This window comes from Macaca mulatta, chromosome 15 (assembly GCF_049350105.2).
Source record: "Macaca mulatta isolate MMU2019108-1 chromosome 15, T2T-MMU8v2.0, whole genome shotgun sequence".
NCBI classification, from domain to species: Eukaryota; Metazoa; Chordata; class Mammalia; order Primates; family Cercopithecidae; genus Macaca; species Macaca mulatta.
In genome coordinates this window covers 55,357,548-55,429,636 of record NC_133420.1, presented here as the reverse complement: position 1 = coordinate 55,429,636, position 72,089 = coordinate 55,357,548, and the positions used below count along the sequence as shown (strand labels likewise).

The 72,089-nt window shown below is 34.6% G+C and overlaps 1 protein-coding gene across 1 annotated transcript; it reads left to right on the top strand.

The window, feature by feature from the left end:
* The first annotated feature begins 44,071 nt into the window (after positions 1-44,071).
* Positions 44,072-54,463, top strand: CYLC2 (cylicin 2). The gene is made up of 6 exons (XM_077966563.1): positions 44,072-44,088; positions 50,279-50,319; positions 51,848-51,969; positions 53,411-53,567; positions 53,685-53,942; positions 54,027-54,463. The coding sequence occupies exons 1-6, from the start codon at positions 44,072-44,074 to the stop codon at positions 54,461-54,463; spliced, it is 1,032 nt and encodes a 343-aa protein (XP_077822689.1).
* Positions 54,464-72,089: the final 17,626 nt, after the last annotated feature.

Below are 72,089 nucleotides of genomic sequence, written 5' to 3'. Positions count from 1 at the left end.
ACGTTGGCACATTTACAATTCATGTTATCAGGAACTTATTTATGTTTATACACAGCCACTGGCACTTTGCACAATACATATTGGTCCTTCAGACCAACGCATGGCAGCAGCATAAATATTTTCAGAAGCAAATACTATTTTGAAGGTGTTTTTGTCCATACATTAAATCTCCACCTTTTGGTCTCATTATATATTACAAAAATTGCCTTGAGTTATTTGACAAATTGCTTCATTCTATATGTTCTGGAGCGGTTTGATTATTGCTTACATTTTCTCAATAGCACTTTTTTGATGGAAAAAGTAGGGAGCAAAGAGAAAGCAAAAAGTGGCTCAGCTGTCTTAAGATGGTAAAAAGCAGACGGATATGGTCAAAATTAGAGTGGGATAAATTTAGCATCTTCCACACTGCATTATTGTTTATCACTCTTTTGTTTTCTTATTTTTACAGCACTAGCAAAATGTCATCTAGATAACTCTCATATTATTACAGAATAAGGAAACCCATCATTTATATTGTCACTATGTACAAACAATTTAGAAAGTATAGTCTTATGATATTCACACATTCATAGATTATACAGGCTCATAGTATGGAGTGTGAGAAGAACACTTTTGGAAAACAAAAATGACAGGATATATAAAATGTCCATGACCTTGAACCTACTAATTTTGTCTGCAAACTTATCTTTAAAAATAGTTTTAAATATAAGAAAAACTGTTCATTTTAAAACAACTGAAAGAGTGTAATTGGATTGTTTGTAACTCAGTGGATAAATGCCTGAAGGGATGGGTAATTCATTCTTTTTGATGTGCTTAATTCACATTAAATTAAACGCCTGTATCGAAACATCTCACGTACTCCATAAATACATGACAGATAACATCTTTAATGACCAGACTTCTGGGTACTTTTTTGTGACATTGAAGTTCTCTCCTTCTACCTGACAAAGAAATAATACACGAGCAGTTTATAATTATGTTGTATAACAGATACAAGGAATATTGGGTAAAAAGCTAGGGTAAGCAAGCAAAAATAATGTGCCCACAAAAATTAAAAATAAAAAAAATGCATGCTTATATTCTTTTAGTCTTAACTATTTAAATACGTAGTTATTTGGACATTGTTGTTATTCAGTTGCACGAGTGCTTTATACATTCTGGATACTAATCACTTGTTGGATGTATGATTTGCAAATATTTTCTCCCATTTTATAGGCTGCCTATTTACTCTGTGAATAGTTTTGTTTGCTGCACGGGAGTTATTTTAAATTGGACATTATTCCATTTCTCTTACGTGCTTTCTTTTCCCTGTAGTTTGGGTGTTACATCCAATCAATCATTGCCAAAACCAATGCCATGAAACTTTTCCTCTGTGTTTTCTTCTAGGAATTTTACAGTGTCATGTCTCACATTTAGGTGTTTAAGCCATTTTGAGCTCATTTTTTTGTATATGATGTAAAATAAGGATGGAACTTCATTTTTTCCATATGACTGTCTTGCTTGCCTAACAATTTGTTGAAGAGACAATCTTTCCCCATTGTGCAGCCCGACACTCTTGTCAACAAACATTTGATCATATATGTGAGTACTCATTTCCATGCTCTTTATTGTGTTCCACTGGTCTGTATGTCTGTTCCATGCCAGAACTGCATTGGTTTAATTACTGCAGCTTTATAATATATTTTTTAATCAGAAAATATAAAGCCCCCAGTTTTTCTTTCTCAAGACTGTTTTGGCCTTTGATGGTGCTTTGCGATTCCATATGCATTTTAGGATGGTTATGCATTGTTACTTTACTAATTTTCAAATATATATTGGAATTGACAGGACAGGGAAAATCAAATTCTAACTATTTTGTGACAGTGCCTTGGCTATTCAATGTTATAAAAAGATTGAAAATTCTTTAAAGGTGCAATGCTGGCTGGGCACCTTGTCATCTTCTTGTAGTTCTAACTACTCAAGATACTGATGAGGGAGGATGATTTGGAGGCCAGGAGTTCAAGATTCTAACACACTTTGTGCTTGCCTGTGAATAGCCACTGCATTCCAGTCTGGGCAACGTAATGAGACCCTGCCTCTAAAACCAAAAACAACGAAAGAAACAAAAAACATAAAACAAAGCTGCAATACTCTCTGCAAGACCCAGTTTCTTGCATAGTTGTAGGTATATTGCTGTTTGATTGCATTTTCATACTAGAATAAAACATTCTAATGGACCGATTTAGAACTCACCTTAATATTTGCTATAATTATCAATTTTTACAACCATTTCTATTATTCCATAAAATAAATAGCAACTGTAACATAAATGTAAGCTTCATATTAGCTCTCCTTATTCAATGCTACTAAAACAAAACTGTCCTATCTTCTAACTTTCTTCTCCATTCTATATAGGTCTAGAAGTTTGTTTTCTCACTAAAAAAGCTTACCCACATTGAGCATTCTGCTATTCTTTTTTTCAATTTTATTTATTTTTATTTTTTTTAATGGAGTCTCGCTTTGTCACCCAGGCTGGAGTGCAGTGTCATGATCTTGGCTCATTGCAACCTCGAGCTGCCGAGTTCAAGTGATTCTCCTGCCTCAGCCTCTCGAGTAACTGGGACTACAGGCACGTGTCAACGCGTCCAACTAACTTTTTGCATTTTTAGGAGAGATGGGGTTTTACCATGTTAGCTAGGATGGTCTCAATCTCCTGGCCTTGTAATCCACCCGCCTCAGCCTCCCAAAGTACTGGGATTACAGGATGAGCCACAACACCCAGCCTCAACATTATTTTTTTAATTAACGTATTTATGAAATAGGATAAGCATATGAAAAGAGTACAATAAAATAATAGATTATTTTACACTTAAACAGATGTGTTATTATTTGGCACATTTGCTCAGTATTTATTTTGTTAAATAAAATAAAAATTAGATTAATACCTTAACCTATGTATCAATTTTTGTATCTCCTTACATGAAGGTTGCTATTATACTAAAGGGAATGTATGTAATTTTCCAGTATTTTAATACTTTTACTGTGTTATATATATATACACATTCAAATAATAGCTACCATTTACTGACACATTACCATGGTCCAGATACTATGCTAAATAATTTATATGCATTAACTCATTAAAATGCTATGCCTACCCCATGCAAAAGTTATTACACTGTCGTCATTTTAAAGATAAATACTTGGGATATAGTGTCATTTTTCTCTAGTTTTGAAAGTTTCAGATTTCAAACATTCTTTTTCAATCTTTCTTTTTTCATTCAAACTGCAGTTTATATTTTTATAGCTTGGAAAATGTAAATCATTTATTTTAACATGGGAATAAACCATAAATGTTTACCTATTTCCTTACAATGGAAAATTAAGTCATTTGAGAACTCCACCATTGCAAATAGTGTTTTGTCCATGTGTACATTGTGCATATGCTTGAAAGTTAATTTAATATAGAAACTGGAAGTTACTAGTATTAATTATTTAGCTTAGATGTGTGGTTGCTAAATGGAGGCAACACACTTTCCTGTAAATAAATAAACGTTTAACATTTAACCTATATTGTTCCAGTTCTACTTGAGAACATAACCCTCTTCTCTTTCTTTAGAATGTACAGCATCAAGATGAATGTGGATTTTTATGTCTTCCTTGTTGCTGTGGAATGTCCATCTTTGGAACTGATCCAGTATAAATGGCTGGTGCAATTTATACTGATACTGCAGCCTTCTGGTGTCAACGTAATTTACATTGACCTTGGTTTTAATTTTGGTAGCTGGACACTCCCTGCACGTGGATGTGATAAAAGCAGCTGTGAACCAGGCCTCCCAATGAGGTAAAATGCTTTATCATAGTATTTCTTTTCCCATAATCTTCTGTAAAGTCAATTATGCATAATGTTAGATTAAAGCCTATGTGTCAATTGTGCCTGATTGCCAATTTGCAACTGTAACAATTGACACTGGCTGGGCCACTAAGTATTACCGTATTTTTTCTTCAGCGCTGTTCTACTAGTAGTACTCAGGACACTAGTAATTATTAAACTTTTTTCTCTAAATCTATTGCAACAATACTATGCCATTAAATATATGGCATTATTTTCTCTATATCTTTATCAACACCTGTTTCTGAATTTTTTTTGCACTTTGCAAATCTGGTTGCATATCATATTACCTCATTTTGTATGTAATTTGCATTTAACTAATTACAGTGGAATTTTATGTTCCCGCTTGTATTTTATTGTCCACCGGGGGTTTTGTGATACTAATCATTCATATACTTTGCTCGTGTCTCTATGGAGCTATTTTCATATTGATTTTGAAGAGTTCTATACATATTCTGGACTTGCTTTATCAAAGAAAGCCATGAAGGTAAGAAAGAGAGAGAAAGACTAATAAAAGTCACAGTCTTTTATAGTCTAATATCAGAATTAACAGTTCATCACTTTCACTATATTCTATTCATGACAATCAAGTCACCATGTCCACACATCTCAAGACACACACATACATACACACAGGGGTACAGAGGTATGAATGAGAGGAGGCAGGGATCATTCAGAGACATTTCAGAACTTACCTCCCACACCTCACTTACAATCTGTAGTTATCAAAGAGATGATCATCCCCTTGCATCTCTACTTGCAAACAGAAAGGAAATGGAGAACAATTACGTCAACAACTCAATACAAACTTTTTAAACATAATGATCTGTAGTATCCCAACCTGGAGTCCTTCCATGGAATAGTTATAACTAGATGACGGGAGATAATAGAAATTTTCTTATGTTTATGTACTTTGCACTGATAATGGTGCATTCCATAGATAGGCTATGGTTTAAATGTTTATATAAAACCTTCAATCCTTCTCTTTACCTATGCTTCCTTAAAGCATCTCTCCGCAAGTGATTCTATGGTGCTGCCTAACTAATCGAGACCTTTGGTAGTACCATATTTGGTTTTCAAATTATCCTACCATGATAATATGGAATAAGGATATTACTTTTCCACTGTAACTCACTGCAGGCAGGTGATGCTAAATTTAAAAAGTTTATTATTTTAGTTCTTTTGTTGTCCTTTTGGCAGATGTATGTTTATTCTTTTATTTTGTAAATGGATCTACTTGGTTCTGAAGCACTATTAGATTCATGGTTGTATTTTATTCCTCAAATTTCTATTTTGGGAAACTGGTAATCAAAGCTCTTGGGAGATACCTTTCTTCTTTGCACACCTACATTGATTAGCTGTTTCAGCTTTTATGTAAGCACAAAATGTAGAACATTAAGAGACTGTCACCCACCAAAAGATGTTATTTTAAGTTTCTTCTTTTATTTTTATCTCAGTAATAGTCAAAAACTCTCTTCACTTTTTTCTTAACCATCAGCCATGAAAGGTTGTTTCTTTTCTCTTTTGCCTTAAAGTCTCAAGAGTAGAGATTTTGTCCCTGCCTTAGGAATGGTTGATAAAAGAGATTTTCATCCATTGTGAAGCTCTAAGGACACGACCTGTTCTCTGCTTCTGTGGAACAAGGTGATTCAATTCTATCATTTATAGTTGAGGTGACTGACAATGGAAATTATAGTTTCCCTTTTTAGGGTAACTAAATGCTTGACTCTTTCCTTCTTCCTCTTTCTCTGTGTAGGTGGTGTGTGTTCATACACACACACATAAAATCTGTGTACACACTTTCATATATATATATATATATATATATATACACACACACACACACACACACACACATGCACACACACACACTGTAATAAGAATACATCATTTCTCAGGACAAAATTAAGAAACTGAAAAATTATCAGGCAGAACACCATATGCTTTCCATCTTCTTTTTTTTCTTTTTTTAGCTTTTAATTTTAGGGGTACAAGTGCAGCTTTGTTACACAGGTAAACTTCTGTCATGGGCATTTGTTGTGCAGATTATTTTTTCACCCAGGTATTAAGCCTAGTACTCACAAGTCATTTTTCTTGATCCTCTCTCCCCTCCTACCCTCCACCTTCCGATAGGCCCCAGTATGTGTTGTTCCCCTCTATATGTCCACATGTTCTCATCATTAAGCTCCCACTTATAAGTGAGAATATGTGGTATTTGTTCTTCTGTTCCTGTGTTAGTTTGTTAAGTATAATGGCCTCCAGCTCCATCCATGTCCCTGCAAGAGATATGCTTTAATTTTTTTTTTGTAGCTGCATAGTATTGCATGGTGCATATGTACCACATTTTCTTTATCCAGTCTATCACTGATAGGCATTTAGGTTTATTCCATGTCTTTGCAGCCTTCTTTTTGTAACTTATAAATAATCTCTGAATAAATTGATGGCATAAGCCTTGCAGTGCCCTGTACTCAGAAGCTTATTAAACCCATCTTCTTTTGCAGATGACCAAACCTTGAAGCAAGGATTTCCCGAAGATCTTCCCAGAAATCAGTTTTATGTTTATATAATAACAGTAACTCGTGTGTCTTGATTACACAGATTTCATCTTGGACACATCTAAATTTAAAAATAAATCTTGCACAGAGCCAACTTCTGGTTCCCTCAATTCACAGACTGAAGAACATCTAATCAGCAAATTCATTGAACTGTAAGTTTAGATCTGAAACAACGCAAGCAGGGATGAACATGTAATTGTGAGAGTGAGTCATTACTTCAGTATTAAAGTATGACTACGAAGCCTCTGGCAGCTTTCCTCTTTCTCGAAACATGCACAAATCCTTAGCAGCTTATCATTCAATGATCATCCTGGGCCATGGCTTGGTAATCTAGAACCAGGTCATCAGTACAATGATAACATCAATGTTATCATTCCATAACACACAGCAATAGTTTCCCTCCTTTAATCACTGCCATGGAGAAACAAAATAAATATTTCCCAGATATCTAAGCCCTTTTACTCTATGCCTATGGTTTGCCTATGGTTTCCTAGTATTTTAAAGCTCAAAACCTGTATTATATATTTTACCTATTTGGGGGTACAAAATAATAACCTAACTCCTTACAATATACTTAAATTTTATCCAACCTTCCATAAGGAAGAAAAAACAAGCTTGATACTCCCCAAATAGACATACTTTGTGAAATTATATTCAAAGTAGCAATAGTGTATCTCTTTTCAGTTGTTTGCCAGAGTCAATTTAGAGAATGAAGTATGTTACCTTGGACTGTCATGGCTGATTCTTTGAAAAGGGCTAAACTTGCTCCAGTTGTGAAGATGACAGCAGGAACTTTGCCTAGACCTTCCATTCATTTTGCCATGTTTTCTGATACTGCAGTGACTATGGATACCTAAATTGTGCCTACCATTGCTCTGTCATTTCCAGTAAGAGATAATGTACCCAAAGGAACTGTTTCTAGATATCTGAAACACCTGCCAGAAGGGCACCATGACATCTTACTTTTAGCACAATTCTAAATTATGGGATTTAACAAAGATATTCTAAAAATGTGAAAAAGGAGGTTGAAAACAGCTTGTTTGAAGGAAACAATGAGAAAAAAATCAACAAGCAACTTTTCTTTGTTGTTCAAATATTTCAATAGTTTTTTACACAAGTATTACAATATGTTGTCATAGTCTATTATATATCACACTCAACACCACTAAACTAAGTTTTGGAGTACTGGGATAATGTCTTACACTTGAATTTTCAGACATTGGCAAGACACAAATGCCTAATCCATGGTCAATAAATAATGGCTAAATAAATTCATAAATATGTGTAGAATTCATTTTTCTTCACTTCCTCTTTTTATATAATACCAAAAGCTTCTGCCAAGCATGCTATTTTACTTCATTTTGTAATTTTATCATTTTACATTACTTTTGTATTGATTCTTCCAGTCAATCTAAGAATGATTTACTTTCTGTTTAAGCCTAAGATGATACAAGTTACATAAGAATTTTTAGTCGTTTCTCCAGTTCGTCTTCTTTGGACAAGTGGGGAAGAGCATTTTGTTATAAACAACGTTCAACATTTTACTTCTGAACTGCCAAATAAATAAATAAATATCCTAGAACAATTTTCACATTCTAAGCACTAGTTAAGTGCATTCTTTATATAAAAATATATTTAATTCTCACAACCACCATATGCAGTAGATATAATTAACAATTATTCCAAATTATAATCATAGGTATAGGAAAGTTTTAAATTGTATACTTGTGCATAAGTAATTTATATACGTCTTTAGATATATACCAGTTATAAACAGATTCTGGCTTCATACACTTTCACACATATATAAGCAAAAACACTGATTCTACTGTAAACATCAGCACCTGGGTACATCATAAATAAGAATCTTACCCCCTTGGGAATTAAAGAAATCTCAGAATAGCAGCTGCAGAGATCTATGGCCATATGTACTCTACCAAAAGTTTGCATTTAATTTATGAATAAATTACCCATATTATTTACATGCTACAAAATGGGAAAGAAATCTTCCATTTTGTAGGCAATTATGTTATAATAGAAAAGATTTTATCGACATCTTGAAAGAAATAAATGCATACAAATAATTGCTCATGTACATTTTTAAAAATTGAACAGCTTCTTTCTATCTTTCAGAAATGTTGCAAGATAATGGTTAATGTTACTTGATATTATGAGTTACTTGATATTATTTTTCATAGTTTTTACAAAATAAGTATATATTTAGGTACATATTTTACTACAATTTAAGAATGCACTTAGCTAGTGCTTAGCATGTAAAAAATGTTCTAGGCTATTTATTTATTTATTTGACAGTTTGGAAGTAAAATGTTGAACGTCGTTTATAACAAAATGCTCTTCTTTCAAGCTCAATATCATTACAAAGAAATTTCAGAACAGGTTTGGCTGAGATTAGGAATTTGATAAATCATCATTATTAATCAATTTAATTCAGTTATCCGGGTATCTTGCCTCAGTTTTAAAATGAGATTTTAGGGGGTCAGTGGTTTTATGCTTTTATTTTGACAAATTATAATCGTATATGTTTGTGAAGTACAAAGTGATGCTGTGATATATGTATATAATGTGGAATAACTGAATCAAGCTAACTAACTGTCCATCACCTCAAATACTTACCATTTATCTTTCCTATGTAAATGAAACATTGCACCCTGTGACCAACATCTTCCAATTCACTCCAACTCCCAGACTCTGGTAATCAGCACTGTTTTCTGCTTCTAAGAGTTTTATTGCTTTAGACTGCACATATAAATGTGAACACATGGTATTTGTCTTTCTGTGAAGAACTTAATTCCCTTAGCATAATGTCCTCCAGGTCCACGCTTATTGTGGCAAATGACAACATTTCCTTTGGGTATATATACCTAGAGTGTGCTTGTTCGATCAAATGTTAATTTTTTCAAACTTGTTTGAGGAAAATCTCCACACAGTTGTCCTGAGTGGCTGTACCAGTTTACATTCCCACTGGCTGCGTACAGGGTTCCCTTTACTCCACAACCTTATTAGCATTTCTTATCTTTCTTTTTGATAATGGCCATTCTGACAGGTATTAGGTGATAAATTATTGTGGGTTTAATTTGCATTTTTCTAAATGAATAGTGATGTTAAAGGAGAGCACAGCCTCTCAAATTTCAACTAGGCAATTCTAAATTATTAGATGTATTGATTGATATCTGTTAGCCACTCGTATATCATTTTGTGAATTATATCATAGATCTGTTAGCCATTTGTGTGTTTTAAAAAATGTCTATTAAGGTTATTAGCTCATTTGAAAATTGGGTTGTTTTATTGGTATTGAGTTGTTTATTATATATTGGATAATTACCACTTACCACATTTTTTGGTTGACAAATATTTTCTCCCATTCTGTAGGTTGTCTTTAATTTGTTAATTGTTTTCTTTCCTATGCAGAAGCTTTTTAGTTTGATGTAATCCAATTTGTCTACTTTTGCTTTTGTTTTCTGAGCTTTTGGAGTCTGAGCCAAATAAACAAAAACCCAGATCAATTACGTGTAGCTATTTCTGTTCATTTTCTTCTCTAGTTTTAGTTTCAGGTCATGTGTTTAATGCTTTTTTTTTTTTTTTTTCTTTTCAGGTAGGGTCTGGTTCCAAAGCCCAGGCTGGAGTGTTGCAGTGTCATGATCTCAGCTCACTGCAACCTCCACCTCCTGGACTCAAGCCATCCTCCCACCTCAGCCTCTCAAACAGTTGGAACTACAGGTACATGCCACCACGCTGGGCTTAATTTTTTTTTTTTAAATGGAGTTTCACTCTGCTGCCAAGGCTGGAGTGCAATGACACCATCTCAGCTCACTGTAACCTCCACTTCCTGGACTCAAACCATCCTCCCACCTCAGGCTCCTATATAGCTGGGACTGCAAGGCACATGCCACTATGCCAGGCTAATTTTTATATTTCTTGTAGAAATGGGGTTCTGACATGTTGTCCAAGCTGGATTCAAACTCCTAGACTCAAGCAATACACCCTCAGTTCCCAACATGCTGGGATTATAGGCATGAGCCAAAGTGCTCCATTTGCTTAATTATTTAATCCATTTTAATTTTTGTATATTGTTTAAGATAAGGGTCCAGGTGTTTTTTTTTTTTTTTTTTTTTTTTTTCTCTCTTCTCCCTGTGGCCACTCAGTTTTCCCAACATCCTTTATTGAAGAGACTGTTCTTTTTCCATTGGATCATCTTGGCATCTGTCAAAAATTAATGGACCATTAAAACAAGTGGTTTGTTTTTGCACTCTCTAGTCTCTTCATTGCACAATGTGTTAAATTTTACGCCAGTCCTATACCCTTTTAATTACAATAGCATTGTAATGTCGTTTGAAATGAGATAGTGTGATGGTTCCAGCTTTGCTCTGATTTGAGAAGGATTGGTATTAGTTCTTCTGTAAATGTATTGTATTCACCAAGGAAGCCATCAGTTTTGGGGTTTTTCTTTGATGAGACACTTTTTATTACTGATTCCACATTTTTTGCTCATTATTAGTCTGCTTATATTTTCTATTTTTTTATGATTCAGTCTTGGTAGATTTTATACGTCTTGGAATTTATTCACTTCTCTTACAGGATGCTTGGGGTGTCGCTTCACCAGCCGGAAACTCCTCTGGCCAGTGCCACCTTCAGCTTGACTATTTATTGTGTCCACTGGGCTTGTTCCACCCACTCGGCATGGCACGTTGTGCTTGGCTCATGCTACCGGCCTGGATCCCATACCTACCAAGGACAAGCCAGGTACCCAGCAGCAAGAAGTGTATGAGCGAGAGAGCGTGGGGTCCGGCCACTGCACACAGGCAGGTATGCTGGCTGCTGCAGCGGGGAAGGCAGCTCCAAGTGCCGGCACAGGCACTGGCTCCACGTGAGGCTGCAGCTGGACCAGATACATAGCAAACAGCTTCCGCTGTGGGCACTGGCATCTGGACAAGGGGAATGTAATGGCACCTGAATGCTCAGAGATGCTAGAAACTGCAGAGCCCCAAAGAGGGTGTTAAAACCCTGGCTTGGGGAGCCCGTAGGTCTGGACTCCCCAGAGAGCCTCAGCTCTTCTCTCTTTCTTATTGAGTGTGTTGTGGTGATCACAGTGAGGCATCTCAGCCCTGTTTGTATTACAGTTCTCTCAGTCCTGCCAATTGGCTGGTCCCAAGTTCTTGTCCTGCATCCAGAAAGAATGAACTACATGGAAAACTGGAGGGTGAGCAAGGCAGAGAGGACCTTCACTGAGTAACAGAAAAGCTCTCAGGGGACCTGCCCTGGGTAGCTCCTTTCCACAGGAGGTCATCCTGATGAGTGTCCAGCTCTCAGTGGAGAGGAGACCCAGAGTGGGCAGCTCCTTTCCTCAGGCAGGTCATCCTAACCAGTCAAGGAGACCCAAATTGGGTAGCTTCTTCCTGCAGCTTGTAGTCCTGTTGTCTGTGTGCATCTGGACGATCCGGGAATTTTTTATAGGCTTAGCAAGGAGGAAGTACATGCTGATTGGTCCATGGGTGGCTATGGGTGGGCTGAGAAAAAGCACCATAATGTCTCACTTCTCACTCCAGGCCATGACTCTACCTGGAAATGCCTGGCCCTCAAGCTTCAGGTCATCCCTGGCTTGAAGGTGGAGCTTCACCAGTGACCTGCCCATGTCTGCCCAGGAGCCTGTCTGCCTCCCACTACCATCAGTAATGTTGTCCACAGCAGCCAAGGTGTTCCTGCCAAGAGGTACCTGCAGGCCCACACCAAGTCCCCCTCACCACTTCAGCCTCCCTCCCATGTTTGTCAGCACCCAAAGTCTGGAGGGGGCCAAGGTGGCAGGGGGCTGACATGTCAGTGTTGCCCCAAGTGCACACACACCCAGATGGGTCGTGACAGCGCTTTGACTCAGCTTCAACTTTGTTCCAAAATCAGAGCAGGCACCAGGAGCAAAGAGAGGTCAAAGAGTGGGAGTAGGCACTTCTGAGTCTGTGGGGGGAGGTGGGATTCCCGGGACCCAGAGAACACAGGGATACCTGGGTCTGCAGCTGCAATTAGGTGCTTACAGCTCCCACCTGATCCCAGCTCCTGCTGGCTCCATGAGGAGTGCAGCACCAGCTGGGCCTCCCCATAGAAGCTGGTGGTCTCTCCAGATGGCCTACTGAGGCCATCACTTCTACTAGGTTACCCAATTTGTTGGCACATAATTATTCATAGATAATTTTATGATATTTTATATTTCTATGATAACATCTATAATTTATTTTCCTTCATTTCTGATTTTTTGAGTCTTCTCTTTTATTCTTATTCTAGCTAAGGGGTTATCAATTTTGTCTATCCTTTCAAAAAAACCAATTCTTGCATTCATTGGTTTTTCTCTTGTTTTGTTGTCTCTATTTCATTTATTTCTTTTCTGATCTTTATTATTTCCTTCCTTCTTGTAACTTTGAGTTTAGTTTGTTCTTCTATTTCTACTTCCTTGAGGTATACAATTCAGTTGTTTATTTGAGATTTTTCTTCTTTTTGATATAGCATGTATTCTTATAAAATTCCCTCTGAGGACTTTGCTACAACCCATAAGTTTTGGTATGTTGTGCTTCCATTTTCATTTGTCACGAGATTTATTTTTTAATTTCATTTTTGCTTTTTTTGTCAGTGCCTGAACTACTTTTTCATACATATACTTTAAGTTCTGGGATTCATGTGCAGAACATGCAGGTTTGTTACATAGGCATACACATGCCATGGTTGTTTGCTGCACCCATCAACCTGTCATCTACATTAGTTATTTTTCCTAATGCTATCCCTCCCCTAGCCCTCCACTTTTTGTTAGGCCCTGGTGTGTGATGTTTCCCTCCCTGTGTCCATGTGTTCTCATTGTTCAACTCCCACTTATGATTGACAATGTGTAGTGTTTGGTTTTCTGTTCTTGTGTTAGTTCACTGAGAATGATGGTTTCCAGCTTCATCCCTGTTCCTGCAAAGGCCATGAACTCGTCCCTTTTTTATGGCTGCATAGTATTCCATAGTGTATATGTGCCACAGTTTCTTTATTCAGTCTATCATTGATGGGCATTTGGGTTGGTTCCAAGTCTTTGCTATTGTATTTGACTCATTGATTGTTCGGGCTTAATTTCCACATATTTGTGATTTTTGAAAGATTTCTCCTGTTAATTCCTAGTTTTATGATATTTTGATCAGAAAAGACAGTTGATATGATTTCTGTTCTCTTGATGTGCTCAGACTTGTTTTGTGGCCTAATATGTGATCTGTCTTGGAGAATATTCCATGTGGGTTTGACAAGGAAATACATTCTGTTACTATTTGGTGGGATGTTCTGTGTGTCTGTTGGATCCATTTGATCTAAATTACCATTTAAGTACAATGTTTTCTTATTAATTTTCTAAGTGATCTACCTGTTCTTGAAAGTGGAGTATTGGTGTCCTCTACCATAATTTTATTGTAATTTATGTCTTCCTTAAGATCCTCTAATATTTATATTTTAGAGGCTCCAATGTTTTGCATATATATATATTTACAATTGTTTTAACTTCTTAATGAATTAACACCTTTATCATTATAAAGAGACCCCTTTGTCTGTTTTTATGATTTTTTACTTAAAGACTATTTTCTTTAAATTCCTATGGTTTAAATGTGTCTGCTCAAAAATTCAGTTGTTAAAACTTAACAGGCAAAGTGACAGTATTTAGAGGTAAGATTTTAAGAGTATTAGGTCATCATAGCTCTTCACCTAGTGAATGAGATTAGATGCTCTTATAAAAAACCTGATGGAGGCAATTTATCCCTTTTTGCCTTTCACATTCTGCCATGTGAAAACACAGGGTTTCTTCCCTCTAGAGAATGCTGCATCAAGGTACCATCCTGGAAATAGAGAACAACTCTCACCAGATAAACAAAAGTGCTGGCATCTCGATCTCAGACTTCTCTAGAACAATAAAAAACAAACAAACAAAAAGTTTCTTTATATATTACCTGATCTTGGGTATTTTGTTATTGTGCCACAAGCTGACTAAGATGTAATTGTAGCTACCCCTATTATCTTTTGGTTTTCTTTACAAACATTAAGATTAGATCTCTTGATAGTGTTCCATAATTCCCAAAGGCTTTCTTCTCTCCTTTCTGTTCTGTTTTCTTTCTATTCCTCCGACTTGATAATATTAAATAGTCTCTCTTAAAGCTCCTAAGTTTTTCTTCTGCTTGTTTGAGGCTGCTGTTGAAGCTTTCAAGTACATTTTTCAGTTCCATAATTGTATTCTTCATCTCCAGATTTTTAATTGTTTTTATTGTTTCTTTGTCAAATTTCCTATTTAACAATATATTTAATTTTATATCTGTATATTCTTATATTTCATTGAACTTCTTTAGAATTATTACAAATTATTTGTCAGTCTTTTCATATATCTCCATTTCTTTAGGATTCATTATTGAAGCTTTATTAGTTTCTTTTAGAGGTGTCATTATTCCCTGATTCTTCATAATCCTTATGTATTTTTGTTGCTCTCCACACATTTGGGCAGAAGCTACTTTTTCCAGATTTTACAGATGTTCTTGGGCAGGATTATACCTTCACTTACATAGTCTAGCTTGTGGTTCTGAGTGGACCAGCTGGTACCAATCCGAGGCAAGCAGAGTTTACTTGCTCATTCTCTGGATTACTGGGCCACTGCCTTGGCTCTGAGTTTGGATGGGACTGTTTGCTGGCCTCCACTGTCTGATGAGAATACTGGATGTGTTCTGCATTCTGCCCAAGCTGCTGGCTGGGCACTGTGATTGTCTGTGTTTGGGTCAGGCCACAAAGTATATTTCCAGGCCATGTGGTACTGGCTTTTTGAGTTCTACAGTTAGAAAGGGTTGCAGGCTGGGCCTCAAGGTTGGGTGGAGTCACTGGATGGGACAGACAAGACTAGCTTCTATGTTTGGTAGAAATGGAAATTGGAGGTTTGCCTCCCTGCCTGGGTTGGCCCTCAGGGTGGGTTTTGGAGTTGAACAGAGTTGTTTCAACTCCCAGGTGGGACAGGTCTAGCCCCTCTGCTCTTTAAAAAAAAAAAAAAAAAGGCACTATGGTAGGCATGTCTCCCTTGGCTAGGCATTGTAGTGGGATCTGAGCTTAGGCATGGACACTGGCTGTCTAGAGATTCAAACGGGTGGAGGTTTCCATTGTTTGTGGGAGCCACCAGTTTGGTTTTGCAGGTGAACTCTGCTTTTAACTGATACCTCTAATTGGACACTACCACTGGCAGATACATAGAGCTTACACTAAGATACATTCAGTGGTCACTGTGAGTTCCACAACTTTGTTTTGTGTCTACTTGACACCAAGCAGCCTAATTGTGTTTGTTACCCACTGTATTAATCATGAGTGGAGACAAGAATGAGATTCTGGGAAGCATCTTTGAATGTTAGGGAAGCTGAATTTCCACTTCTAGTTCTCTTTTCCCACTATAGAAACTGTGCACTCAGGAGAATCATCTCTGTATGGTGCCATGTCAGCCTGTGGGAGGCAGGAGTGACGTGGTCATAGTGCACACTTCCATTTTACCCTTCTATTGTGGTTTATGCACACACAATATTTTCCTTATCAATTAAGTTATAATTATCTGAAAGCTCTTACATGAATTATGTCTTTTTGAAATGAAAACTGCAGGTCAAGAAACAACTGACTGTATGTGTTCTAATTGTTTTACCAGCTTTAAGTGTTTTGAAGTTCCTAAAGAAGTCTAAGTAGGAGACTGATGTCAGATAAAGCCATTGATGATAATAAAAGTAATAAAAATCAAAGAAAAAAATACAATTGTAGCTGAAATGGGATTTGTTTGACTTAAATTGAGAGGTGATGAAAATGTAGCTGAGTTGAAGGAATTGTACATGAGGTCCTAGGAAGGTGGACTGATGAGGAAGATGGCATAGTGTTAGTGTGAAAATGTTTATATTTCATTCTATTTCATTTAGGGTTTTCTGTGTGAGAGACTATGAAGCTTACTATTTAATATCTTTTCCATTCTTATAACAGAGAAATATTTCAAATGAAATTCAAACTATAGTATCTTAAAAATAAAATTATAGTTCTCAAGTTGAAATAGCAATGAAATATTAGGGACACATTTGCCTGACCTTTCCTTTGTCTCCTAGTAGTGAAATATGAGCCACCATAGGTTAAAAAAATTATAATTAAATACATCTAAGTTTCTTCCTGTTAAAGAGGACCTATGATCCACGGACATTTTTACTATATTGTATATATTTGTTACATTATTTTTACCTTATAATGCATCCCCTTCTTAGTTATAGAAAGAGAGAAAAAACAAGGTTATTTAGTCAATTTATTAAGGCATTCCAATGCATCAAGAGCAGAAATAAGGTGAAAATAACACACCAGGAGGCCATGGTTAACTCACTTATTGATGGCACCAGCTCAATGGAGGATAGATATGGAAAGCTATTCACTGAAGGGACATCACTCTTAGACTATGATTATTTGAGAGACTTAACTAGTTTGATCTGGGATAAGTGACTGATATTCCTAAAAACTATTTTGAAATGCATCGGTTGTTTTCAATCAAGTGATAATGCTGGATTTTGAGAGAATATTTTCCCATCTTAACCAGTGTTTATTCCAAGTATCACAATTAACAACACTTATAAAAGCCTGTGAATAGAATTGAATAAGCACAGTACAATATTTACCAAGCGCAATTGTAAGGTATGAGCTATGGATAGCCAATGGAGAGAAATGTCATGAAATCACTACTTGGGAATAGAGTTGATGTCACAATGGAAAACCATTTTATAATTGCCATAATCTTTTTGGGATATATGTTTATATTTGAGATTCTTGATTAAAACTGTATGGTATAACTTCTTCCATTATATTCTGAGAATATAACACATTTTTCAATGTTCCTAGAGAAAAGTGCTCATTTCATTGGGTAGATATATTAACTAATTCTGAAAACACATAAATAAACCTGTTAATAATTTCAGTAAAACCACCAAAAAAGTCTTTTGTAAGTTCCTTAAACCCGAATTCTCTTTTCAGGTGTTAATATATATTATTTTAAACGTAATTGCAAGTGGTTATAATTTTGTCATTTTGTCTTTCTTCAAAAAATCACTCAGCAAGTGTACAGGAATTGTAGTTTGCTTTCCATAAAAAGGCAGGATACATGATTAATTTATTTTTCTATTTAATACTAATTTCCAAAACAAGGAATTGATATGATACTTCTTTAATGTTTTTCTCATTTTTATTTACTTAATGTAACAATAATGATAGTGATTCTTCTTGGTCTTCAGAGTATCTCACATTAGCCAGTGGAGGCCTACTCACTAGAGAACTCCAGTGTCTTTTTGTCAGGCCCTATTAGGCATTCAATATTCCTATTTTCTAATGAATCAGAACATTGCAGGCATACTGTTAATTCATCCTCTGCAGACCTGAGATTATTCATTTTTCTCAAATTACTAATAAGATTTCTCAAATAACATAAATTCTCAAATATTATTTTCTATTTGTGATGCACTTCTCCAAAATTCTAACCCTAGAAAATTCTTTTAACTACACTTTCATATGTATTATTTTTAATAGATAAGCCATATAAATCCTAAAACTGAAGCAACTTTCATTTAATTTTATTGACTAACTGAAAGCATTTTGCTCAAATTCTATGTTAAAATATATGAAAATGTGGGAAAATGCACACTTTTATTAACTTTCAGATGTGAAATGGACTTGAATAAAGTGGCATATACAGTTGAGAATTCAGTAGTAGTTAAAAGTTTATGAATTCGGGGCTAAGTCTATTTTCTGCTCCTGTAACAGAACACCCCAAACTGGGTAATTTATAATAAAAAGAAATTTACTGACTTCCATTTCTGGAAGCTGGAAAATTCAATATTAAGGTAACAACTTCTGTCCAGGGCCTTCTTGCTGCATGATTACATGGTGGAAGTGCAGAAAGGCAAAGAGAAAGGCAAGAAAGAGAACCGGATGAGGCTAAGTGCACCCTTTTATAACAGCACCAATCCCGCCCCTAAGAGTGAAGCCCTTATGGCCTTATTACCTCTCAAAAGTTCTGCCTCTCAAATACTATTAGAATGGCAATTAAGTTTTAACATGGGTTTTTGAGGGGGCAAACATTCAAACCATATTTTTCTGTCCCTGGCACCCCAAAACTCATGTCCTTTTCATGTACAAACTACATTAATTTCATCCCAAAAGTCTGAATTCAATCCAGCATCTACTCAAAAGTATAAAATCCAGACTCTCATCTAAATCAGATATGGGTACGATTCAAGATGTGACTCATCCTAAGGTGAACTTTTTTCCAGCTGTGAAACTATGAAATCAAACAGGTTATTTACTTTTAAACTGCAATGATGGAACTGACATAGGGCAGATATTTCCATTTCAAAAGGGATAAATAAGCAAAAAGAAAGAGATAACTTGCCCCAAGTAAGTCTAAAATCCAACCGAGCATACTACATTAAATCTTTTTGTCTTTTTGTTTTCTGTTTTTTTTTTTTTTTTTTTTTTTGTACAGAGTCTCAGTCTATTACTCAGGCCAGAGTGCATTAGTGTAATCATGGCTCATTGCAGCCTCAACCTCCCAATGCCCAAGGAATCCTCCTACTTCAGCCTCCCAAGCAGCTGGGGCCACAGGCATGTGCCACCACATCCAGTTAATATTTAATTTTTATTTTTTTTGTCAAGACAGAATTTCCCTATGTTGCTCAGGCTGGTCTCAAACTGGGCTCAAGTGATCCTTCTGCTTCAGCCTCCCAAAGTGCTGGAATTACAGGCATAAGCCACCACACCTGGCCTAATATTAAATCTTAAGGCTCCAGAATAATCTCCCTTGACTCCATGTTCCACCTTCCAGACACACTAGTGTTCCCAAAGCCATAAGACTTTGGGAAGTTCCAGCCTATGGCTTTGCTGAGCTCAGCCCTCACAGCAACTCTGATATGAAGGAGTCTTGCATCTGCAGCTCTTCCAGGCTGATGTTGCACACTAGCAGTTTTATAGTTCTGAGGTCTTCAGAGAGGCCCATTCTCCACCCCTGACCCCGCTAGGCATTGGACCAAGTGAGGACTGTCTTTGACAGCTCTGTCCTTGCAGCTGACCCCTACAGCATTCTTTGAAATGTGACTGAAGGCAGCCATGCTTCCACAGCTTTTGCACTCTGCAAGCCAGCAAAGTTAGCAGGACGTGCACATCGCCAATGTTTATATGATCTCTACATTCCAGAGTGGTGACCAGTGCTGCACCCAGGTCCACTTGGGCCATGATTTGCCAAGCTATGCTGCATCAGAAGGGGAAGAACATACATTTGAGGTGACACAGGCAACAAACTCTAAGGTCCTACAGGAACCTCCCTGGAAACCTTGCCTTCAAGGTCTTAGTGCTATGAGCCTGTGATGAAGGGGCAATCTCAAAAATCTTCAAAATACTTTCAGGCTCATTATCCCGCTGTCTTAACGAATAGCTTCTGGTTTCTTTCTCTCCATACTAATCTTATCAAACGGTCACTTGACCACATTCTTTTTTCTCTTGACCAGGTCAAGAGACCTGTTCTTTACATGGTCAAGTTCTTTATTCTTTACATGGTCAAGCTCCAGATTTTCCAAATTTTTGTTCTGCTTACCTTTTGAAGATAAATTATATCTTCAAATAATTTATCTCGTCTCCCATTTTACTATATACAATTATGAGACGCCAGGCAGCCCTTTCAACATTTTGCTTAGATATTTCTTCAACCAGATATCCAAGTTCATTACTCTTAAATTTTGCCTTCCATAAAGCCCTTTAGCACAAATTAGCCAAGATCTTTGCCACTTTATTACAAGGACGGCCTTTCCACTAATTTCCAACACCACGTTTCTAACTTCTGTCCAAGATGTCACCAGAATGGCCTTTACTACCTGTGTTTCTACCAGCATTATGACCACGACCACTTAAGTAATCTCTAAGAAGTTTCAGACTTTCCTGGAAGCTCTCTTCTTTTACTAAGCTCTCACTAGAATTGCCTTTAATGCTTCCTTCATGGCGATCTAGACTTTTTCTGGCCTGTTTCTCCAAATTCTTTTACTGTACCACATTTCCAATTCGAAAGCCAAATGTACATTTTCAAGTATTTGTTATATTAACACCCCAATTCCCTGGTATCATACCAATTTCTGTCCTAGTCCATTATGTGCTGCTATATCAGAATATCCACAACTAGGTAATTTATAATGAACAGAAATTTACTGGTTCACAGTTTTAGAAGGTGGAATGTTTAATATTGAGTTGCTGAGATATCGAGCAAGGGTCTTATTGATGCTTCATCACATGATGGAAGTACAGGAGGGCAAAGAGAGGGTGAGAGAGAGAGAGCGAGAGCGAGAGAGAGAGAGACAGAGAGGGAGAACGCAAGATGAGGCCAAACTCATCCCTTTATAAAAAGACCAATCCCACCCATGAGGGTAGAGCCTTCATAACCTCTTCAATGTCTCGATTATTAACGTGTTACAATGGCAATTAAATTTCAACATGAGTTTTGGAGTTGGGGGGAACAACTATGCAAACCATAAAAGGGTCAATGTAAGTTGGTGAGAGGCCAGTGACCTTCATGTAATCAATACTTATTTTTTCATTATATGCTCTATGTCAAGAACATAATTGGAGCTAAAGATATAGCAATAAACAAAAAAGATTAAAACCTTCCCTATCCAGGCTGGGCGCAGTGGCTCACACCTGTAATCCCAGCACTTTGGGGGGCCGAAGTGGGCGGATCACGAGGTCAGGAGATCAAGACCACGGTGAAACCCCATCTCTACTAAAAATACAAAAAAAAAAAAAAATTAGCCAGGCACGGTGGTGGGCGCCTGTAGTCCCAGCTACTCGGGAGGTTGAGGCAGGAGAATAGTGTGAACCCGGGAGGCAGAGTTGGCAGTGAGCCGAGATCACGCCACTGCACTCCAGCCTGGGTGACAGAGCGAGACTCTGTCTCAAAAAAACAAAAAAACGAAAAGAAAAACCAAAACCAAAAACAAACAAACAAATAACCTTCCCTATCTGGAAATTGTGTTATGGTGACTCTTAGGGGAACAGTGTGTTGAGGTGCTGATAAAAAGAGACATATAGATTATATTAATAGAAAGATGGATTTTGTAGTAACAATGCCATGAAACAGAGGGAATTTAAATTAATTTGGTAACTAACAAGAAATATAAGAAAATAAGTTGGAGCAGTTTGTTTGTAGATACCTAACATAGGTATGAAAATTATCAAGAAAATATGATATAACCAAAGTAATACTTTGTTCAAATCTCCACTCTGGTATAATTTCAGTTTTATCACACAAGATTAAAAGTTAGCTAACAAAAGAATCCTAGAGCAAGCTAAATGTTACTTTGGAGAGAAGACAACATAATGAATTATTCACCTGACTGAAAGGAATCCTTCATCTATATAAAAACAAAGATGTACAAAAAAAGAGAAAAATTTGCTAAGAATAAAAAATAAATTTTCCAACTATATGTCCTCAAGATTGTGTTAAGTGTATAATTTTCAAATAATGTATTTATAAACATTTTAACCCTCTTCATAGATTCTCAAAGATTCTGTTATCATATAGATCTACAAACAAAACAATACATACTATCATTAGAATTGTATTAATTTTTCAGTAATACTGTAAAATGGTAGAGTCAGCTGGAAAAAAATTAAAACTTGGTTGTCAAATCTCCAGAAAATATTTTCATGCTAGATGAATACATCATGCATATTCTTTTTACATACTATTTTAAATTTTGTGTACAGATGTAAAACTAGCATTTTCAGCAAAAATAAATTCCTTTTAGAAATATGAACCAGCAATTAGACATCTGTTGTACTGTTTGTCTTTTCATTATATTACTTTTTAAAAACAGTTAACTATAGAATTTGCATATTTGATATAAATACGCAATTCATCATGAACAATTATTTTATATTTTTTTCTGAATTCCATGACAATTTTATAATAATGAAGGCCAGCTTTTGCAATGGAGAACAATTTGAATGAATAATATATACTTTGCAAAAAAACCCCACAATTTTTATGTACATATGTTTATATTTTAAATATCTGAATAAAGTTATGTTAAACATGTATCCATATCCACTCCTATCTACCATATCATACTGTTTTTCGCAATCTATATTAAAATGTGTTTTATGTTTATTTTCATATGTAAATTATCACCTGCTGGAAGACAGAAACCATCTCTTTTAACCCAGTTTTCGTTGGTTTAACTTTTATTGCTGTTTTGAACAAAATGGTCATAAATTATTATGACATATTTGAAGAATCAATAAGAAAAGAGAAAACATCAAGTATAAACCATTGAATACAAATCAATAATTATTAACATTTAATTAAATCAATTTAATTTTCTTATTTCTACCACTTTACTTCCTGGGGTGTACACAATGAAATTCTATAATAAAAACCTATAATTACGTGTATGATTTGAACTTTAATATATTAATTTTAATATTTTACTATATTTTTATAGATAAAAATACACATTTAAAATTATTTGCCTTTTGTTATGTGACTTCAGGAAAACTCCTATTCAGCATCAGCATTCATGCTATTTTAGACCAGCAGTCTATAGTCAGCATCTTACTCAAGATTAGTTCCCAGGAATTAGTCTTCAGTGTTTCTAGGACGGTTGAAAAGAGTTTACAAGACATTTCCATTCTTTGTAAACTAACATTATGCTAAAATTTATAATAAAAGTGTTCTGAATCATAAGTAAGTCATGGCTTGTATTTAGAGTTTACCCACATGGAGTTTATTATTATTATGAATACTATTATTATTATTATTATTGTTCCTGTGGCATTTTAATGGACATGAGATGAAAAGTGAAAAGGGTAACTATTATCCTCATATGCTATTATGAATGCTGTCCTTCATAGTTTGTCTTGTTCCATCTAATCTTAATTTAGTCCACACTATAATCCCATAAACCATGTTTTTGAATTACAAAAATGTTAACTTTACAGTGCCCAATTGTAAGTTAAGTAAGTCTAATACTGAACCTGAAGAAACTCAGATAAGTAGAAACGTTTTGAAAGGTCACTTTTTCCATTCTTCTCTTAGAATATTCTCAAGGCATAGTTTCTTTGTTTTGTTTTGAGATGGAATCTCACTCTGCCACCCAGACCGGAGTGCAGTGGCACGATCTCGGCTCACTGCAACCTCTGCCTCCCAGGTTCAAGCAGTTCTCCTGCCTCAGGCTCCCTAGTAGCTGGGAGTACAGGTGCACACCACCATGCCCACCTAATTTTTGTATTTTTAGTAGAGACAGGGTTTTGCCATGTTGGCCAAGGTGATCTCGACCTCCTGACCTCAAGTGATCCACCAGTCTCAGCCTCCCAAATTGCTGGGATTACAGGCATGAGCCACTGCACCCAGCCAAGGCACAGTAGTTTTGAAGGACTTACAATAGTCTGTAGCAAAATGCATTGTTATGTGTCAAATCATCACAACTCTGCTCAAAACTCTTCCATAATTATAACTGAGCCATGGAGAAAATGCATAAAGAACCTCTCCTGTCATCTCTATATTACATCGGTTTACATAATTTTCTATTACTAATGACATTAATAAACATGACTATTATTTAAAGTCATTAATGATATAAAGCATAGGAAATTTAACCAATCTGCTGCTACTTTGTGTGTGTGTGTGTGTGCACGCGCGTGTGTGTGAAACTTTAACATTCATCACCCAGGTTTCAATTACGCTTCATATACCTACAAATATAATGGGAAAAATATACTCATCCATTATTTTTTGCCACAATAAAAATGTTTTTGATCCAGTAGATATGGATCTGAAAAGAACGTCTAGCTCAGTAGCTTTCTTTTACAGATGGGAACAGTAAAATCATGTCTCATGAAGTTTAATAGAGATACTACGTGAGAACTTACAATTCTTGACTCTTATTGCAACATTCTCTTTTCATGTCACTGTATTTTTTCTTGTTATATTTCTAAACTGTGCACCTGTTTACTTCTCTACGATCATCTAAGCTTCTTCTCTTTGCATATAAACATTCTTCTAAATTTACTTCTATCAAAATCCCAACATCATCTTCCAACACTCTTTCCTTTCTTTCAGCTGTTTCACATCAAACTACTTTTGTTTCTTCTTTACCCCTTATACATCCATTGCTTTATAGATGCCAACTACTGTTTCTCATATAGTTCTCATCACTTGAGAAACACATTAAATATTATTTTGTAATAAAACAGTATTCTGACTTATCTGTGCAAATGGCAAATTTGATTCTCTGTAATCACATAGACCCTCAAATTTGTTTCTGCAAATTGAAAAATTACAAAGTACTTGTGCAGTGGTTAAGATGACTGATTCTGAATTCAAATCCCTGGGAGGAACTCCTGAATCTGCAATTTAAACTAAGGTTGCCCTGTGTTTCTCTCTGTGTGTGTATATATTTTATATTTATATTATATATTATACATTAATATTATATTAATGTATATTATATATTATATATTATACACACACACAGAAAGAGAGAGAAACATGGAAGCATGTAATTCCAATCCAATTTAAGGATAATATAATACAAATAAAAATAAAAGTCATCAAATATTTATCTTGAACGTTCTCTATTAATTTACAACATGAAATAGTTCTCACTTTTTTTGCCATTACTGTGCTGATTTCTGAAGGACAACCTTAATTTAAATTTCAGATTATGCTATACATTTATATATCTGTGTGTGTATATATAAATTTATAGCATAATTATAATGTTTGCAAATCACAAATGGGCCAAGAGACTTTTTTAAAGAAAACATTTGTTATAGATGTGAAAAAATGAACTGGGCATCTTTAATGTTCCAATGAATCATCTAGTCCAAAGTGGTTTCTACAGAAACCTATATTCAGAAATAAAATGATTTGACATTCATAGTGCAAAAGACTCAGATTTAACAGATATTTGCACTCAAAGAATCATCCCGAAACAAATACAACAGATGTATATTAATACCAGAATTGAAAGAAATAGTTGGAAAAGAATTTCAGATACTAGCTAAAATCAATTATCCTTGAAGCAATGTATTTTGTTCTATCATTGCCATTTATATCGCAGCTTTCCTGTGCTTGGCATGGCGGAATTTGCGCATACGCTATGTTCTTTTATACATTCTAACAGTTCTTTTCACTGAGAGTTTAATTACTATCACTTAAGCAGAAAAACTTTGTAAAGAAAGAGAGTGAAGCTAATTAAATTTGCAGCTAAGCACAAAGGAAGGAAAGCAACCTTCTAGCTATGCAGTTTCAATTATTTTTGTGACCAAAATCATGTAATAAATTATATTATTTATAGATACATGTCATCAAGGGTGAAATGTTTATCCAACCACCTTTACATTCTTTGGATTTTAACAGATATATAAAATGTAGCATTAAATGTATCCAGGATGTAATAGCAACTCCCTATATTTTATTTTCCTAGATTTCACTTTATAAAATAGTACTTCAACACTATGAGTGAATTTTGAATGTGGACGTTTTTTCTGATGCAGAATACGAAAAACACATTATCAGTTTTCTTAGAACAAAAAGTATGATTTTTTCATTACTGATAAATGTTTGTATCTAGTGATCATGATTCCTCTACTTTGGCAATCTCTTACAACATTAAATCATCATTTTTAAATGATTATCGTCTTATAACAATATAATTAAAGCAATAGATTTCAAAGTGTGATCCCTTCACTGAGAGCATCAGTGGCATCTAGCAAGTTATTAGAAATGAAAATTCTCAAGACTACCCCAGACTCATTAAATCAGAAACTCTGGAGATGGGTTCTATCCATCAGTATTTAACAAATATTCCAAGTGATCCTGATATGTGATCATGAAATATTCCCAAATAAAAAAGATGCATATTATTGTAACAATAATGCAGAGAGCACAGGGCAGGGCAAAGGCTAGTAGAGCTGTGGGACCAAGGATGCCGCAGTGACCCCAGACCCATAAAGCCTTTGGCAACAAACTCCAGCCTGGGAGAGCTGCAGGCAAGCCACTCCAACCCATAAGGGCTGCCATATGGGCCGTGACCAGCAAAGCCACGGGAGTAAGTCCACCTGCAGGACTGGGGACCCAATCCCTATCCCAGTGTGTCCAGAAGGTGGGACTTCTAGTTAAAGAAGAGTATTGTGGAACCTTAAGATTTAATATTTGCTGTGCTGGGTTTTGCATTTGGTTGAGGTCTGTTATCCCTTTATTCTATTTCACTTTTCTCTTTTAGCATGGAAATAGCTATCTTGTGACTGCCCTACCATTGTAATTTGGATGTACACAACTTATTTGATGTCACAGGCTCACAGCTGGAAAGCAATTTGCCTTAGGATGAATCACACCTTGAGTCTCGCCCAAAACTGATTTAGATGATATTTAGAAGAAACTTTGATGCTGGGTCAAGTTAAGACTTTGGGAGCTATAGAAATGGGATGATTGTATTTTATATATGAGAAATGTATAATTTTGGGGGTCAGTGATGAATGTTATGTTCTGAATATTGGTGTTCTTCCAAAATTTCTATGTTGCACATGAGCCCCCAATGTGATAATATTAAGAGGTAAGGCCTTTAATAGGTGATTAAGTCATGAGGGTGGCACCTTCATGAATGAGATTATTTCCCCACGAATTGAATTAGTATAAGGTTTAAAGCTGATTAAACCTTATACAAGAGGCTTGAGGAAGTATTTTTATCCCTTGCACCAGGTGAGGACCCAGTAATAAGTCACCATTTATGTGGAATGAGCCTGCAGCACATAGGATATGCTGACACCTTGACCTCGGACTTTCCAGTCTGTAGAACTATGGCAAATAAATGTCTGTTGTTTATAAATTATCCAGTCTAAGATATTTTGCTATAGCAGCTGGAATAGACCAACACATACATTAATTTGAATCAGAGATGTTTATGACTAATCCTTCCACATTAAGAAAATATTAAAGTCCTTTACCTGTATGAATAATAAAAATATCATTTTTTGTGTCTTTCGAGATTCTCTCTGTTGTATTTCTTAGTTCAGTACTCTTTTGAGGCTTTCATGCAAACTCTAGTAAATTATGCCATGTAAGTGCTTTTATCTGTAATTATAAAATTACTTTGTATATTGTTTTTCCTTTACTCTGCTATTGTAATGTAATTTATGGGTCTATACATCAGGCAAATCAAGCCCAAAATTAATAGAAGAAAAGAATCAATAAAGCTTAGAGCATAAATAAATAAAATTGAAATGAAGAAAACAATACAAACCATCAATGACACAAAGTTGGTTTTTTAAAAAGTTAAACAAAATTGTTAAATTGTTAAATTGTCTGACACTAAGAGAGAAAGAGAGAAGATCCAAATAAATAAAATCAGAGATGAAAAAACACACATTACATCTGACATCATAGAAATTCCAAAAATCATCAGTGGCTACTATGATAAACCGCATGCCAACTAATTGCAAAATCTAAAATAAATGGACACATTTCCAGAAATACAACCAACTAAGATTGAACCATGAGGAAATTCAAAACCTGAACAGACTCATAGCAAGAAACAAGATAATATTCTATATATGACTTTTTATATGCTAGAATATACATATATATTTTATAAATGTTATTTATAAAATTTGTATAGCTTATATAGTTTATCTATATAAGATCATACCATCTCCAGAAAGACACAATTTTTCTATTTCCTTCTGATTTGGATGCCTTTTATTTCTCTTTCTAGCCTAAATGTTCTCACTAAAACTTCCAGTATAATGTCAAATAAAAGTGAAGAGAGTGGGTGCCCTATCTTGTTTCTGATTTTAGAAGAAAAGCGCTCAGCTTTTTACCATTATGTTAGCTGTGAGCTTGTCATATATGATCTTTATTATGTTTAGGTATATTTCTTCTATATCTAAATTGTTGAGAATTTTTATCATGCTAGTATGTTAAGTTTTATGAAATACTTTTTCTCCATCTTTTGATATGATAGTATTTTAAAAAATTAATTCATGTGAGTACATGGTAGGTAAAAAATTTTAATTTATGTGGGTACATGGTAGGTGTATATATTTATGGAGTACATGAGTTGTTTTGATAAAGGCATGAGATGCCTAATAATCACATCATGGAAAATGGGGTATTCATTCCCCTCAAGCATTTATCCTTTCTTTGTGTTATACATAATCCAATTATACTTTTCTAGTTATTTTAAAATGTATAATAAATTATTGTTGACTGTAGTCACCCTGTTGTAGTATCAAATACTAGACTTATTCATTCTAACTATAATTTTGTACCCATTAAACATCCCTTACCTTCCCCATTACTCTTCCCAATCTCTGGTAACTATCCTGCTCTCTATCTACATGAATTCAATTGTTTTAACTTTTAGCTCCCACAAAGGAGCGAGAACATGTAAAGTTTATCTTTCTGGGCCTGGCTAAGTTTACTAATCATAATGACCTCCAGTTCTATTCAGGTTGTTGCAAGTGACAGAATCTCATTTGTATGTCTGTGTGTGTGGCTGCATATACTCAACTGTATATATGTACCATATTTTCTTTATCCATTCATCTGTTGATGGGCACTTAGGTTGCTTCCAAATCTTAGCTGTTATGCATAGTGCTTCAATAAACATGAAAGTGTAGATATATCTTTGGTAAACTCATTTCCCTCCTTTAAGGGATATACCTAGCAGTGCGATTACTGAATCATATTTTAGCTGTATTTTTAGACTTTTAAGGAACCTTCATACTTTTACCTATGGTGGTTGTAGTAATGTACATTCGCACCAAGATTGTATGAGAGTTCCCTTTTCTCCACATGCTTGCCCGCATTCCCTATTGCCTTTTAGATAAAAACCATTTTAACTTGGATGCGATGGTATCTAATTGTAGTTTTCATTAGCATTTCTCTGCTGATTCATGATGTTGAGTATCTTTTCATATACCTGTTTGTCACTTGTATATCTTCTTTTGAAAAATGTCTATTTGTAACTATTGCCCACTTTAAAAATAGGATTATTAGATGTTGTATCTATTGACTTGTTTAAGCTCCTTATATACTCTGGTTATTCATCTCTTCTCATGAATAGTCAGCTGATAGTCTCCCCCACTCTGTGGCTTGTCTCTTTGTGGATTTTTTTTTCCCCTGTGCAGAAGCTTTTTAAGTTGATGTGATCCCATTTGTGCATTTTGCTTTATTTTCCTGTGCTTGTAGGGTATTATTCAAGAAATATTTGCCCAGTTGAAGATATTTCTTAAAGTTCTTGTAGTAGTTTCATAGTCTGAGGTCTTAGATTTAAGTCTTTAATTCATTTTGATTAGATTTTGGTATGTGGTGAGAGGCATCTAATTTCACTATACTGCATATGGATATCCCGTTTTCCCAACATCATTTATTGAAGAGACTGTCATTTTCCCAATATATGTGCTTAGAACCTGTGTTAAAAATGAGTTCACTGTAGATATATAAAATTGCTTCTGGGTTCTCTAATCTGTTTCTTTGGTCTATTTGTTCATTTTTATGCCAGTATTACATTGTTTTGGTTACTAGAGCCCAATGAGTTTTGCCTCATTATAAGAGGTCTCAGGGTTGAAAGAAGTACTTTTTTGCCTTCCATGTATTCCACCACGTGAATATGTAGCATTTCTCCTCTCTGGAGTATGCAACAACAAGGCACCATCTTGAAAGCAGAGTGAGCAGCTCTCGCATTCACCAAATCTGCTGGCACCCTGAGTTTGGACTTGCCAGCCTCCACAACTGTGAACCAATACATTTCTGTTCTTTATAAATTACCCAGTCCCAAATATTTTGTTATATCAGCATAAATGGTCTAAGAAACTGGTACCAGAGAAGTGAGGTGTTGCTGTAATGAATACGTAAAAATATGAAAGTGGCTTTGGAACCGGGTAATGGATGGAGGATGGAACAATATTAAAGTCAATGCTGGAAAATTCTGTATTGCTGTGAACAGAGTGTTAAGGGAGATTCCAATGAAGACTAAGAGAATGAGAGCTGTAGAGAAAGCTTCAGTTTTAGAGGTTATTTAAGTAATTCTGAACAGAATGCTGGTACAGATTATTTAGATGATTGTGAAGAGAATGCTAGTAAAAACACAAACAGAAAAGTATCATACTAACGAGGTATTACATGAAAATCAGGAATTTCATATTGAAAACTGGAGGAAAAGTCATCTCTGTTACAAAGTGGCAATGAATGTAGCCGAATTGTATTTATGTACTAATAATTTGTTGAAAGCAGAATTAAGGAGTAATGAACTAGGATTCCGGCAGAAGAAATATATGTGTAAGCAAAGCATTTAGAGTGCTGCATGGTTTCTCTTAACTGCTTATAGTAAAGTGTGAGGAGAGATAAAGAAACTAAAGATGAAGCTTATAATTAAATGGAAAAAGAACTGAAATATTTAAACAATTTTCTGCTTGGTTAAGTTATGAAGAATAAAATGTGATGTTTGGGGGATAGAATCAAGGCTGTGGCCTTTTATTAAAGAGATTAATGACCAGGCGTGGCAGCTCACACCTGTAATCTCAGCACTCTGGGAGGCTGAGATGGATGAATCACGAGGTCAGGAGTTCAAGACCAGCCTGATCAACACAGTGAAACCCCATCTCTACTAAAAATGCAAAAGTTAGCCAGGCGTGGTGGTGCATGCCTGTAATCACAGCTACTCAGGAGGATGAGGAAAGAGAATCACTTGAACCCAGGAGGTGGAGGTTAAAGTGAGCCAAGATTGCGCCACTGCTCTCCAGCCTAGGAGACAGAGTGAGACTATCAAAAAAAAAAAAAAAAAAAAAAAGTGATTAATATGGATAGAAAGAGTCTAAGTACTACTACTCAAGAAAATAAAATAACTCTGAAGGCATTTCAGATATTTTGGCGGCTGCCCCTCCTGCTACAGGCCCAGAATGTCATCGCCCTAAGGGCAGAACAATTTCAAGGGAGGAGCCCAGGTGCTAATAGGACCTAAGACCCTGTTGCCCAGGGTTGCCACAGGGATGTGGGCTCAAGTGGGCCAGGTGTGGCTCAGGCTGCTGCTTCATAAATCTTTAAAAAATGTTTTTTTTCATTATACTTTAAGTTCTAGGATACATGTGCACAACGTGCAGGTTTGTTGCATATGTATACATGTGCCTTGTTGGTGAGCTACACCCATTAACTCATCATTTACATTAGGTATATCCCCTAATGCTATCCCTCCCCTCTTCCCCCACCCCACGACAGGCCCCAGTGTGTGATATTCCCCTTCCTGTGTCCCAGTGTTCTCATTGTTCAATTCCCATCTACGAGTGAGAACATGCAGTGTCTGGTTTTCTGTTCTTGTGATAGTTTGCTGAGAATGATGGTTTCTAGCTGCATCCATGTCTCTACAAAGGACATGCACTCATCTTTTCTTATGGCTGCATAGTATTCCACGGTGTATATGTGCCACATTTTCTTAGTCCAGTCTGTCATTGATGGGCATTTTGGTTGGTTCCAAGTCTTTGCCATTGTGAATAGTGTCGTAATAAACCTGTGTGTGCATGTGTCTTTATAGCAGCATGATTTATAAACCTTTGGGTATATACCCAGTAATGAGATGGCTGGGTCAAATGGTATTTCTAGATCTAGATCCTTGAGGAATCACCACACTGTCTTCCACAATGGTTGAACGAGTTTACAATCCCACCGACAGCATAAAAGTGTTCCTATTTCTCCACATCCTCTCCAGCACCTGTTGTTTCCTGACTTTTTAAATCTTAGCATCATCCATCTTGTGCTAACTCTGCTGGCATGCAAAGTGCATGAGCTTTGAAAGCGTGACTACTTCCACCTATATTTCAAAGAATGCCTCAGGGAGCCTTGGAGTCCTGGTAGATAAATGCCATAATGAATGAAAATGTCCAGAGGAACCATAGTATGAGGGATTTAATGTTTGCCTGTTGAGTTTTGTAACCTGTCATTCCTTAATTCCTTCCTGTTGCCTGTCCTACCACTGTATTTTGCAAATACGTTGCTTATTTAATACAGTTTCCTAGCTAAAGGGGAATTTGCCACAGGGGAATCGGACCTTGAGTCTTGTCCATATTTGATTTAGATAACATTAGGTGAGACTTTGACTTAGACTTTAAAGTTGATTCTGAAATAAGACATTTTGGGGCTACTCATATGGAGTGAATGTATTTTGTATATGAAAAGAACACAAACGTTAAGGGGAAAAGATGAATGCTATAGTTTGAATGTATGATTCCTCCAAAATTTAGGCTGAAAATTAATCCTCAACAAAATGATGTTAATAATTGAGGCCTATGGAAAATGATTAAGTCATGAAATATTCACCCTCATAAATGGATTAATTCTCTTATAAGAGGCTTTAAAGAAAGTTTGCCTGTTTTTTGCTCCTCTGTATGCCACCTCGAAGACCCAGTGCTTGTTTCCACTGGAGGATGTAGCAACAAGGCCTCATCTTGAAGGCAGAGAGAGCATCTTTCACCGGACCCCAAACTTGTAGGCACCTTGATCTTGGACTTCTTAGCATTCAGAAATATTATAAATACATTTCTTTTATTTATAAATTAAGCAATCTGTGGAATTTTATTTTAGAATTACAATAGAACTAAGAGAAAGTAAAAGATATGCACTCTAAAAGTTATGAAACTGTGGTAAATTAAAGATGAATAAATAAAAATACACAATGTTTTCACAAATTTTAATAATTTATGTTGTTAAAATTTCCATGCCACTCAAAGTGATCCATAATTCTATACAATCCCTATAAAAATTCTAATGACATTTTTCACATAAATAGAAAAATAAATTCAAAATTTACATGGAATCACAAAAGAACCTGAAGCAATCTTGAAAAAAAAAAAATAACAAAGTGGGACGCATCGTACTACTTGATTTCAAAATACACTACCAAGTTATTTTCTGTTCCAAGATGGTAGATTGGTAACAGTGTTAGCATATCTCTCCCACTTGGAAGAACAAAATACTGTTCAGAGAATCACACTGTGAACTTTTTTTCCAAGAAGCAACAGAGGAAGTTAAAAGGAAAACTGAAAGAATCCACAGATCCTTTGAAAGACACGGCAGACTGCAGCCTACTCTGAGTCAGGCATGAAAGTGTAAGGCCCTAGATTGCAAGAAGGGGCAGAGACTGCCTTCAGGATACACATCCATACCAGGAATCTGAAAAGCCAGGTCATGACAGAAGGCCATGGCCCTACACAGAATTGGAACTGATTTAAGGAACAGTGAAAAATAGAAAAGTACAAGAAGCAGCCCGAATTCCTTGCAGGCATTCCAAATCTCCAGCTTGAAACAAGGGAAGTCATTTCTTATTTAGCTCAGAAGGGAGCTCAGAGAAGTCAGCCAACTAGCTTAGACAGGATTTGAAGGTTGAAAGAAGCACCCAGTTGAATTTCATGTTATAACCTTAAGTGGCAATAAACTCCTTTGACCAGAATCTGAAAGGGGAAAAGTGGGATGGAGCAGGAATTGTGCTGCAGACAAAAGCACAGAAGTTGAGCACCGAGCACTGCAGTCAGACAAGGAGGGGCATGGCCTGAAAGCCACAGTTGCTATAAGTTTATGGCCTGGGGCAGGTCTGCATTCTGTGGGCAGGCTGCCTGAATCTTAACCTGGCGCTATTAGTAAAGCATTGCAGGAGTGAGATTTGCTTTGCCAATGCCTGGGAGCTGGGTGAGACTTACTGCTGCCTGCTACCTCTCCACTCCCCTTGCAAACTCTTCTGTGCAGCAGAGAGAGTTATACTCCCCTCTGGAACATTACCTGAGTGGCCTAAGAATGAGACACACACAGGAACCACAACTTACCTGGCATGTGGAGGGCCAGACTGCAGACCTGTCTGACCTAGCAACCACCTGGCCCTACCCTTGCACTGGTAGCTTGAAACAAAGGATATAAAATTGGGGGAGATTTATAGCTCTGCCCATTGCCTGAGGAACCACAATACCCACACTGGGCAAGAAAGTGTATGCTCAAATCCCACTGCTACTACTGCAGCTGGTGCTTTTTGCAGGCATCACCTACTCTCTGGAAGCCAACCTACACAGTCAATTACAGCATCTCTGGGTAGAATGACACTGTGCCTGAAAGGACAAAAATGAGTGTGCAACTTCAGCTATCACTATTGCCTACAACACCCTGGAAAACCAAAGGTTCTGAGTCTGTCTACATAATAAGTTCACTATTATTATAACCAGCATTCAAGAGAGCCAGCACACTAAGCCTTTCTACAACCAAGGAATCTCACGGTGTCTTCATCACTCCCCTGTCACCACTATTAGAGTTGGTGTTGCTTCCCACTGCTGAGCATCTTGAGGATAGGTTACACCACCAGATTCCTTGCAGATATTTCCAAGCACCAGCCTAGGATGTGGCAGCCCCACTGGGTGGCTTGACTCAGAATAGTAATAGCGATCACTGTAGTCTGGATGTCAGGAACTCCTACTCCCAGGAGAAGGGAGGGTGCACCACATCAAGGGAACTCCCATGGGACCAAAGAATCTGGATGGCAGACCTTGGGTCCCAGACCATTTCATTGGTGGGAATTTTCTTTTAGCAGAGACACAGTGGCAGTGCTGGGCTCAGCAAGGGAGTCTGTGCCTCTACCCCATCAGTCAAGGCAGCCTTGGTACCATGAAGGGTCTTAGAGAAGGGTTCTTCTTTCACAATTTGACCACCACTGCACACACAGGAGAACCCACAGAAGCTCAGTATGGATGCACTTATAGACAGCCTTCCTGGAACACTTCAGGGTGAGTGCTTCTGAGGAGGAGCACTCTCCAGGTTCAGGCTTGTATGACAGGCAGTCACAGTTCCTTTGTTTTTGGAGCATTAACACTTCTATAGATGTAAAGAGGTGCCTATCTGATCTGAATAGCCAGAACACTGCAGCAGAAGCCAGGCCAGGAAGTGAATAGCTTTTCTGCTGGCCTGGCAGAGGAGCTCAAGTAGCTCTCATCTTTCACCCTGATAAGACCTTGGTGTATCTAACTGAGGGCTCTTGCAGCCACCTTCATCAAGGGATCTCTGCCCACCACTGGGTATTGCATCTACCTACCCACTGTAGCTACAATAAACATGAAAAAATGCTCAACATTACTAATCATCAGGGAAATGCAAATGAAAACCACAACGAGATCCCACCTTACCCCTATAAAAATGGTCATAAGTAGAAACTCAAAAAACAATAGATGTTGGTATGGATATGGTGAAAAGGGAATACTGTTACACTGCTGGTAGAAGTTTAAATTAGTATAACCTCTATGAGAAACAGTATTGAGAGTCCTTAAAGACCTAAAAGTAGATCTACCATTTAATCTAGCAAACCCACTAGTAGGTATCTACCTAAAGGAAAAGAAGGCGTTATATGAAAAGGACACATGCACACACTTGTTTATAGCAGCACAATTCACAATTGCAAAGATATGGGACCAACCTAAGTGCCCATCGACCAATGAATGGGTAAAGAAAATGTGATATATATCACATGGGGTGTGTGTGTGTGTGTGTGTGTGTGTGTGTGTGTGCATACACCCCATGAAATAATACCCAGTCATAAAAATTAATGAATGAAATAATATCTTTTTCAACAACTTGGATGGAGCTGGAGGCCATTATTCTAAGTGAAATAATTCAGGAATGGAAAACCAAATATTGCATGTTCTCACTTATAAGTGGGAGCTAAACTATGAAAACACAGAGACATAAAGAGTGATGTAATGAACTTTGGAGACTTGGGAGAGAGAGGTTGGGATAGGGGTGAGAAATAAAAGCCTACACATTGGGTACAGCATACACTGCTTGACTAGTGGGTGCACTAAAATCTCAGAATTCGCTAATATAGGATCCATTCATGTAACCAAAAACTATTTGTACCCCAAAGGCTATTGAATAAAAAATGTGAAATATATTTATGTATACACACACAACCAACTTTTAGTAAATAAAAGCATGGTACTAGCATAAAAAATAGACATCTAGACTGATGGGACAGAATAAGGAACACAGAAATAAGTCACACATATTAATATAAACTCAACCAATCTATGACCTGGGTGCCACAAATACGCAATGGGTAAAACATAGTCTCTTTAATATGTTATTTGTTGAACCGAATATGCATAATATTGAAATTGGACATTTGTTTCACCCTATATAAAAATATCAATTTAAAATCAATGAAAGATTGAAATATAATACCGGAAATTGTATATTGACTAGAAGAAAAGTAGAGGAAAAGCTTTTGACATTGTTCTTTATCATTTAATGTGTTTCTCAAGTGATGAGAAACTCATTTAACCTATAAAGACACTCATATATGGAAAGTGAAAGAATGGAAGAAGGTATTCTATGTAAATGAAAATCAAAAGAGTGCAGTAGTTGTAATACTACTGCATATCATATTCAGATAAAATAAATTTTAAGTCATAAAATGCTTTAAAAAAGTACAAGTTAAACCATTATATAATGACAAATGGGCCAATACAGCAAGAGGATATAACACTTCTAAATATATATGTCCCCAACACTGAAGCACCTAAGTATATAAGAAATATTAACAAACTTAATGGGAGAAATTAACTGCCAAAGATGGCATCAGGGTTAAACTTCACATTAGACCAAATGAACCTAACAGACATTTACAAAACATTCCATCCAATAGCTCCAGAGTACACATTTTTCTCAAAAGCACACGTTACCCAGGAGAGATCATGTGTTAGTTCACAAAACAAGTTTAACAAATTTAAAAACACTGAAGTCTTACCAAGTATCTTTTCTGATCACCATGGAGTACTATTAGAAATCAATAAATAAAAGAATTTTGGAAACTACAGAAGTACATGGAAATCAACCAATATGCTTAATGGGTCAACAAGAGTTAAAAAGAAAACAAAGGACTGGGTGCGGTGGCTCATGCCTGTAATCCCAGAACTTTGGGAGGCCGAGGCAGGGGAATCACCTAAGGTCAGGAGTTCAAGACCAGCCTGGACAACGTGGTGAAACCCCGTTTCCACTAAAAATACAAAAAAATAGCTGGGCATGGTGTTATGTGCCTGTAATCCCAGCTACGCGGTAGACTGAGGCAGGAGAATTGCTTGAACCCAGGAGACAGAGGTTGCAGTGAGCTGAGATAGCACCATTGCATTCCAGCTTGGGCAACAAGAGCAAAACTCCATCTCAAAAAAAAAAAAAAAAAAAGTGAATCCAATGAAAATGGAAAAACATCATACCAAAATCGATAGGATACTACAAAAGCAGTTTTATAGTTCTAAGGAAGAAGTTTATAGTAATAAATGACTGCCTCAAAAAAGTGGAAAGATCTCAAATTAAAAATCTAATATTATACCTCAGGGAACTAAGAAACCCAGAATAACCTAAACCAAAATAAGTAAAAGAAATAATAAAGACCAAAGCAGACACAAATAAAGGAGACAAAAACAAATCAAAACAAACAAACAAACAAAAATACCACAAACATCTGCTACAAAAGATCAATAAAAGAAAAAACTGATATTTTGAGAACATAAAATTGGCAAAGCTTTACATAGATTAACTAAAAAAGAGAGAGAGATGACTCAAGTTAAAACAATTTTAAAAAGAGACATGATAACTGAAACTGCAGAAACACGAAGGACCATAGCAGACTATTGTAATAAACTATATGACAAAGAATTGGAAAACATAGAAGAAATGAATACATTCCTGAGCACATGCAATTTACCAATACTGAATCATTAAAAAATCCCAAACCTAAACAGACCAATAATGAGTAACAAGATCAAAACATTAGTAAGGTCTCCTTGCAAAGAAAAGCCCAGGACCTGACAACTTCACTGATGAATTCTACCAAATATTTAAAGAACTAAAACCAATTCTACTCAGACTATTTCAAAAAATTGATGAGATGAGAATATTTCCAAACCAATTCTACAAGGCCGGCAGGTACACAACAACAACAAAATGACTACAGGCCAATATTCATCATAAACGTAGATGCAAAATTCTTCAATAAAATACCAGCAAACTAAATTTAATAATACATTAAAAAATCATTTACCATAATCAAGAGGGTTTTATTCCAGGGATATAAGGATGATTCAACATATTCGAATTAATGTGACACATGATATTAACAGAATCGAGGACAAAACCATGTGATTATTTTAATAGGTGCTGAAAAAGGGTTTGATAAAATTTAACATCCTTTCATGATTGAAAACTCTCAACAAATTAGGTATAGGAAGAGCATACCTTAATACAGTAAAACCCATATATGACAAACCCACAGTTCACATCATTCTGAATGGGGAAACCTTAAAAGATTTTTTTCTAAGATCTGAAACAAGATACCAATTTTTACCACTTTTAATTAACATAATGCTTGAAGTTCTAGCCAGAGAAATTGGACAAGAGAAAGAAATAAAGGTCATTCAAATTAGAAAGGAGAAGTCAAATTTTCCCTCTTTGCAAACAACACGATCATATATACAGAAAACCCTAAAGACTCTATCAAAAACTGTTAGAAGTAACAAATGAAGTTAGTAAAGTGGCAGGATACAAAATCAACAGATGAAAATAAGTATTTGTGCATGCCAATAGCAATCCATCTAAAAAACTAAATATGAAAGCAATAGCAACAAATAAAATGAAACAAAATATAGACGGAAAAACTTAAGGAATTGAATGATCTCTACAGTGAAAACAATAAAACATTAATGAAGGAAAATGAAGAAAACACAAATAAATAGAAAGATTACCCAGTGTTCATAGATTTAAAGAATTAGTATTCTTAAAATGTTCATATTACCCAAAATAGCATACATTCAATGTAATATTCATCAAAATACCAATGGCATCTTTCACAGAAATAGAAAAACAATCGTAAGATTTGTATAGAAATACAAAAGACCCTGGATAGTTAAAGAAATCTCGAACAAAAAGAACAAATCTGGAGGCATTATACTATCTGACTTCAAAATACACTACAAAGCTATAGTATCAAAAGTAGTATGCTAGTGGCATAAAATAGACACACAGCAATTGAAAATAAAAAAATGAAATACTAGCATGGATACATAGCGATTGAAACAAAGAAAAACAAACCTAGAAATAAATGCATGTATTTACAATCAACCTATTTTTGAGAAATGCACTAAGAAAACATATTGGGGAATGGTCAGTCTCTTCAATAACTGGTGCTGGGAAAACTGGATATTCTACAGGCAGAAGAATGCAACTAGACTCCCTATTTCTCACCATAAAGAAAAATCAACTCTAAATCCATTGAATACTTAAACAAAAAACAAAAAACACAAAAACTCTGATACTCAAAACTATGAAACTACTAGAAGAAAACAGAGAAAAAACATCACAAACCTGGACTAGGCAATGATTTTTTTGTGTAAGACCTCAAAATGACAGGCAAGAAAAGCAAACGTAGACAAATGAGATTACATCAAATTAAAAAGTTTCTGCAAGATAAATGAAACAATCAATAGAGTACAAACAACTTAGAGAAGTTGAAAACTATATATCTTACAAGGGGATAATATCCAAGATATGTAAGAAAGTCAAACAACTTAATAACATTAAATGAAATAGTTTGATATAAACATGGGCAAAGTACCTAAATAGACATTTCTTAATACATACAAATGACAAACAGGTATATGAAAAAAATGCTCTTGCACATCAAAGTGACAATGAGATATCACTTCACCACAGTTATAATGGCTATCATTAAAATGACAAAAACTACCAAATGCTGGTGAGGATGTGGATAGAGGGCACATTGTTGGTAGAAACGTAAATAACTACAGCCATTACATACAATAGTATGAAGGTTCCTCAAAAAAGTAAAAATAGAACCATCATACAATATAGCAATTCCATTACTGAGTAAATAGCCAAAGAAAATAAAATAAGTATGTCAAAGACATATCTGCCCTTCCATGTCTATTGTAGTGCTATAACCTTTTTACTGTGTTATCATAAAAAAGACTCAGTGTACACAAATTATAACCTACAAAACACTTAAATATATTTACATATACATTTGAAAACTAGAATATTTATGCTTGAAGACATAGTTATTAAGCTCAAAACAACCACAAAATACTTCTGTGTTATTACAGTGTTGAAGCTGGATAGACATTGGCAAGATCTTAAGATATAATAAAAATTATATATATGAGGCAGATGTATTTCTATTAATCCTCAAATAGTAATACTATTTGCCATAAAACACAGTGAAATCTCATCTTGTTATAATAACATGGATGAACCTGGATTACATTTTGTTAAGAGAAATAAGCCAGGCACGGAAATATAAACTGAATGATGTCACTCATTTGTGGAATCTAACACAAGATGATCTCACAGAGGTGAGGAGTAGAATGGTTACCAGAGGCTGGGGAGAATAGTGAAAGGGAGGTATGGGAGAAGCTGGTCATTAGGTACAAAGTTAGACATGAAAATAAGTTATGGTGTTCTATTACACAGTGGGGTGACTATAGCGAATAATGTATTATGTATTTCAAGATAGTTAGAAGAAAATATTTGAATGTTGATGTGGTTTGGATCTGTGTCTCCATTGAAGCTCATGTTGAATTATAATCCCCAGTGTTATAGCTGGGGTTTGGTGGGAGGTAACTGGATCACAGGAGTGGATTTCTCAGGATGGTTTAGCACCATCCCCTTGGTGCTGGTCTCATGATAACGAGTGAGTTTTCATGAGATCTGGTTGCTTTAAAGTGTGTAGTGCCCACACCCCCATGGCCTGTTGCTCCTGCTCTGGCCATGTGACATGACTGCTCCCCCTTTGCCTTCCACCGTGAGTTCAAGTTTTCTAAGGACTACTCGGAATCCAAACAGATTCCAGTATCATGCTTCCAGTACAGCCTGCAGAACTATGAGCCAATTAAACCTCTTTTCTCTATAAATTACCCAGTCTCAGGTATTTCTTTATAGCAACACAAGCATGAACTAATACAAATGTGATCACCACAAATCATAAATGTTAAAAGTGATGAACATGCTAATTATCCCGATTTGATTATTATACAATATATACATGCATTTAAAACCTCCAACTGTACCCCATACATATGTACAATTATTACATGTCAATTATAAATAAAACTTTTGGAAATGATACAAAGTATTATACAGTGTAAAATGTCTTAGAATGCATTTAATAAGGTGATCTCTACATTTATATACCCTTTTTATTGTCTTAAATCTTTTGTGAAACAGAGGGAGATAAATTGATGATACATGAATAGAAAGATAGATGAATAAGTAGATATATAAGTCATACATATAGAAACATTATATATGCACATGCTACATAAATATGTGAAACATTGAGTCACTGAGATTATTACAAGCTTGAAGAATCTACAATTACATATATTGATTTTAAGGATGAAATTATAAGCCATGTTTCTGAGTTGATAACATACTGCAAACTCTTAGGAAATATATCTTGTTCAAGGACCACCTCCCCTAACCTTTACATTGTTATTATAGAAAAAATGAGTTAATGCATACAAGTAAGTTTACACTCTATAAAGCACTAAAAATATGTGTATATATACATTTATAAAGTAGAATATTTATGTTTGAAGACATGATTTCTAAGCTTAGAAACCACCACAAAAACATTAATATAGGATTATAGTGCCGATGCTGGATAGACATTAGCAATATCTAAATATATAATGTGTGTGTGTATATATATATTTATATGGTTGATATATATATAAATATATGACTGATATATTTTGATATATTTCTATTAATCCTCATATTCTAGAATAGATTTTTCGTCTTAACATTGGATATGTTGTATCAAAATTTTAAGAAAGGCTCTCAACAACCATTCCTTCGGAGTGTGAGTAGAACTTGTGAATAACAGGAGATAGCATTCCGCTGATATGCTACATTATGAAGTACAATTGATCAGTAAGATAAAGACAGTATCTAGGTTGCTTGAATCTAACCATTTGAGCCATTTAGGAAACAAAGTTTTTCCTCAACTGATAGTGGTTAGGAAGGCTGAAAAAAGATAAGACTGATTTAACTATAAGGACTCTATGAAATATTTCAGGTTTGAAGATGTAGGGGGCGGTATTTGAGAAGGAATTTAGGCAGTTTCTAAGAGCAGAAAGCAGCTCATAGCTAACAGCAGGAAGAAAACAGAGATATCAGAACTACAGCCACAGAGAATTAAATTCCACTGGTTGAAATGTGCTTAGACACTGATTCCTTCTTTGAGTCTCCAGGTAAGACATAGTTCAGCTGACAATTTGATTTCAGTCTTGTGAGACCCTAAGCAGAGGACCTAGTTAAACCTCTAAGCTTTTGAATTATAAAATTATGAGATTAAAAATGAGTATTGCTTTATTTCACTAAATCTGTAATAATTTGTTATGTAGTAATAGAAGACTGACACATGCTCATTATAAAAATATCATTGGCTCTCTAAGATATTACTAGATCATACACATTTAATTAAGAAAGACAATAAGAGATTAATTAAAGAGATGATAACACAGAAGACAAGTATTGCTGGTTGCCCAGTCATGATTTAGATTTTAATGTATGATGATAGAGTAAATGCATTAGATATTAATATTTGTATAAGCCACTATAGACTATAAAATGCTCAACAAAATATTATAAAATTAGAAATTATACTTTGCTTATTAAACTATCACTTTTCAGGAAAACTTCCGTCGATATTCTCCTTAAGTCAGATAGTGAAATAATCAGATCATAGAAATCCAAATTATGGAAGGCTCCCATCCCAGCTCCAGTGCCTCTATAATTTATCATTGTGTAAGATCGGTTAGAAACTTTCAGTCAAACTACTAATATTTTTGTAGTTTACCTTTTATAGTAGCTGATATTTAACAAAATTATTTCTTTAAGACAAAAAATAATGAAGAAGTTTTAAAAAGAGCTAAACAAGAGCAACATGTTTAAATGCCCCTCTATATAGTACTAGTATTCGTTTACTAATGGGGTAAGATCGTGAGTTTAATAAAAATGTACTATCTCAGATATATCAATATGTTCATAAGTTTAAAAAAGCATATAGCTTTGTTTAAAATATTTTGTGTATGAGCAAACAATAAGTTTAAAATGAGAGAAAGACATGTAAAGTTTTGCAAATGATATAACAAAAGTTACAGGAATGAAACGGAATTCAGGACTGCAGCTGATTCTCACAGATAAATGTTTAGACTTACCTGTTTTCCCTATCAGTCAATAAGTTACAACTACATGAAAAAAAATAAAACAAATATTTTATTAAAGTGTAAAATCAATTGATTACTTTTAAAACCCCAGCTAGATTTAGTCAGTAATAATAAGTGAAAGTAAATATTAATCTTAGAATTTTAGAGAACATAAAACACAGGTGTCTCCTTTTGTTTTACCCCTTTAATTCCAAGTGCTCTTGGCTTCTTTATGATGTCACCTTTCAACATCACCAGTCTGAACTTACAATACTTAAGTCCTGGCAAGTCATAGGTGGGGAAAATGTCTCTCCCAAGATTGTAAGTCACATTTTATGTTTTAAAATAACTGAAATACTCGTTAGCTTTACATTTAATTTATTCAGTGTGAAGAGATGTTAATTATATTATTATTGTGCCATTCATAAGCAAAAGATAATGTGTTTAAGCAGACAAAGATTCTCAAGCGACATAACAGATTTTTTTTTTTTTTAATTTAAGATATCGTTAGTGCATGCATTTCAGTAAAATAGATACCTGGCTTTGAATAAGTCTTTTTTGTTTGTTTTTTACTGTTAGTCTTACTTGATTTTTTGGTCACATTGCATTTTGGGTGATATAAAATAAAATAATTCATGATTTTCAGTCAGGGAACCCCTTGGAAATTTCTGTGAATAATTTTTGTGTATATAATAGTGACTGAGGAATGTGACTGAATTTTAGAGGAGGCATATATCACAGTATTAACCTTTACTAAAAATGGGACAGCTCTATCCAAATACGACCAGCTGAATACTAATTGTATCCCTCTTACAAAATATTGAATATGTGAAAGTGTTTTGTAATGTAAAGCAGATAATCCAGACATGAGAAGTAAATTATATGACAGTAGCTTACTTACGCTTAATTTATTCTGTGTCAAAATAAGGTAGGTAAAGAACACATTTCAATTCTGTAAACCTTTTTACAGAGGACATGCAACAAAGGTGAAGGAATGGAGTTTTGCAATATAAAGTATGGGTGGGCCTTCATTTAGCAGTATTGTTAAAGGAAAGATAAAACATGAATTTTGAAAATAAATTGGCTTTCTATAGATGCTGGTGCCTACTTTGTATAAAACAATCATTAAAGTATAATTTTTGGTAAAGGTTTAAATGCATTTGTCATGATTACTTTAGAAGCTGAGTAACTTGATGCCTACTATGCAGTAATCTGTGTTCACCTAATATGGCAGAATTACACTATATTTTAATTACTTTAAAATATACACTGTATTTTAATTACTTTAAAATATATAAGCACTGTAAAATGTCTATGCTATTATTGTTATCATGAGCATCAAATAGCTTTCAGAGAACTTGACCACAATGGTTAAAAACCTCTTTTTGGTCTTATGGCTATTTTTTATCCTGTTATTCTAGTGTAATCCCAAAACATTCTTGTTTCTGTAGAAGGAAACTGATAGAATTCATAATCAAATGGCATCACCATTAACCACAAAAGCACACATAAAAAATCTTAATAACAAATTAGCATGTTTCTTTGGGTTCAAGTGACAGCTCCCAATTCATTTAACACACAAAATTTAAGATGCAGAAAATTAATTTTCAGCTCCATTTGTCTTTTCACTAAATTCTTCTAAGAATGGCAGAGCCTTAGTTTTGGACTTAACATTTCTGTGCCTATGGCTATCAACTTGTATCTGATAAAGAAAATTTTTCTGTTTGAACTCAGTTTTTCCCTTCCCACTTATTCCTTCTCTAATACCTTTGCTCTATCCATACCTGAGCTACACCATTTAACAGTTTCATCTCTTCTAGCCTTGGCCTCAAATTTAGGTTGTGTTAGTCAACTCAGCCCGTTTCTAAAGTTGAATAGAACTAAGATTTCTGAAACAAGTAGGAGAGGATATCACAAATATTTGATGTGAGATAGGGTATCTAAAAATATGAACAGTTAAAATTCCAATATTAGCTTCCTGATCTCATATCTAATGCGTATTTTACATTTTTCTCTCTATTGAGTAGCATTACTAAACTCATCTCTTCCTATCCGGGTCTAGAGATTCACCTTGATGTAGAGAAGGGTTTATCAATCTTGGCACTACTCACATTGTAGTCTAGAACACTTTTTGTTGGAATAGAGGATTAGAGGGTCCTGGGGGTAGGGGAGATCCAGCATTCTGTCCATAGTAAGATACATTATAATATGTTTACCAGTATCCTTGGTCTCTACCAACTAGATGCCAGTATCATCACACACACATACAAACAGACAACTGTGACAACTAAAATGTCTTCAGATATTGCACAATGTTCTCTGGGTGAGGAGTTCAAATAAACCCATGCTAAGAAATACTGCTTCAGAAAATGCTAGAGAATGATAGAGAATTTTACTACACACAGAGCCATTCCTCAGCAAGACAATAATCCTGGGGCAGTTGACCTTGCCTTTACACAGAGACTCCTCTAGCAAATACAAGAGTGGCTCAGGCTGCAGTCAGTTCCTGGAAAGCTTTCTACCATGTCTTTTATGGTCTCCTTTTGCCTGCAGCTGATGCAGATTCCAAAAATCTAGTCTACTGGCAAGATATCTGGCAATATGCATACAAACAGGAGGTCTATGAACAACTCACATGTAACTGGGGGAGATATAACTTTTAAATACTTTGACTTTGAATCCACTATGCATTTTAAAAACACATCTAAGCAGAGATACAGTTACAGGCAAGAGTAAAGATGGGTGTATTTTGTATTTAGATTAAAATGTAATTCAGACTAAAAGGAAAAATACTCAGAAAAATAAACTTAGTTAAATGTTTACCCCTTTTATTAAAAAACCCTTTTTTATACTGATAGAACAGAAATAGATTTTTCTCTTAAGAAATAAAGTCCCCCATGTCTCTTGCATCTCTACTTTTTATTTAAGAAAACATAATCCTAGTTTTCTAAGTTGCAAATACATTATATTCTACATGGTTGACAATGGGAAACCTTCTTTACCTCAGAACACGCAGTTACTGAAAATGATTTTGAAGCGATTGAATATATAAGCTTGAAATGAAGGTGGAATTTTAGTTTCTACATTCCATTTAATCTTGGTAAATATGAGGCACTAATTACTATGTTTCCTTGTATACATCCAGACACTTTAATTTAAGCATTAGTCCTATTAAACAACAGCAATAACCTTTTGACTTAATAATCACATTTTTCCCTCTTCGTAGGTTAAGTCATTAAATTAGATCTTAGGGATTTAATTTAAAATTGTGAAAATACATTTACATTCATATAAAATATCTCAAAATGAAAAATAAAATAAGGGATACACTAACAGTTTATTTTTTAATATGACAGTCTGTTGGGGTTTTTCAATAAGAATGTCAAAAATTGAATGCAAATGCACCCTGACCTAGATAATTACTTGACTATACCAGAGACGGAAGGAAAGAGATGCTCTCACCAGCACAGCCAGACTTAAAGAAAGAGTGGGAAAATGCTATCAAATCCAGAAGATCAAATTGCTCTAATTGCTTATCACACACATTTACATAGTGAGTAGGGGCAAGAGTATTTGGTTTATTGCTGTTTTGGTTCTTATAAATGAATCTCACTAAAAATGCAAGAGGTTAAAATTTATTGAACTGTCACTAATTCTAAACTCATAAACACTAAGAAATATATAGAAAACATTGATCACACAAAAAAGATACATTATGACGGATTCCAGTCAATCCAACTTGCTTTTCTCCAACCAATGGCCGTCCAGTACCACATAGAGTCTTGCTTATTTTTGAAATGAATAAAATAAAATTGTACTGTGTATGTGCTGGTATTTCTGGACTTTTTCTTTCAATATAATATTTCTTTGTATTCATTAAAGTTTCCATATTGCACATATAAGTAATTGATCCCTTTAGATTGCTGAGAAGTATTCCATTACATTTATATAGCACACTTAGTTTATCCATTCCTTCATTGATGGACACCTTTTAGTTTGAGGGTATTGTGAATAAAATTGCTATGAACATTTTTGTCTTTGTCTTTCTGTGGACTTTTACTTTTGTTTTCCTCCTTTTCTTTATTTCCTAGAGGAAAAGTTTTAGTTCACTTATGCAGCTTTTATATGTATTTTAATAACTTGTTTCTGTATAATTTGCTTTTGTGTTATTTCAAGTTTTAATTAATTTTCCTGAATTTTATCTAATTTTCCTGGTATATAGAAATATACTTCATTTAAACTATTTATCATATAATCATTAAACAAGTATAATTCATTAAACTCTGTATCATATAAACTTATTACATTTGATTGGCAGCTTTAACAATGATTATTATAGATGCCACTGGATATCATATTTACCCAATTGTGTCCCCTAAAATTAAAGACAATTTCACTTCTTCCTTTTCAATTTTAGTGCTTTCATTATTTTATGAAACAAAATACAATCTGGATTTAAATGAATATATATAGTAGCTTTATCTTTGCCTTATTTTTGATTTTTAAGGAAAGACAGTCAATATTCCTCCATTAAGTTTGATTTTAAAAATAGGCATTATCTAGATGTATTCTATCCATCTGTGGACTATGTTCTCTACTGCTAGTTTTCTCAGAATTTTAAATTATGAATGCATATAACTACTTTCTTTCAAAAATTATTCTGCACATACTGAAATGATCAGGTGATTTTTTTTTTTTTTACTTATTTTGTCAATTGGAATGATTGCATTGGTTGATTTTAGGTTAAACCGACCTCATATTCTGGAAAGTAAACCAGATGATCATGATGTATTAGCAATTTTATATGTTTGTCAGTATGATTTTTTAAATTTTAAGAAATTATGTGCCCATATTAATGAGGGATATTCATCTGTAATATTCATTTTTAGTATTGACCTCAAAAGGATTTGGGTTATTTATATTAGCCTCAAAAATGAGTTGGAACATACTTAGTCCTCCTCTACTTCTTTTCTTATACTATTTTCCTAGTTTCAATGGAGAGATTTAAAACATTGATTTTAAACATTTTTTATAATATATTAAAACTGTAAGTTATTATCTATGAACTTTTAAGCAGTATTCTATAATTTTCATATATTATCTTATTGTTAAGTTGCTTCTTTTTAAATAGGTTTTCATTGTGGTCCTTATGGACCACTGATTCTTTAAAAGGAGCTGTTTATTTTTCAAATGTTTATATATTTTCTAGATAATTTTATTATTGATTTCAAATTCAATTGCTGGGTGATTAAAGAATATGTCCTAGAAATTAAAGAAGAAATTAACAGATCATTTTAATGTACTGTTTTGAAAATCTCAGTTTTAGAAATGTTTCATGAACTTGAAATCTTTCCTCTTTGAGAGCTTTTGGAATAATGCAGTTAGTTCATAATCATCGTTGGACATCAACATTTCTTCAGTAGTATATAAATGTACTTTGACTGGATCTGAATTTAGAGATTCAGATATGGTGGGGCAAGTAATTTAGTTGCATGTACTCAGTTTAAGATGATAGGCTAGATAACTTATTGGTGAAAACATATTAAATATTATTCAGCTAATACAAAATTTTATAGCATGAAAAAATGTGCCACGTTTTATGCTGCTAGCTTCATTCTTTAGTCAAGGTATCAAAACACTGCTTTTCTGTGCGTAAACCTTAGGTTTTACACACTGTCAAATAAACACCACCTGTGTTTGTGTATGAGCACATAAGCCTCAAACTCACTCATGACCAACCATGGCTCTGTATCCAAAATATAATGAAACAATGTAAAGTAATATTTCTCTAATAGATCTTAGGATTTGTCTTCATCACTAATAAATAAAAATTGGATTGTAAAACACTCCTTCATGGGAACAACCATGTTTAGCTAGTAATAAAACAAATGGGAACCTATAAATGGAAAACAATTTGCAATATGGTTTTTTTCAGATTTTCTTTTAAAAGTAATAAAATTCCTTATGCACACTGACATATACACATGTACACACAAATTCATGGGTGCACACATATGCCATTTAATCATTTGGATTTGGTGAAGTTTTGAGAATATTTTGAGGATATGCTTTTACGTAAGCATAGGGTTTACAAAGTGATACCTTTTTTCAAATTCAATTGCAAGAGAATTTGGAGCATGAACTGGGAAAAATAATTCAACTGTGTTTTTGTATTTTTTTGTAAATGTATATTTTCAGATGTGCAATTTGTTTACACACACACACATATATAAACAAAGTGTACATCTGAAAATATACACACATATATTTGTGATCCATATGTGTATATATAGTTTGTTTGACCAACCATTATTTAGTACTGTTGTAGTTTGAAAACACATTTGCTTATCTCTATTATCTTGGAGATGAAGTAATCTTATATAACAAAAGGTATCTGAGATTGTAAAATAGTTCTCTAGTTGTTGGTTGCAAGTACTGAAGTATATTAATGACAATTTAAAACAGTGATTTTATATAAATTAACTAAAACCTTTCTTTTTTATTTTAATAGCCAAAGAGTAAACTTTGGGCCATATGATAATTACATTCCAGGTAAGAAAGCATTCAATATGTATTGCAAAACATGTGTGCTTAATTTTATGGTATTATCCTCCATTCAAAGTGATGAAGCAAACATTGCCATGAAATGAAATTGATAATTACCTTTCTTATAGGCACAGTGAACACCTTTTACATATATTTTGCTTTGTTTTGAATCCAAAGAAGTTTAAGTAAATATGGTCAGTATATGAAAGCCGGAAATAGTTACATGTTAGAATTCATACAATCAGATAATCTTACAGTTGAAAAGCAATGTAGAAATTGGATAAATAACTTCTTGTTATTTAGAAATTTCCTCTAAGTCAGGAATTTCTTCTACAACATTCCTGATAGATTATATCCAGCTTATAATTGGCGCCAAATTTCGTTACTAGACAAGACAAAGGCATTTGATTTTGAATAACTTCAAATATCAAGTACTTTCCCCTCAGATACTGAGTTTAAATATAATTTTCTTCTGTACATTTTTCCCATTGATCCGATTTTTAGAAAACTCATAGAAATGTCTATTATTTCCACACATTAATGCTGCATGTATCTAAATACAATGCTGAAATCTCTCCTTGGTCTCATTGGTAAATTAAATATCTTTAATCATTTCTATTATAGTTTCCAGATTACTTCACCCACCCAGTCACCATTCTGTAGACTTTTTGTCAATTTCCATTACAAAATATATTACCTATAAAATGTCATTCTTGGGTGTATAGAATTTACTCTATTTTTTTTTTTTTTTTTTTCTGGACACGGAGTCTTGCTCTGTCGCCCAGGCTGGAGCACAGTGGCGTGATCTCGGGTCACTGCAAGCTCTGCCTCCCAGGTTCATGCCATTCTCCTGCCTCAGCCTCCCTAGTAGTTTGGGACTACAGGCGCCCGCCACCACGCAGCTAATTTTTTGTATTTTTAGTGGAGATGGGGTTTCACCGTGTTAGCCAGGATGGTCTCGGTCTCCTGACCTCGTGATCCGCCCGCCTCAACCTCCCAACGTGCTGGGATTACAGGCGTGAGCCACCATGCCCGGCCGCATTTACTCCTGTACTTTGGAAAATTATTACTAATTAAGGAGATCTTAAGCCTTAGCACTTAGATTAAATCATATACTTACTGAATATTTATGCCGCCATTGTGCTAAGTACTGTGGGAGCTACAGAAGCAGTTAACTTATTTTCTGTTATTAATAAAATTGTATGCTAACGAAAAGCATAAAGCAAATACCTGGACTGGAAGAGACAGATTTAAAAGGAAGCAGTAAAACTGAATCTTTCCATTTATATTATAGCTATGTTAGTTTTGCAATGACTACCTAGCACAGTTATCTGTGAAACTGCTCAAAATAGAAAAATCAATGTTTATTTCCTCATATTGATAACAGAAAATTGCAAACATTACCAAACAAATGAAGTCATAATTTGAATCACTTGTTTATTCATTTACATGATATATGTTGCACGTAATGCCATTTCAGCTCTGATGAAATTCTATTCACTCCAAAATGTGTGTTTTGTCTTCCTTATTTTAGTCAGTGAATTAAGCAAAAAATCATGGAATCAGCAACACTTTGCCCTGTTATTTCCCAAACCACAACGGCCAGGAACCAAAAGGAGATCAAAACCTTCTCAAATACGGGACAATACGGTTCCTGTAAGCATTGGAAAGATTATATAATTATCGGTAATAAGTAATAACTTAGCAATAATTATAACCACAGTAAGTAATTATAATTAGTCTTAAGTAATCACTGAGTAGTAAGCTTGTGAAATCATGTATAGTTGTATGTGTTATAGTTCAAAGCTGACCAACAAGTTTCTGCAATGATGGGAATATTTATCTCTGAGTCCAATGAGGCTGTTAAATACTTGAAATGAGGCTAGTGCAACTAAGGAATTGAATTTTACATTTAAATCACATTGAATTAAAGTAAATTCACATGTGGCTATGAAATGCCCTATTGAACAGCACAGTTAGAGGTGATTCAACATCTACCACTTAAAGAAAGTAGATATGTTTTATTTGCATTTTACTGTATACAGTTGCCCCCTTTATTTCACATTAACTACTTTTTCAGCAACCCCATATTATAAAAATTGTTTCCAAGAAGCACAAAAATATGGAGTTACTGATATTAGAGTTAGTATGAACATTCAGGAAATGTTCTACAGCTGGAGAAACCCCTCATTTGAGTCATGGGATTACATTATACCTTTAATGCTTCCTCAGTTACATAATATGGAATTCAGGATTCAGAGTACTGGAAAATAAATATTTCCCAATGTTTCTGGAGTCAACATGGGATTTGCATATGTTCAAAGAAAAGTTTTCACAAAATAAATGTATCATTAACTTGCTTATTTTTAAAAACGTAACCCATTAATTGTGAACAAAGTTCTTGTTCATTTTTTCCTGAGTTTATTTTTTTCCCATTTTTGTTAATATTGGTACAAAGATTAGCTATTTTTGCCATTGAGTTTTGTACATATTTAATTCAAAGCTGAAAACAAAATGCACAATTTCTCTCAAATTAATATTCCCTGTTATAGAGTTCATTATTTCAGTTACCAATCTGATGATACTCAATTTGTGTCTGCCAAGCAATAGGAGTTTCAGGCTTTTATCTTCATCCATGAGTAGCATTCTAAATTCCAGAGACTCTGAAAATAAAAACAGACTAACATATGTCTCAACCTGAAACTATTAGATATTAGAGAATAGTTTCTGATATACCTGGAAATAGAAGGTGGGCAAGATATTCCAAGAATTCTCAAGAACATAGAGTTTAAAAAGCCTCCTATGATTGTGAAGATACACCATGAGTCTACCAATTAGAACCTAAAATCCTGAGGGAACTATGAAGATCCTATAATCTGAAAGTAAGCTCCAAATGAGGCATGATTATTCACTAGTTTAAAAAAGGGATGAAAATTTTTAAAAAAATAAAATAAAGGATGAAATCTCAAACTTCCCCATTTTTTAACAAAAGCTAAAATCTTTTTACGGTTGAAGTTAAAATATATTTGGGATATGCTAATAAAAACTGTGTTATTCACCCACAAGTTGTTCATCATTATTGTAACCAATCTTTCAGATAATTGATGAAGAAAAATTTAGAGGAGGTCATAGACAACCATTATGGATGTACCGTTCTTTAATGAGAATTTCTGAGAGACCATCCGTTTATTTAGCTGCCAGGAGGCAGCCTCTCAAACCAACTCATGCTGCCAAGGTGGATTCTAAAGCCGCAGGTGGAGAGAACTTACTGTTTTTGTATTATCTCTGTAATTTTCTGATTAGGTTTCTATTAGAATTTTATCAAGTTTGGATTTTCTCATTTTAAGAAATATTTAAATATTTTTCCCCAGAGATTGGTAAAAAAGGTGAAGACAAGACAACACAGAAGGGCACAACAGATTCTGAATCAGAATTAAAACAAGGGAAAAAAGATTCAAAGGAAGGCAAGGATGAAGAGAAAGGAAAAGATGAAAAGCTAGTTGCAAAGAAAGATAGCAAAAAGGGTAAAAAGGCTGCAGAGAAGGGCAAAGACTCAGCTACAGAATCTGAAGATGAAAAAGGAGGTGCAAAGAAAGATGACAAAAAAGATAAAAAGGATTCAAAGAAAGGCAAAGACTCAGCAACAGAATCTGAAGATGAAAAAGGAAGTGCAAAGAAAGATAGCACAAAAGATAAAAAGGATTCAAAGAAAGGCAAAGACTCAGCAACAGAATCTGAAGATGAAAAAGGAGGTACAAAGAAAGATAGCAAAAAAGGCAAAAAGGATTCAAAGAAGGGCAAGGATTCAGGCACAGAATTAGAAGCCGTAAAAGCAGATGAAAAAAAGGATGAGGACGGAAAAAAAGATGCAAACAAAGGTGATGAATCAAAGGAGGCCAAGAAGGATTCCAAGAAAGATGCAAAGGAGAGTAAAAAAGGTAAGAAAGATAAGAAGCCCAGTAGTACGGACAGTGACTCAAAGGATGATGTCAAGAAAGAGTCTAAGAAGGATGCCAAGAAAGATGCCAAGAAAGTTACTAACAAAGAATCTGCTGAGTCAAAGAAGGATGAAAAGAAAGATGCAAAGAAGGATGCAAAGAAAGATGAAAAGAAGGATGCAAAGAAGGATGCAAAGAAGAAGGGCAAGTAGAACTTGGATTAGAATTCACACTGCAAGAATAATTCAAAAGCATATCTGACGAAACAATAGTGGTAGTCTGCAACTGAATTTGTGAGAAACCAAGAGGGTTCAAAGAATTAAATAATTTTTAAAAGGTAGTAAAGAGGAATACAAAGGAGAACTCAGAAGAGATTTATAAAAATGTATAAGAAAGATGTCAAGAAAAATTAAGGGGGTATCCATTGAAAGACTTGAAGAATATACTTACTCAAATTTGGGGATATGAAGAATTCAATGAATGATCTCTAGAAAGATTTAAAGAATATTCAGATAAGGATGTTGAAGATAATGACATTAAATCTATGAAGACACACACACAGTTTAATGAAGGCTTAAAAAATCCAAGGAGACAGATGTTGTATCTATAAATTTAAAATAATCTCAAGCTGCATCCACAGATTTAAAGAAATATAGGAGCCAAGAAATGAAGTTAAACAGCTTATAGAAAGTCTGCTCTCAAGTAAATGTAGCATTCCTTTGAAAAAAAAAAAAAAAAAGTAAAAGAAAAGAAAAAAAATGTATTACCGCCTGATGAGCCTACATCTTTCTTCCTGAAGTTTAAACAACCACAATCATGTTTATGGTTCTTGGATGTCCCACTTCCAACCCAAAAGAAACACACTTGGTAAGTCAGTTTTCTTTTATTTTAAGCCAGATTGAATTAATTCTTGTCTTTTTCATTTTTGTGCGTACATAGGAGACATAATAATAATTGAACCAAATTATAACTAGATAAGAGGAATAAGTTCAAAAGATCTATTGTACAGCATGGTGACTATAGTTAATGACAATATATCGTATTCTTGAAAAATGCTAAGAGAACGAACGTTGTGCTTTCATTGCATAAATGATAACCATGTGAGATGATGCTTATGTCAATTAGCAAGATTTCAGGATTCCACAATGTATACACGCTTCATGACATCATTTTGTACATGATAAATATGCTTTTACTGATCAAATTAAAATAAATAAATTTGAAATAATAAAAATCAAACCAATGTAAAGGTTCAAATTGACAGTATTCTTATATTATCTCTGTAGTTTTCTGATTACATTTCTTTTAGAATTTTATGAAGTTTGGACTTTCTCATTTTAAGAAATATTCGAAAAACATGGAGAGACAACCAAATAAATAAAGCTTTAAAAAGTGTCCATGGAAAGGTTAAGGAAGTCTCTCATTAGAGAGAGGTTACTAGCTTATGATAGATGATATTATTACCAATTAAGCATCCAAAGTTTTAAAACAGAAAATAGCAACCAATTTATTTTGACTGAAAGAAGGATGAAAATCAAAATTGTCTATTACTGACAAGAACAAATTTAAATGAGGCATATGAAAGAGCTACTTGATAAATAGCTAAATACTTCACAAAACTAAATTAACCAGAATTTAACAGAGTGTAACAGAGTAAGAATATATACATAATATTAATTTAGATGTAGAAACAATTAACTTGCTGTCTTTAAAACTATATTATTAAACTCTGTTGTGACCCGTAAGTCCTATTGATTTGAGGAAAAATAAAAAGCAATGTTAAGCAAAATACAATATCCTTGAACTTCTCAATTAATGACAATTCATTTATTCTGATTTAACATTTTCTTAAATACACTCAATGTTGTTGCAGAACTTGCTAAATGATTTTCTCTTCTCTTTATTCTTCCTGACATAAACTATGGATGCAACATAAAGCTTCTCTTGGACATTAAAGAAAGGGTCTCCTATTATGTATGTTCTCAAGAGCTAGCTTCCAAGGAACAATAAGGAATAATTGCTTTTCTTTAACATTCAGCATTAGGTCTTGTCCCTCTTGCATCAACTACTAAGAGTCAGTGGTTATTGTAACTCATGGTCTGCCAGGTGATCACGCCTTGTAAGCCTGGGTCAGCTATAATGACAGAGAGCTTCAAATCCTGGCCCTTTGTTCTCTCCCCCTCCCTCAAGGAACCTGCTCATCATCTTCCTCTGCTTATAGTAAAATTATGTGTTCAGATTGCTGAACTTTTCTGGAAATGTTACCATCTCTCTGAGGATTTAGGAAATCATTTCAAATCCTCTTTTTCCTCTATAAAAAGGCCCTTAAGATTATTTTCACCAATAGGATTCAAAAGTCGGGTTTTAGATTGAAATGTAATGTAAAATGACAGAAAAATTGAGCTTCTACTTTTAATATCCTACTGAGGTACACCATCACCGAGAACTTTCATGTAGTGAAATTTAATAGCAGTGTCCTTTTATTCTAGTACCTCTTCATTTACATCTACGTTGTTTTCTCAGTTATTCCAATAAAAAATAAAAATGAAAAAAATGACTTTATATACCATTCTTATGCTGTTGAATCTTATATTTAAACCTAGTATTTATTTATTTACTCAGCTCCATATTCCCATATCCAAATACTTAATTAAGGCATCTAATTGACCAGCTTCCAGGTATCTCAAAATCAACAAATCCCAAAGAGAACAGTTGACATCCCTCCACCAATACCTCTTTCTCCCCAAGTTCTAGCCAATCCATTAAATGACACTGGTATCCAGTCTGTAGCTTAATCCAAAATCAGTGAGTCATCCCTAATTACTCTTTTTTCTTCACCCTGCCTACTAGTAGTAAGTCCTATTCTGTCTACCTACAAAATACTTGAATTGGTATAATTCATTACCTTTCTACCACCTCTGCACACTAAAAGTCCAATCAACCGTTATCTCTTACTTGAAAACTCCAAAGCCCTCTACGTGAAGGGGAAGCCCCTGCTTCATATCTCTCCACAACGTCATATCCCATTATCCATATAGAAACCATCATGTTTCTCCCTTGGTCAAAGCTTTCTAGTGTGCTGATGCCGCACTTACCATCAATTTTTCTTTTGCTCTGGCTTATAAATCCATTAATGATCAGTCTGCTGACTATTTGTCTGCCCTCATGTGACAACACTATTCCTTTTGTCTACCAGGCACTTGTTGAACTGGATTTTTAAAAATATTTTACCACATGTAACCTTACAATATAAAGCCTTTACACTTGTTCCTTCTCCGTAAAATGCAATTCTCCTAGAACATCGCATTGACTCCTTGAAAATAGTAATTCTCAGCTTACATTTCATATTTCCAGATATTTTTAATAGACTAATTTATTTTTTGACACAGTGTCTCTCTCTGTTGCCCAGGCTGAGGTACATTGGTGTGATCATGGCTCATTGCAGCCTCAACCTCCCCAGGTTCAGGTGATTCTCTCACCTCAGCCTCCCCAGTAGCTGGGACTACAAGAGCTCTTCACCACATCCAGATAATTTTTGTATTTTGTAGAGATGGGTTTTTTCCATGTTGCCCAGGCTGATCTCCAATTCCTGGGCTCAAGCAATCCACCTGCCTCAGCCTCCCCAAGTGCTTGGATTAGAGGGGTGGTACTATCAAAGACTGGGTGTTAATAATTACATCATGGAGAATGGGGTAATCACCTCTTCAAACATTTATCCTTTGTGTTAAAAACAATACAAATATACTCTTATAGTTATTTTTAAATGTACAATTAAGTTATTGCTGACTATAGTCACTCCAATGTGCTATCAAATAGTAGGTCTTATTCACTTTTTTCTAATTTTTGTGCATTAACTATTCTAATCTCTCCTTCAATTTCCCACTACCTTTTCCAGACTCTGATAACCATCCTTCTACCCTCTACCTCCATGAGTTTGTTTAATTTTTAGATACAACAAATGAGAGAGACATGAAATGTTTATCCACATCTTTGCTAACACTTTTATCTTTGTGGTAATAGCCAATTTATATATATATATATATATATATATATATATATCACTTATATATACATACATATATGTATACACATACATATAGGTATATACACACATACATATATGTATACACATTCAATTTATTACATTATACATGTATATGTGTATATATATACATGTCAATATAGCAAAATAGAAGATAACATTTAAAATAACCTATATCATTTTCAGTGGCATCAAAAATATGCAATCATTTTATTATCACTAATTGATGTCTACTTATTCCAACTTATTTTCATGAGAAATCAATGCAATTAATCTTAAACAAATAAGAATTACTGAAAAAGGGCACAGAAGTTATAAGTCATATACGAAGTTGGTTATGTAGCAAGTGAAAAGTCTTATACAAGATTACTTTATAATCAAGAAAATGCTTATAAAAGCAGTGGCAAAATTCAAAATTATTGCATAATTATAATCATATTCTAGTTATCTCACAAATGCTTAATCCACAAAATATTTTTTAAGTTAAAATCACAGCAGCAGCAAAAATGACTATTATTTATTTACTACTATTTGCTAAACACTTTCCTCATATTATCACTTAATTCCCACAACAATCCTAATACATCTCCATTTAACTGAAACTCAGAAAGTTTAAGTAACAATAAATTTGCACAGATCGTGCAAAATTAGAATTTGAAGCTGAATGAATCTCATATGATACCAACGTTTAGACTGTGGTTATGTAGTGTAATTGTGGATTTGGGAGAATTTTTCTTTAGCACCACAGGTTCAGTTTCTTCATATCCTATGTATCTTTATTTGCAAAAATGTATAGTTACATTAAAATTACATAAAATTATATTATTTTTTAAAGATCTACTACAGAATTTGAGAAGGCAGTTGTTCTATTCATAATTGCTCACCATCAGCCTCTCCTGCTACTACTGTTTCTACTCTCTATACACTTTGTGTCTGCTCAGTAAGTATTGCACATTGCTTAGTAATTTACATTAGTTGTATTTGCAGGAATGTGTTGTATTGAACAAATATGGAAATTAAAAATATGCATTAGAATCCTAGATCAAGCATTATGTCATAATAAAAAGGGACTAAGAAGCAGGATGTAAAACATTAAACTCAAAGAAAAATGGAAGAATACTAGTGTACACCTAAGAATATTGATTCTAGAAACCATTAGAAAAAATAATAACTAGATATAAGATTATCTACTAATGATTAGTAATGTTCTCTAACCCCTCCAACATAAGGACTTCCTTGGTATATATGCATTGAGAGAGTGACAGTTAACACTGAAACATATGTATGTATGAATACATACATGCATGTACACACATACAAATAAAAGACTGCATTTTTGTTATTTTATTTATTATTTTTGCACCAAGAGGACAATATGCATTGTTCTCCATTATTTTCTTTTGTGAATTAAGCTGTTTGAGTATTTTTTCTCCCTTCTGTTTGCTTAACTTTTAGAATAACTTTAAAACATAGGTTTCTCAAGTACTAGGGGACATGAAATCATTATATTTCATAAAAAATGTTTTATATCTAACATTGTCACATAGCTTTGATGGCTAAGTAACTTATTGAATTTTGGTACTTTAGGTTGAGGAACTTAAGCTATTTCTATAGAAAAGGTAACAGTCATTCTGCAATGGTACTTGAAACCTGATGAAACCACATGAGTGACAAAAATGGGGTCCAAGTGAAGCTAAACGATTTTGAAAAATGGGGGAGGGAGGGATGGCTAAGAGGATAAGGCACTATAATACAATTTCAAAATGGCTTAATTTTGCAACAGATGGCAAAATCCAAAACCATTGCTCTGTGGGTTTATATAGTAAAGTTTTCTAAAGTTTATTTATGAAATAAACAGAAAAGTTTGCCTCCAGAGAAAAAGGTATTAGTCTAAGGGTCATAAACATTCTAAACTTATATGCAAGTGCTATAGTGATTTGCATTATTTTTTATACAAAGTTTGGCCTATTTAAAAAGTGAGAGTCCAGGAAAAATATAAAAGGAATTTTTAAAATGACATTATTCCATTCTCTTTGCAACATATATCTTTGTCAAATCACAAAGTAATAACTTACTAATACTTAGATCATAGATCATTCCCCCCGCCCCCCGGGTCCTTTTTTTTTTTTTTTTTTCCTCTAGTCTCGCTCTGTTGCCCTGGCTGGAATGCAGTGGCATGATCTCAGGCTTACTGCAACCTCCATCTTCAGGTTCAAGTGATTCTCCTGCCTCAGCCTCTCTGGTAGCTGGGATTACAGGTATGCATCACCACATCCAGCTAATTTGTTATTTGTTTCATTTTTGTTCTGTTTTTTAGAGAGGTGGTTTCACCATGTTGGCCAGGCTGTTCTGAAATCTCTGCCCTCAAGTGATCTGCCCACCTCGGCCTCCCAAAGTGCTGGGATTACAGGCATGAGCCACTGTGCCCTGCCGCTAATGCAGGCAAATATATGAGGCAAATATATACAACCCCTGGTCTCCTTTCAGTCATTTAGTATTTTTATATGGTGTTCCTTCAGTTCTATTTTTTAACCATTGGATCAATACCTCGTTAGTAGATATACCAGATGAAATAATTCTGGTGTTTTGAACATACTGAATATGGTCTCTGAAGACACCCAATAATTTCTAAGGGAGCGTAGTTCCATTTTAAGCCTCGTATATAGTTTATGACAGTTTTTATAGTTTTTCTTTTTTAAATGATTCCAATGTAAGTTCTTCCCTTAGCATAATCTGAGCCCTAATCCATAATAAAATAAAATTGCTTGTGTAAATAAAGTAAAATATGAATAAAAGTATTGTGGAAAGTATCCAGTGATAATATCTAAATAATGATTGAGTTTTCTTATCAGGCTGAACTATTTGGCAAACATAGAAACCTACTCCAGGCATTAAATATATTCAATAATCAATTTTATAGTTATTAATGTTATTATACATGCTAATTTCTTATAGTTTCTCAATTATTGGATACAAAATAAAATAGCTGCCATAGTCATCACATTTGCAGTTTTATGGTAGGCAAAATCAAGTATTTTCAGGGTATGTACAGAGAGGATATGTGAGTAACAAATCACTGTATGGTTCAGTTTGGCACTGGGATAAAAAAAGTTAAATTTATATAAAAACCATAAACTTTGAAAGTACATTTCTGTCGATTGGAAAAAAAAAGGTAAGGGTATGATTCTATTGATAGCAAGATTGAGAACCAGAAATACACTTAAAAACTAATTACATATATAAATATGCAAAATATATATAATATCTAATATATAAATATGTAAAATATATAAATACATAAATATAAATAAATATAAATATATAGTTAACATAATATATATTAAATTTAATGTATAGTTAATATAATTTAATATATTTAATATACAAATATGTTTAATATATATATTTAATATACATATTAAAATATATATTGTGTATATTATATAATATATAAAAATATATTACATATGTATAAAATATATATTATATTTAAAATAAGACTCCTTCAATCAATTTTAACATAAATCATCTTTAAAGAATTTCTCTTGAGTGTTCCTTGGAATCTCTACTTGACCAGCACTCCACCTTTCAGAGTAGCTCATTTTTGTCTATGACTAATATTGCCTTTTAGAAAGTATCTTTTAGGAAATTTTGCCTTTTAGAAAATGTCTTTCTTACATCTAGTTATAAACTCTGCCAATGTATCATCTAACCTACTAGTTTCATATCTTATTTTGTCACCAGAATACAAATATCTATTCCACTATTCCACTCTAAATACCTCTGTAACCAGATAAGATGGAAAGACAGAAACTAATCTCATCTGCTAATTCCCATTAAGGCTCAGATCTGGAAATTATATAAATACCTAATTATATATATATAATATATAATTATACATACATACATATATGTGAATATATGGATCAATTATCTATATGGATTTTGATAGATAATTGGTAATTCATAGTATCAATTATATATAATATAAAAATAGATAATAATCTATCTATATAGATTTAGATAGATAGTTGATATTACTATCTCTACATATACACATATATGTGTCAGATATAGGTATAGACAGAATTTTTCTATCTGGTATATTTAAAAATGAGTTATTTTCTAATTGTTAAAAAACAGTCCTGATGGAGCATAATATACATCAGATATGGATACCTAATTGGGAACAACTTAAATAAAAGGTGATAAATTATTGGGTAAACAGAGTGGCCTAAATAAGATTCAGGGAAAGCAGCAGTCACTGGCCACAGAAGTTCAGCGCAATGGTCAAGGAATAAGCTATGGGGCAGTTTTTTTCTCTATCACATTGCCATGGAAGATCTATGCCTGCTACTCTTTCTAGACAGAAGAATAAGATAGGATTTTAATACATTATAATTTCAGTAGTTGTCATATGTATATGTGTGTGCACAAGTCATTTATCCCATCATTGTTCTGTTTTCTGCTATTTACTACCACTAAAGCATTTTATATTCTAGTATGGGATTTTTTTGTGAGGGGAGCCACTATTTTTTAATCTCTATAAGTTACCTGTTAATTTCAGGTTGTTGTTGTACCTGGTCATTAATCATTGTTTATAAAGAGAGACAAGAAAGGAAAGTTAAAATTTCATATGCATTCAGGTAATTTAGAAGGAAAGACAACTTCCTCTTAGGAAAAGATATTTTGTCTTAGGTAAAGCAACTTAATGGCATAAGGGATGGCTGAACATGAAAGATAAGGTCCCAGTGCATCGCACATATGGAAGTTTACATTAGAAAAACATAATTCGTCTACATAAGACATAGCTTTTTGTTTTTGAAAGGGAAGGAAAATAGCTGGCATTTCTTGCTGGAGAAAGTTATCACAAGTGGAAAGGTTACCCTAGAAATAAAAGATATAAGAAAACCAAAACTTTACCTTTATGTGTAATAGACATCTAATTTTAGAACAATGATGTTTAGCATGTAATTTAAAGGGTTTTTTTTTTTTCATGTTGTTTTCGTCTGCTGTCCCATACCTGCAATCAGTAAAAGTCATTTGAGTGAGTGGCTTTGCTTTGATGAAACTTAAGGTGAAGAAATGGGGAGTTAATTGGGCTAAGCATGATAATAAAGAGGAGAATGGAATTTCAAAAGGGGGTTTAAGGTGGGTGGCATTTGTGAAAAAAGCTTAAAAATGAAAATTATTAGAATATATCCTAGTAACATCCAATTTTCCCTAAATTCAAAAAAATTTACAAAGTTGGAAAATATTAAAGTTCATTCGATTATGGTTTAAATTTCCCTATTTAAACAAAGTAAAGGGCATTTACAGAATGTTGAAAGTTTGAAACTTTATGGACTTATTTATTTCATAAAGGGCTCTTTAAGTTGCACACAAATTAGAGTTTTAATCAATTGATCCTAATTTGGTTTACTCAGTAAATTGATCTGAAATAAAGTACGGTTTTCAATTATGTTTAGTACGTTTCACTCATCTCTTCAGAAACTTCTGTTTCATTTCCTCCATTTATACAAACCTACATGTTAATATATTCACAATATATATATTTTCCTAAACCCAGAACAAATGAATATCAGTTGGACCCTCTGTAACTTTTCCTAGATATAGTTGGTAACTTTTTCTTAGAATGTATGCATTAGGGGTAGATTGGTTTGCTAGCACTGCCATAATAAACCAAAGATGGGGTAGTTTAAATAATAAGCTATTTTCTCACTGTTCTGGAAGGCCTAAGTCCAAAATCAAGATATCGGCAGGGCTGATTTCTTATCAAGCCTCTCTTCTTGGCCTCTATATAGCTATGTTTTCCCTTTGTCTTCACATGGTCTTTCCTCTGTGTGGATCTGTGTCCTAATCTCTTGTAAGATCAGTCATGTTGCATTAGGGCCCATCTTAATGACCTCATTTAACCTTAATTACTTCTTTAAAGGCCTTGTCTACCCAGTCACATTCTGTGGTGCTGGAAGTTAAGACTTCAACATGTAAATTTCAGGGGAGACAATTTATCCCATAACAAAAGCATATGAGATCAGTTTTTTAGTTTTAATCACTCCGAAACCTAAGGTTCTGAAGTAATATCTTCAGTTGAGGAAGTTGTACTCATGTTTTCGTAGAAACTCTTAACTTGTTTAAACAATGAAGAAAACTTTATGACATAATTGAAGTCCATGTATTTTCAAAACTTCCGTATTTGGCAGATGCCCTTTACTTTATCACTGCCTCTGGGAGAAGCTTTAGCATCTCATTTGACTCTGTGTTGATTGTGTTCCAGGACTACCATGAAGATGGATTGGACATTACACCACACTGGAAACGTGAAACATCTCCTTCAGTTGGTGATCTTCCTGTCATGAAAGTTGCTTGACAGATCTAATTATGAATTGAACACATTGAACACCTGGTGAAATTATCAATTAAAAACATCTACTCACCATAGTTATTTGTGTCTAAGTTTCTGTGAGTTATGACCTAAGTCACAGTCATCTACACATGATTGTCAATGGCACTGGTTTTGCTAAATTATTAAAAGAGTCTTTGTTATAATTATTTAATTTTCCTATGGTTCTACCTGGACCTGGTCGTCAGTTCAATATGGAAGGTATGGAAGGAATCTGTTCTTTACCACACAATTTCTTTGTCAGAACTAGTAGGTTCTGTCATTATAAAGCTGGGTTAAAGAGCATACCACACTCAGGCTTGCTCAAAGTTTGCAATCATGTGTATGACATTATTCCCTGATTTCAACACTTTTCATTTTATGTTTTTCTATTTTTGTAATTTGGGTTGGTTCTTATATAGATTTGAAATTTTTCACTTACTGTAAGCTACCATTCCCAGAATTCCCTCTTTACAAGACTGATTTCTGCTTGGATTATCTAAAGATTCTACAAACACTAGAATTCAGGCCCCTAGTTCCTAATTTTTCCCACTATATCATATCTCTCCTTGACAGTTTGTAGTTTAGCAAGTCAGTTTTATGAACATGTAGCCCTTTTGAGCTAACACAAAACCATCATCAGGCAACACAATTCTTGTTAAGAAAGAAAACTAAAACCTATATTAATTTATTAATATCAAGCCATTAAAATTTCTTCTTAAAGGATCACTTTTGAGTTTTAAATATTCTTCAAAGCAAATTTACACCATTACAATTTGGCCCTAACTTATTGTTCAATCTTATTCCCATCTTTCTTCATCTTTCTACTTCACTTTCTTTCCATCTTAATACTCCGTTTTTCTCCCTTAATCCAACAAAACATGCCAACATTCCTTTTTTATTTTTTGTAAACAGATTTATTGACATAAAATTGACATTATGAAGCTGAACATATTTAATGTGCATTAATTTATGAGTTTGGCATGTGAACACATCCTGAAGCCATCACTATAATAAAGGAATAGACATATTCATCTTCAAAAACTTCTGGGTTTTTTTGTTGCTTTCTTTTGTTTTGTGGTAAACCCAACATGAAACCTGTCCTCTTAACAAAGTGTTAACTATGGAACACAATATTTTTGACTGTAGGTACTATACTGTTGAGCATATCCATAGAAGTAATTCAGCTTAAATAACTGTAACTTTATACCACATCCCCACATTCTCCTTCCCCTGGTCCCTAATAACTGCCTTTGTACCTTTGTATTTTCTAATTCCATGAGTTTGATTATTTTTGGTACATCATATATTTACAATTATGCAGAATTTGTCCTTTTGTGACTTACTTAGCATAATGTCATTAAGGTTTATCCATCTTGCCACATATGGCAAATTTTCCTCTTTTAAAAAACTGTGAATAATACTCTGTTATATGTCTGTATGACATTTTCTTTATTCATTCATCTGTCCATGGATATTTGAGCTGTTTCCATAGCTTGACTATTGTGAGTAGTGCCACAATGATCATGGAGTACAGATCTCATGGAGATTCTGATTTCAATTAATTTAGGTAGATACCCAGCAATGAGATTGCTGGATCATATAGCCTTCTATTCTTAATTTGTGGAAAACTTTTCATACAATTTCCCATAGCAGCTGCACCATTTTTGAATTGTCACCAAGAGTGAGATATGTTTCAAATTTTCCATATCTTCACTAACATTTGTTATCTTTTGTTGATAATAGCCACCCTAACTGATGCAAAGTGGTATCTCATTATGATTTTGTTTTGTAATTCTCTGATATTGATGTTGAGCATTTTTTCATATACCCATTGACCATCTGTATGTCTTTTTATTTTGATAAATGTCTATTAAGATTTTTACCCATTTTTAAATGAAATTATTATTATGCTATTGAGTTGTATGATTTCCTTATATATTTTGTATATTATTATATACATGGTTTGCAAATACTTCTTTCATTTCATGTTACATTTTCACTGTACTGATTTTTTCTTTGCTGTACGGAATCATTCTTAGTTTGCTGTAAATTTTTGTTCATTTTTTTATTTTGATGGCATATCTAAGAAATTATTGCCTAGCCCAATGTCAATAAGATTTTTTCCTATATGTCCTTACAGCAGTTTTACAGTTTTAGGTCTTACATTTGAATATTTAATCTATTTTAATTTGATATTTGAGTATGGTATAAGGGTCCAATTTAACAATTCTTTTTTTTTCCAAAATATATTTTAAACTTCACTTCTTTGGTATTTTTACCAAATGTTTACTTGACCTGGAATACCACTTTCTTTTATTGAATTTGTCAAACATTTGTGTATTTTCCAATGTCCCTATTTAGACAGTAGCTTCACAGGAAATTTCCAGATCATCTTCTATAATCTGTGTCTAGTTCTCCAGATGAGTATCTGTTAGGGAAATATGGAAATCTCCTTATCTTCATAAGCAGGAATCAGCAAAAATATTTAAAATATTATAATTCTTTCTTAGGACCAATATTTAAATTCTCCATCAATTGATCTAAACAGGGTTGACTTCATTGCAATATGATCAGTGAAGCAGTGTCGGAACCAGTGCTCAAAATGCCCTGCACCTAGAGTTAATATTCTGCAGTCATCGTTTTGAAAATCTTAATATTAATTTTTGAGCATCTGTATTGCAAATGAAATCCCACCAGACAATGTGGGCTGGAAGGAGGTAGGGTCAGATCCAAGTGAGGGCCCTGAAGTATCTGGAGATGGGAAAAGTAGCAGCCATCTCTGACTCTAGTAGCCGTCCAACGATATTTGCTAGCACCTCTCATTCACTCCCATTCCCTTACTGAGCACATCGTTTCATGGTATCTGCAATCCTTTGGTGGTTTTCTAGCTGCCATGGATTGGAGTGGTAAGCTTTGGGGAAAAAGGAGACTGACTTTCTGTCACTGGCCAGGTTTTTGCATTTTCATTTTGCACTGAGCCCCTCAAATTATGTAGTTGACCAAGCCTCTAATAAATCTCCCAGCAACAATCTAGCCAATGATTAATTCTATACTAATTATTCTAAGTTAATTGAAGTTCTCTTTTCCCCATATATTCACACAGTTTTGTTGTATTTTGTTTTGAGACAGTCTCTCTGTGTTGCCCAGGCTGGAGTGCAGTGGCAGGATCATGACCTCCTGGGCTCAAGCAATCCTCCCACCTCAGCCTCATGAGTAAATGGAAACAAAGGTGAGTGCCACCATGCTTGACTTTTTTTTTTTTTTTTTTTTTTTTTAAGAGACGGGGTCTCCCTATGTTTCCTAGGCTTGTTTTGAATGCTTGGGTTCAAGCTATCCTCCTGTCTTGGTCTCCCAAAGTGTTGGGATTACAGGTGTGAGCCACCATGCTAGCCTCACATGGCTTAATACCAAATTAGACAATCGCAACACAGAAGGTTAAAGACATTCCACAGCCATTGATTATATTTCTTTTTCTCTTAAATGGTTTCAAGAAATACTGTTATTGTATTAAATTGAACTAATATTATTCTGAAGACAATATTTGTATGTGCCTGAATAATTAGAAAGCATATCATAAATGTAATCTGAGAAAAACATATTCTATAGTTCAAAGTTGTAAAAAGACATTTCCATATAATGTGGTAGACAGAACATGTGTCTAGATTCTAGACCTATTTTCTACCTGTGCATTATTGAAATATTTTTGGTTCCAAATCTTAACTATTTTTATTTTTTATTTATTTAAACCTAAAAACATGCATGAAAATGTACTTGCTCAATAAATCTTAGTCGCTTTCTCTATCTAAAATAATTACCTTCTATTTTAACTTGGAAAGCTTATTGAGCTGCTAATTAGCTCCTAAAATATGTCCCATAGGGCATGGCTATAAATCAGAACATTGAAACAAAAAGAATAAAATTAATCCTCACAATTAAGTGTAAAATTTAGACTTTCCAAAGGACCTGAGGAAAGAGTAGATGGGGCCTTAGAGAAGAGAGGAGGCAAAAACAGAAGATGATATAATTGGAATGCTGTACACATTGATGGTTAGGAAGAATTGCAGAAAGACTTTTTAGGAAAATGGGTGAACTTTTAGTTATATGGTAATGGTATACAGTACCCCTCATTAAAATATCCACCACACTCTTAAAAGTAATAAGTAGGCAAAGCTTTAAGCAGTAAGTTTGTACAGAATGACTGATGTGTGCCATGGTGGAGTTCCATGATAACCAATGAGCGTGGCATAGTTTATCAACTGGATTAATTCATCAGGAGTAGGAACTCAGTCCAAACTTGTAAGGTCCCTGTATTTCTTTGTTGGAGAAAATGAAGTAATAAAGAACCAGCACTAAAAAATAGGAAATGCCTAGATCATATTAAATATACAACAGATACTATTATATATGACACAAAAACTACACTGAAACAGATTCTATCAACATACAAATAGAGAACCTGAGGCACAGAGAGGTGATTTTCCCACTATCCCACAGATTATAAGGGGTAAAAGCAAGATTTGAATCATGACTCTTCATCTCCAGATCCCATGCTCTTAATCACTACATCGTAGAACCTCTCTGCACTGATTCTTAGTTTGTGATATGGTTTGGCTCTGTGTCCCCACCCAAATCTCATCTTGTGGCTCCCATAATTTCCAAATGTTGTGGTTTCAGATGGAAATGAGGAACTTGTTGAGAAGTTTAGCAAATGTGACACTTATTATGTTTTAGTAAAGAGGCTGGTGCATTTTGTCCCTGCCCTAGAGATTTGTGGAACTTTGACCTTGAGAGAGATGATTTAGGGTATCTGGTGGAAGAAATTTCTAAGCAGCAAAACATTCAAGATGTGACTTGGGTCCTGTTAAAGGCATTCAGTTTTATAAGGAAAGTAGAGCATAAAAGTTTGGAAAGTTTGCAGCCTGACATTGCCATAGAAAAGTAAATCCTATTTTCTGCGGAGAAATTCAAGCTGGCTGCAGGAATTTGCACAAGGAACAAAGATCCTAATGTTAATCCCCAAGACAATGGAGAAAATGTCTTCAGGGCATTTCAGCAGTCTTCACAGCAGCCCCTCTCATCACAGGCCTAGAGACCTACAAGAAAATAGTGGTTCCATGTCCCAGGCCCAGGGTCCTCATGCTGTGTGCAGCCTGGGGACTTGGTGCCCTGTGTCCCAGCCATTCAAGCCATGGATGAAAGGGGCCAATGTAGAGCTTGAGTTGTGGCTTAGAGAGTGCAAGCCTCAATCCTTCACAGCTTCCATGTGCTGTTGGGCCTGCAAGTGCAGAGAAGTCAAGAATTGGGGTTTGAGAACCTCCGCCTAGATTTCAGAAGATGTATGGAAATGTCTGGATGCCCAGGCAGATGTTTGTTGTAGGGGCAGGACCCACATGGAAAACCTCTGCTATGGCAGTGCAGGAGGGAATTATGGGGTCAGAGTCCCTACACAGAGTCCCTCCTGGGGCACTGCCTGCTGGAGCTCTGAGAGGAAGGTCATAGTTCTCCACACCCCAGAATGGTAGATCCACTGACAGCTTGCACCATGCATCTGGAAAAGCCACAGACACACAATGCCAGCCCATAAAAGCAGCCAGGAGGGAGGCTGTATCCTGAAAAGCCGCAGGGGAGAAGCTGCCCAAGACCATGAGGTCCTATGTCTTACATCAACACGACTGGGATGTGAGACATGGAGTCAAAGGAGACCATTTTGGAGCTTTAAGATTTGACTGCCCTGCTGGACTATGGACTTGCATGGGGCCTGTAGCCCCTTCATTTTGGCCAATTTCTCCCATTTGGAATGGCTGTATTTACCCAATGCCTGTATCCCCATTGTATCCAGGAAGTAACTAACTTGCTTTTGATTTTACAGGCTACTAGGCAGAAGGGAATTGCTTTGTCTTAGATGAGACTTTGGACTGTGGACTTTTGAGTTAATGGTAAAATGAGACTTTGGGGGACTGTTGAGAAGGCATAACTGGTTTTGAAACGTGAAGATATAAGATTTGGGAGGGGCAACAGAGGAACGATATGGTTTCGCTTTGTATACCCACCCAAATCTCATCTTGTAGCTCCCTTAATTTCCACGTATTGTGGGAGGGACCTGGTGGGAGATGATTGAATCATGGGGTGGGGGTCTTTCCTGTGCTATTCTCATGAGAGTGAATGGGTCTCAGGAGATTGGATGATTTTGAAAACGGGAGTTTCTCTGCACAAGCTCTTCATTTTATTTTTTTGTTTTGTTTTGGTTTTGGTTTTGGTTTTAGTTTGTTTTTTTACCTGCTGCCATCCATGTAAGATGCGAATTGCTCCTCCTTGCCTTTGACCATGATTGTGAGGCCTCCTCAGCCATGTGGCACAGTGAGTCCAATTAAACCTCTATTTTGGAAATTGCCCAGTCTGGGGTATGTCTTTATCAGCAGGGTGAAGACGGACTAATGAAGTTTGCTAACATGTAAAAGTAATTTCAATCTTATTTCAATTTTCCACAAAGAACATGTGAATTACACTAACTGGGATCCCTTTCACTTTCTCAAACACCATGACAAAATAAACAGAAGTTTAAAACCACTGCAATGCAATGTTTTTGCAATAAAGAGTCATACCTCACACATTTTTTTTTTCTTTTCTCCCAACTGCTTGGTACAGTATAGTATATTTCTCATGGTCCAGCAGCAATAAGATGGTATACTTTTAAATAATTTATACTTCCCTATTTTATAGTAATCTCAGCCCAATATATTTGCTTTTTGAGGTGGTGTGGAAGTGATTTTGTTCATTCAGGATCGTTGAATGTAATCTTTTCTAGTTAAGTAATTGTTTTATCTTCTGTAGATTCTTTACCATTTTAAAAAGTTTATTGTCTAAAAAAGAGTAATACTATCTATATTAGATTTTGAAATTATTATTGCACTGCTGAGCCTTCTACAGTGGATTGTCAGGCTAACTCCACAACATACATTTTGACAGGTCATGTTTATTTGATAGATGCCTTAGACAAGACAAAAGATACAGAGGCAGATACAGACATAGAAAACATGTTTGGATGGTGCTTCACTCTGAATTTAAGTTAATTTTCAGTGACTTTAGCAGTTTAAGTAACAGAAGGCTATTGTCACTGCTGGATGATTTATTCAGAAATGTATTATATTTACCTTGGAGCTAATGAGTCAGTGTGTTCTTAGCCAAAACAAGCAACAATGGGGTCACATAAAGTATAGGAAACTGTATATAATGTACATTAATTAACTATATATGTATCCTTGAATAAGAGGTACACATTTTTATATGTACATTCTGGCACTGCACTGGTAGCTTTAGACAACAGTAGCATCTTTGCAGTGCACGATCTTGACATTTAGTTGTACACTTGTAACTTTACCAGACATGGTAGAAAATTCTGAAGCAGAATGAG

Coding starts and splice junctions, on each gene's coding strand:
- CYLC2 (XM_077966563.1), top strand. Junction 53,568..53,684: donor GGTGGATTCTAAAGCCGCAG/GTGGAGAGAACT, acceptor ATTTTTCCCCAG/AGATTGGTAAAAAAGGTGAA. Junction 53,943..54,026: donor TAAAAAGGATTCAAAGAAAG/GCAAAGACTCAG, acceptor ATTCAAAGAAAG/GCAAAGACTCAGCAACAGAA.